At 34.4% G+C, this 72089-nt stretch overlaps 1 protein-coding gene, 1 long non-coding RNA gene and 1 other non-coding gene across 3 annotated transcripts; all 3 read right to left on the bottom strand.

The window, feature by feature from the left end:
- Positions 1 to 13019: 13019 nt before the first annotated feature.
- Positions 13020 to 13127, bottom strand: LOC112781221 (small nucleolar RNA R71). Its single transcript, XR_003192011.1, has one exon. It is a non-coding gene; the product is annotated as a small nucleolar RNA R71 (small nucleolar RNA).
- Positions 13128 to 33925: 20798 nt separating this feature from the next.
- Positions 33926 to 40447, bottom strand: LOC112776304 (uncharacterized). The gene is made up of 14 exons (XM_025820406.3): positions 40288 to 40447; positions 39081 to 39423; positions 38592 to 38766; positions 38246 to 38329; positions 37916 to 38157; positions 37577 to 37796; positions 36696 to 36775; positions 36493 to 36577; positions 35840 to 35971; positions 35641 to 35754; positions 35479 to 35526; positions 35024 to 35108; positions 34699 to 34755; positions 33926 to 34489 (listed from the first exon to the last, which is right to left on the bottom strand). Exons 2-14 carry the CDS (start codon positions 39299 to 39301, stop codon positions 34389 to 34391), a joined length of 1644 nt encoding a protein of 547 aa, XP_025676191.1. The 5' UTR covers positions 39302 to 39423; positions 40288 to 40447; the 3' UTR covers positions 33926 to 34388.
- A 15933-nt stretch (positions 40448 to 56380) lies between these two features.
- Positions 56381 to 58154, bottom strand: LOC112777301 (uncharacterized). Its single transcript, XR_003190369.2, has 2 exons — positions 57817 to 58154; positions 56381 to 56588 (listed from the first exon to the last, which is right to left on the bottom strand). It is a non-coding gene; the product is annotated as an uncharacterized lncRNA (long non-coding RNA).
- Positions 58155 to 72089: the final 13935 nt, after the last annotated feature.

Below are 72089 nucleotides of genomic sequence, written 5' to 3'. Positions count from 1 at the left end.
ACTTGGCATAAAAGGGTATTTGCTCAAGTGCCTCTGCAAAAGGAATTTTTATTTCAAGAGTCCTGAGATAGTCTGCAAAGCGGGCAAATTGCTTATCCTGCTCTTCTTTGCAGAGTTTTTGAGCATAAGGCATCTTGGCTTTGTATTCCTCAACCTTAGTTGCTGTAGGTTTATTTCCTACAGAGGTAGGTTGAGAAGCCTTCTTGAGGGATTTATTATCAGCACTTGCAGGTGTCTGATCCCTCACTGGCATTTGAAAGCCAGGGTTGGAAGCTGGAGTGGCGTTAGACGCCAACTCCTCATCTGTTCCTGGCGTCTGAACACCAGAACTGTGCTTCCTTTGGGCGTTCAACGTCAGTTCCTTGCTTGTTTCTGGCATTGAACGCCAGTCCTGAGCATGGTTTGGGCGTTCAACGCCAGCCTTCCACCCAATTTCTGGCGTTTTAGCGCCAGAATTATTTTTCCCTGGGCTCTTACTGTCCTCAGATAGAATTTGGGTAGTTTGCTCATTTCTTGGCTTCCTGCTGCCTTGAGGTGGGGTATTTAATGTTTTTCCACTTCTTAATTGAACTACTTGGCATTCTTCTATTATTTGTTTTGACAGCTGCTGCTTTGTTTGCTTTAATTGTTCTTCCATATTTATATTAGCCATCCTTATCTCTTGTAGTCTCTCCTTGAATTCGGCTAACTATTTTGTTAGAAAATCCAATTGCTGATTGAATTCAGTAGCTTGTTCAGCAGGACTGAGTTCAGTAGTCACTATTTTAGCCTCTTCTTTCATGGAAGGTTCGTTGCTTAAGTACAGATGCTGATTTCTGGGAACTGTATCAATGAGCTCTTGAGCTTCTTCAATTGTCTTCCTCATGTGGATAGATCCACCAGCTGAGTAGTCTAGAGACATCTGAGCTCTTTCTGTAAGCCCATAATAGAAGATGTCTAGCTGAACCCACTCTGAAAACATCTCAGAGGGGCATTTTCTTAGCATCTCTCTGTATCTCTCCCAGGCATCATAAAGAGGTTCATTATCTCCTTGTTTAAAGCCTTGGATGTCCAGTCGTAGCTGTGTCATCCGTTTTGGAGGAAAGTATTGATTCAGGAATTTCTCTGTCAGCTGTTTCCATGTCTTTATGCTAGCCTTAGGTTGGTTATTTAACCACCTCTTGGCTTGATCTTTTACAACAAATGGAAACAGTAATAATCTGTAGACATCCAGATCTACTTCCTTATCATGTACTGTGTCAGCAATTTGTAAAAAATGTGCCAGAAACTCTGTAGGTTCTTCCTGTGGAAGACCGGAATACTGGCAACTTTGCTGCACCATGATAATGAGCTGAGGATTCAACTCAAAGCTACTGACTCCAATGGAGGGTATACTGATACTACTCCCATATGAAGCAGTAGAGGGGTTAGCATATGACCCCAGAGTCCTTCTGGACTATTCATTTCCACTTAGATCCATGATGGAGAAAGGGAGATGATGTGAAATAGAGAAGAAATATTTTTATTTATTTAATTATTTATTTATTTCGAAAATAAAATAAATTAAAATAAAATAAATAAAAATAGGTGATGATTTTCGAAAAAATGAGAAGAGAGAAAGTAGTTAGGAAGTTTTGAAAAAGATATGATTTTTTTTAAAAAAAGTTTTAAATTTTGAAATAAATAAATAAAAATAAAAAAAATCTGAATTTTAAAAATAAATTTCGAAAATTTGTTTTAAAATAGAGAGAAAAGATATTTTTGAATTTAAAGAGGAGAGAGAAAAACAATAAAATAGCACAAGATTTAAAATTTTTAGATCTAATGCTCCTTGTTTTCGAAAATTTTGGAGGGAAAACACCAAGGAACACCAAACTTAAAAATTTTAAGATCAAGACACAAGAAAAACTCAAGAACACTTTGAAGACTCACAAGAACACAAGAACATGAAGAAAGAACACCAAACTTAAAATTTTTAGAAAACTGATGAGCGGATAATTTATACGCTTTTTGGCATTGTTTTTAGTATGTTTTTAGTAGGATCTAGTCACTTTTAGGGATGTTTTCATAAGTTTTTATGTTAAATTCATATTTCTGGACTTTACTATGAGTTTGTGTGTTTTTCTGTGATTTCAGGTATTTTCTGGCTGAAATTGAGGGACTTGAGCAGAAATCAGATTCAGAGGTTGAAAAAGGACTACTGATGCTGTTGGATTCTGACCTCCCTGCACTCAAAGTGGATTTTCTGGAGCTAAAGAACTCAAAATGGCGCGCTTCCAATTGCGTTGGAAAGTAGACATCCAGGGCTTTCCAGCAATATATAATAGTCCATACTTTGGCCAAGAATAGACGACGTAAACTGGCGTTCAACGCCAGCCTTCTGCCCAAATCTGGCGTCCAGCGCCAGAAAAGGATCCAAAACCAGAGTTGAACGCCCAAACTGGCACAGAAACTGGCGTTCAACTCCACAAATGGCCTCTGCACGTGCAACATTCAGGCTCAGCCCAAACACACACCAAGTGGGCCCAGGAAGTGGATTTATGCATCAATTACTTACTCATGTAAACCCTAGTAGCTAGTTTATTATAAATAGGACCTCTTACTATTGTATTAGGTATCTTTGGTCTCAGTTTTAATCCATTGTTCATCTTAGGAGACTATTGATCACGTTTTAGGGGGCTGGCCATCTCGGCCATGCCTGGACCTTTCACTTATGTATTTTCATACGGTAGAGTTTCTACACTCCATAGATTAAGGTGTGGAGCTCTGCTGTTCCTCAAAGATTAATGCAAAGTACTACTATTTTCTATTCAATTCTTCTTATTTCGCTTCTAAGATATCCATTCGCACCCAAGAACATGATGAAGGTGATGATTATGTGTGACGCTCATCACCATTCTCCCCTATGAACGCGTGCCTGACAAACACTTATGTTCTACATGAATTAAGCTAGAATGAGTATCTCTTAGATCTCCTAACAGGAATCTTCGTGGCGTAAGCTAGAATGATGGCGGCATTCAAGAGAATCCAGAAGGTCTAAACCTTGTCTGTGGTATTCTGAGTAGGATTCAATGATTGAATGACTGTGACGAGCTTCAAACTCGCAAGTGCTGGGCGTTAGTGACAGACGCAAAAGGAGGGTGAATCCTATTCCAGCATGATCGAGAACCGACAGATGAATAGCTGTGCCATGACAGGGTGCGTGAGCATATTAATCATTGAGAGGAGGGGATGTAGCCACTGACAACGGTGATGCCCTTGCATAAAGCCAGCCATGGAAAGGAGTAAGACTGAGTGGATGAAGATAGCAGGAAAGCAGAGGTTCAGAGGAACGAAAAGCATCTCTATTCGCTTATCTGAAATTCCTACCAATGATTTACATAAGTATCTCTATCCCTATTTTATTATATAATATTCGAAAACAACATTATCACTTTATATCCGCCTGACTGAGATTTACAAGGTGACCATAGCTTGCTTCATACCAACAATCTCCGTGGGATTCGACCCTTACTCACGTAAGGTATTACTTGGACGACCCAGTGCACTTGCTGGTTAGTTGTATCGAAGTTGTGACAATTATGAATTAAGATCAGAGCACCAAGCTTTGGAGCCATTACCAGGATTTGTTCGAGCCTGGAGATCACAATTTCGTGCACCAAAAACCAAAATAAAATTTTCGAAAAACAAAGAAAAATCAACAAGAAAACACCAAACTTAAAGTTTGGCACAAGATTTGATAGAAAATTATTTTTGAAAAAGAAGAATTTGAAAAGAATATAAAAGATTCTGACCCAATTGCCAAGAACACAGACTAACGCTCTAGCCAACTGAGTTATAAATGTAACACTTGTTTTGAAGAAGTATTTTTAAATAACTAAGAATGAAAAAATTATTTTTTTTGAAAACTAATGTTTTGAAAAGGCACAAGAAAAACAAGAAAAATCACAAAACAAGAAAAACTAAAGATCAAACAAGAAAAAAAATTCAATTATAAAAATATAATTTTCGAAAAAAAAAATTTTTTGAAAGAAAAAAATAAGGATTCTAAAATTTTAACCAAAAATAATATTAGAAGACTCTAAAACAAAAAAGAAAAATTTTTCCTAATCTAAGCAACAAGATTCACCGTCAGTTGTTCAAACTCAAACAATCCCCGGCAACGGCGCCAAAAACTTGGTGCACGAATTGTGAATCACACTTTTCACAACTAGTACCACTAACCAGCAAGTGCACTGGGTCGTCCAAGTAATACCTTACGTGAGTAAGGGTCGAATCCCACGGAGATTGTTGGTTTGAAGCAAGCTATAGTTATCTTATTATTCTTAGTCAGGATGCCAACAACAGTGTTTTTCAACTTCAATTGTAAAGAGTCAAAGGGCATAAATATAAATACTTATTGTGCAATGATGGAGAACATGTTGGGGTTTTGGAGATGCTTTGTCTTCTTTATTTCAGTTTTTCTCTTGTACTCCTCTTCACATACGCAAGGCTCCTTCCATGGCAAGCTGTATGTAAGGTGTCACCGTTGTCAATGGCTACTTCCCGTCCTCTCAGTGAAAATGGTCCAAATGCTCTGTCACAGCACGGCTAATTATCTGTTGGTTCTCGATCATGTCGGAATAGAATCCCTTGATTCTTTTGTGTCTGTCACTACGCCCAACAATCGCGAGTTTGAAGCTTGTCACAGCCATTCAATCCTTGAATCCTACTCGGAATACCACAGACAAGGTTTAGACTTTCCGGATTCTCATGAATGCCGCCATCAATTCTAGCTTATACCATGAAGATTCTGATTAAGAAATCTAAGAGATACTCATCCAATCTGATGTAGAATGGAGGTGGTTGTCAGGCACATGTTCATGGATTGAGGAAGGTGATGAGTGTCACGGATCATCACCTTCTTCATAGTGAAGCGCGAATGAACATCTTAGATAGGAACAAGCGTGTTTGAATGGAAAACAGAGATAATTGCATTAATTCATCAAGACGCTGCAGAGCTCCTCACCCCCAACAATGGAGTTTAGAGACTCATGCCGTCAAAGAGTACAAAGTTCAGATCTAAAAATGTCATGAGGTACAAAATAAATCTCTAAAAGTTGTTTAAATATTAAACTAGTAACCTAGGTTTACAGAAAATGAGTAAACTATGATAAATAGCGCAGAAATCCACTTCTGGGGCCCACTTGGTATGTGCTGGGGCTGAGACTTAAGCTTCTCACGTGTCTGGGCTGTTTTGGGCGTTCAACGCCAGGTTGTAACCTGTTTCTGGCGTTGAACTCCAACTTGTAACTTGTTTCTGGCGCTGGACGCCAGACTGCAACATGGAACTGGCGTTGAACGCCAGTTTACATCGTCTATCCTTAAGCAAAGTATGGACTATTATATTTTTCTGGAAAGCCCTGGATGTCTACTTTCCAACGCAATTGAGAGCGCGCCATTTAGAGTTCTGTAGCTCCAGAAAATCCACTTTGAGTGTAGGGAGGTCAGAATCCAACAGCATCAGCAGTCCTTTTTCAGCCTGAATCAGATTTTTGCTCAGCTCCCTCAATTTCAGCCAGAAAATACCTGAAATTACAGAAAAACACACAAACTCATAGTAAAGTCCAGAAATATGATTTTTAATTAAAAACTAATAAAAATATACTAAAAACCAACTAAATCATACTAAAAACTAAGTAAAAACAATGCCAAAAAGCGTATAAATTATCCGCTCATCAGAAGTGTGTTCTTATTATTGGCTATAAAGGTTGTATATCAGGGTTGAGAGTGAGGAATGAGTAATTTAATGACAGGTAAATTAAATGGCAATTAAAATAAATAAATAACTATAAAGCGACTTTTGGTAAGGTATGAGAAATTAGAGGTCCTATCCTAGCTATCCTTATCAATGATGATGATGGTTGAATCTTAATTCCACTTCGTTAACCCTTACTAAAGCAAAGGGAGGTCAAGGGGTAAATTGATTTGATCTTCGGATCCTATTTGTTTCCTAAGAAAAGGTTGGGATTGTTGAAGTTCAACTCAATTGGCAAGATAATAATTATCAATTATGCTGTTGAATTGGATAACTCCTGAGTTACTGATTTCTTAACCAAGACCAAAAGGGAAAAAATAAAATCTACTGGAATAAAGATGTCTTCAGAGTAAAAGCGACAATAGCATAAATAAAAGAAATCAATATTAAACTGAAATACCTCAAATAACATTAATAAGAGAGTAATCTATAACATGAAAGGATTCATAAAGTAACTTGCAAAAGTAAATAAAAGAAATATTGAACCTGATCAAAAGAGATAATCCTGAAAGCGAATAAAAATCCTAAATCTAAACCCTAATCCTAAGGAGAGAGGAGAGAACCTCTCTCAAAACTAAATCTAAATCATGGAAAGTAAAAATTGGCGAGCTCCCCCTAAATGGATGCATTCCCCCACTTCATAACCTCTGGTCTATGCCTTCTGGACTTGGATTTGGGCCAAAAAGGGCTTCAGAATTCGCTATGAGCATTTTCTGCAATTTCTGGTGCGTGGCCTCTGTCACGCGTCCGCGTGGGTCACGCGGTCGCGTCATCTGGAGTTTTTCTTGTGATGCGGTCGCGTCGGTCATGCGGCCGCGTCATATGTGTTATGCTTAAGGCGCACGGTCGCGTCAGTCACGCGGCCGCGTCGCTGCTTCTTCGCTCTTGGCACGCGATCGCGTCGTTCAGGCGATCGCGTGGATGCCAGTTTCTTCAACAACTCCGTTTTGCGCTTTCCTTCCATTTTTGTATGTTTCCTTTCCATCCTTTGAGTCATTTCTGCCTTAGAAGATCTGAAACTACTCAACACACTAATCACGGCATCGAATGGAAATAAAGGTAACTAAAATAAGTAATATTAAAGCATAGGAAACATGTTTTTCACATACATCACGTAATAAGGAAGGGAAAGTAAAACCATGCAATTAATATGAATAAGTGGGTGAAGGATTGAATAAATCACTCAAATTAAGCACAAAATATATCATAAAATATGGGTTTATTAACCTCCCCACACTTAAACAATAGCATGTCCTCATGCTAAATCCAAGGTAAAGAGTAAGGTAAGATTAAAGTGGTGGAATGTTATGCAATGCAACCTATTCTAAATGCAACTACCTAAATGAGTCATGCAATTCTAATTTATTCACTCATATATAAAGCTTACATGTAGTTAAATTAATTCACATTCTCAAGGAATCATATATATACATAGCCAACCCTTAAATAATAAAGCACTTTTGCAAATGAGATGGGAAAGAAAAATATTTCACAAACTTGCAAAACAATTAGTAAATTAAGCATAGATATATATTGATGAGTTATTGAACCCTCACTGGATTTTGTGTTTACTCTATAGTCACTCAGTGTTTATTGGTTAATCACTCTATTCTTATTTTTATTCTTACTTTCTATAACTTTGTTCTTCATCTAACCAATCAACAATTATAGAATATAGACTTACCAAAAATCATGAGGTCTTTAATTAAGGTTGTAATGGGGTTGAGGTAAAGGTAAGGATATATGTATAAGGCTAAGTGAGCTAATGAGTGAATCCTTAATTAGACTAAGATCTCACCTAACATACATACTTAGTAAAACAAAGCTACTTTACCTATTTTCCCATCTTTTTCCACTTTTGATGTTACATGCTTATGTTTCAATTTTTTTTTTATTATTTTTTTATCCCATGTGCATTGCTTTTATTTTTGCATTTGGGAAATTCCTTTGTATTTCCTTATTAATATGCTTGAAAAATAAATAACTCTCTTTTTTTTCTTTTTTTTCTTTTTTTTTGAATGCACATGGTAATTCTTTCAATTTGATTTCTCATGAGCATGCTTCCCAAAAATTCTCATTTTGATTTATTTTTGTTCTTTTCAACTCTGCTACCTTTTGTTTTTATCATCCATGTTCCCAATAGGTTTCCCACATTTCAAACTATACAAGATTTTCTATCTTAAACTAACCAAGGATTCAACTTGGGATTTTTATTTATTTTTCTGCTTAAGGCTAGTAATGTGGTTTATAAAAAAAAGGATTTAAAGGCTCAAGGGGGCTAACAAAGGTGATGTAAAAGGTAGGCTATTTTTGGGACAAGTGGGTTAAAATCAAACAATGGCCTCAATCACTCTCTTGGTATGTATTTCTAATCTATAATTGGACATATAGACTAAAGCAAAGTAAAGAACATCAGAATAAAAAGAAGCAAAACACACAGGGATGAAATTATGGTTTGAATGCATCCATACAATTAAGCTCAAGACTCACAGGCTGTGTGTTCTCTAACTCAAACATCATATATCATTTATATATGTTATGCAGGTTTAGTTAAAAATTCCCATTATTCTCATAAAAAAATTATTTAGGGTGGCCTTTAAGGTTTTAATGTTTCTCCTTGATGAAATGTTGTTAACTAACTAACATGTAATGCTATATATACAAGGTGTGTGGATTGTTTTAATTCTGTTAAAGTCTCTAGTTTACTTCCTTTCTATATTTTCAATTTAAACTAAGCTATCATATGCTAAAAGGGTAAACTACACTAATTAATCCACAATTTCTATAACTACTAAGTTAGAATTGCAAGCTAAACTAAATAACTAAAATATGAACTAAAAATGCAGAATGCAGGAATAGAGTATAAATACATAAAAGTAGCAATGTATAAGTACTCAGAAAAAAATAAAAATAGAGAGAAAAATACAGAAAAATATCCAAAATAAAAGAAAAAGAGTCTGTAGCGGTTCACCAAAATAATACGCCAGAGATGGCGACCTCCTCACACTTAAAATGAAGCATCGTCCCTGATGCTCACTCAAGCAGGGTGTGAAGGGGTGTCATCACTGGAAGGGATGGTAGCTGGTGTCTCTGTGGTGGCTGGCTGGGGGTCTGGCTGCTGTAGAGGAGGGGGGAAAGGGGTGGTGTTGCTGGTGGAAGGGGGGTTGCGGTTGGGACGGTTGGCGGCAGTGGGTGGTGGCACAGAGGGGAGCAGTGGTGGAGGAGGAGTGATGAGCGGATAATTTATACGCTTTTTGGCATTGTTTTTAGTATGTTTTTAGTAGGATCTAGTTACTGTTAGGGATGTTTTTATTAGTTTTTATGTTAAATTCAAACTTCTGGACTTTACTATGAGTTTGTGTGTTTTTCTGTGATTTCAGGTATTTTCTGGCTGAAATTGAGGGTCTTGAGCAAAAATCAGATTCAGAGGTAGAAGAAGGACTGCTGATGCTGTTGGAAATGGTGCACTTCTAATTGCGTTAGAAAGTAGACATCCAGGACTTTCCAGAAATATATAATAGTCCATACTTTGGCCGAGTTTAGACGACGCAAAAGGGCGTTGAACGCCAGTTCTACGCTGCAGTCTAGAGTTAAACGCCAGAAACACGTCACGAACCAGAGTTGAACGCCAGAAACACGTTACAAACCGGCGTTTAACTCCAAGAATGACCTCTCCACGTTTAAACTTCAAGCTCAGCCCAAGCACACACCAAGTGGGCCGCGGAAGTGGATTTATGCATCAATTACTTACTTCTGTAAACCCTAGTAACTAGTTTAGTATAAATAGGACTTTTTACTATTGTATTAGACATCTTGGGACGTCTAGTTCTTAGATCATGGGGGCTGGCCATTCGGCCATGCCTGAACCTTTTACTTATGTATTTACAACGGTAGAGTTTCTACACTCCATATATTAAGGTGTGGAGCTCTGCTGTTCCTCATGAATTAATGCAAAGTACTACTGTTTTTCTATTCAATTCAACTTATTCCGCTTCTAAGATATTCATTCGCACTTCAACCTGAATGTGATGAACGTGACAATCATCATCATTCCCTACGAACGCGTGCCTGACAACCACTTCCGTTCTACCTTAGATTGAATGAACATCTCTTGGATCTCTTAATCAGAATCTTCGTGGTATAAGTTAGAACCCATGGATGGCCATTCCTGAGATCTGGAAAGTCTAAACCTTGTCTGTGGTATTCCGAGTAGGATCTGGGAAGGGATGGCTGTGACGAACTTCAAACTCGCGAGTGCTGGGCGTAGTGACAAACGCAAAAGGATAGTAAATCCTATTCCAGTATGATCGAGAACCTCCAGATGATTAGCCATGCAGTGACAGCACATCATACCATTTTCACAGAGAGGATGGGATGTAGCCATTGACAACGGTGATGCCCTTACACAAAGCTTGCCATGGAAAGGAGTAGGAAGGATTGGATGAAGACAGCAGGAAAGCAGAGGTTCAGATGAACGAAAGCATCTCTATACGCTTATCTGAAATTCTCACCAATGAATTACATAAGTATTTCTATCTTTATTTTCTGGTTATTTATTGTTATTATTCGAAAACTCCATAACCATTTGATATCCGCCTGACTGAGATTTACAAGATGACCATAACTTGCTTCATACCAACAATCTCCGTGGGATCGACCCTTACTCACGTAAGGTTTTATTACTTGGACGACCCAGTGCACTTGCTGGTTAGTTGTGTGAAGTTGTGAAGTTATGTTTGGACCATGGTATTGTGCACCAGTTATTGGCGCCATTGCCAGGGAAAGAACGAACAACAAATTTTACAATCTCAGAGTAACAATTTCGCATACCAAGTTTTTGGCGCCGTTGCCGGGGATTGTTCGAGTTTGGACAACTGACGGTTCATCGTGTTGCTTAAATTGGGTAATTTTCTTCTTATTTTATTTTCAAAAAGTTTTCAAAAAAATTTTTCAAAAATATTTTCTTCTTTTTCGTTTTTTTCCAATTAATATTCGAAAAAAAATAAATATTTTCAAAAAAAATAAAATATATTTTTCTTCAGAATGTTTAAGAATGAATTCTAGTGTTTCATGAAGCATGTAGAAGCCTGGCTGGCTGTAAAGCCATGTCTAATTCTTTTAGACCGAGGCTTCCACTTATAAGTATATGAAGTTGGATGAAGTTTCAGCTGTTGTATGCCTGATTTGTATCTTTTAAAGCTTGGCTGGCTATTAAGCCATGTCTAACCCTCAGATTGGAGCTTTAGACTAAGAGTGCAAGATTCCTAGAATTCATATTGAAAATTTTGGAATCCTTATTTTTCTTTTTCACATTAATTTTCGAAAAAAAAATAAAAAAAATCATAAAATCATAAAATCAAAAAATATTTTGTGTTTCTTGTTTGAGTCTTGAATCAATTTCAAGTTTGGTGTCAATTGCATTTTTTCTAAAAATTTATGCATTTTTCGAAAATTCATGCATTCATAGTATTCTTCATGATCTTCAAGTTGTTCTTGGCCAGTCTTCTTGTTTGATCTTCATATTTTCTTGTTTTGTGTCTTTTCTTGTTTTTCATATGCATTATTGCATTCATAGTGTCTATACATGAAAAATTTCTAAGTTTGGTGTCTTGCATGTTTTCTTTTCTTGAAAATTTTTCAAAAATAAGTTCTTGGTGTTCATCTTGACATTCATAGTGTTCTTGCATGCATCACATGTTTTGATCCAAAATTTTCATGCATTGAGTCTTTTTCATGTTTTTCTCTTTCATCATTAAAAATTCAAAAAATAAAAAAAAAAATATATCTTTCCCTTTTTCTCTCTTAAAATTTCGAAAATTTGGATTGAATTTTTCAAAACTTTTTAAAAATTTAGTTGTTTCTTATGAGTCAAATCAAATTTTCAATTTAAAAATCTTATCTTTTTCAAAATCTTTTTCAAAAATCATATCTTTTTCATTTTTCTTATTTATTTTCGAAAATTCTAAAAATATTTTTCAAAAATATTTTTCTTAATTTTATATCATATTTTCGAAAATATCATCAACAATTAATGTTTTGATTCAAAAATTTCAAGTTTGTTACTTACTTGTTAAGAAAGATTCAAACTTTAAGTTCTAGAATCATATCTTGTGATTTCTTGTGAATCAAGTCATTAATTGTGATTTAAAAATCAAATTTTTTCAAAACTAATTTTAATCATATCTTTCTATCATATCTTTACAAAACATATCTTTTTCAAAAATATTTGATTTTAAAATATCTTTTCTAACTTCTTATCTTCTTATCTTTTCAAAATTGATTTTCAAATCTATCTCAACTAACTAATTGACTTTTTGTTTGTTTCTTATCTTTTTCAAAACTACCTAACTAACTATCCCTCTCTAATTTTCGAAAATACCTCCCTCTTTTTTAAAAATTCTTTTTAATTAATTAATTGTTTCAATTTTTAATTTTAATTTTAATTTTATCTTAATTTTCGAAAATCATTAACACTTTTTCAAAATTAATTTTCGAAATTCCCTCTCCCTCATCTTCTTCTATTTATTTATTCATCTACTAACACTTCTCTTCATCTCATATCTCTGCTCTCCTCACCCTTCTGTTTGGATTCTCCTTTCTTTTCTCTTCTACTCTTCTTTTCTTCTACTCACAACAAGGGAACCTCTATACCGTGGTAAAAAAGATCCCTATTATTATTTTTCTGTTCCCTTCTCTTTCATATGAGCAGGAGCAAGGACAAGAACATTCTTGTTGAAGCAGACTCTGAACCTGAAAGGACTCTGAAGAGGAAACTAAGAGAAGCTAAAATACAACAATCCAGAGATAACTTTACAGAAATTTTCGAACAGGAAGAGGAGATGGCAGCCGAAAATAATAATAATGTAAGGAGGATGCTTGGTGACTTTACTGCACCTAATTCCAATTTACATGGAAGAAGCATCTCCATCCCTACCATTGGAGCAAACAATTTTGAGTTGAAACCTCAATTAGTTTCTCTGATGCAACAAAACTGCAAGTTTCATGGACTTCCATAGTTCCATCTGAAGATCCTTTTCAGTTCTTAACTGAATTCTTGCAGATCTGTGATACTGTTAAGACTAATGAAGTAGATCCTGAAGTCTACGGGCTCATGCTTTTCCCGTTTGCTGTAAGAGACAGAGCTAGAGTGTGGTTGGACTCTCAACCCAAAGATAGCCTGAACTCTTGGGATAAGCTGGTCACGGCTTTCTTAGCCAAGTTCTTTCCTCCTCAAAAGCTGAGTAAGCTTAAAGTGGATGTTCAAACCTTCAGACAGAAAGAAGGTGAATCCCTCTATGAAGCTTGGGAGAGATACAAGCAACTGACCAAAAAGTGTCCTTCTGACATGCTTTCAGAATGGACCATCTTGGATATATTCTACGATGGTTTGTCTGAATTAGCTAAGATGTCATTGGATACTTCTGCAGGTGGATCCATTCACCTAAAGAAAACGCCTGCAGAAGCTCAAGAACTCATTGACATGGTTGCTAATAACCAGTTCATGTACACTTCTGAGAGGAATCCTGTGAGTAATGGGACACCTCAGAAGAAGGGAGTTCTTGAAATTGATACTCTGAATGTCATATTGGCTCAAAATAAAATATTGACTCAGCAAGTCAATATGATTTCTCAGAGTCTGAATGGAATGCAAGCTGCATCCAACAGTACTCAAGAGGCATCTGCTGAAGAAGAAACTTATGATCCTGAAAACCCTGCAATAGCAGAGGTGAATTACATGGGTGAACCATATGGAAACATCTATAATCCCTCATTGAGAAATCACCCAAATCTCTCATAGAAGGATCAACAAAAGCCTCAACAAGGCTTTAATAATGGTGGAAGAAACAGGTTTAGCAATAGCAAGCCTTTTCCATCATCCACTCAGCAACAGACAGAGAACTCTGAACAAAATACCTCTAATTTAGCAAACTTAGTCTCTGATTTATCTAAGGCCACTGTGAGTTTCATGAATGAAACAAGGTCCTCCATTAGAAATTTGGAGGCACAAGTGGGACAGTTGAGTAAGAAAATCACTGAAACCCCTCCTAGTGCTCTCCCAAGCAATACAGAAGAAAATCCAAAAGGAGAGTGTAAGGCCATTGACATAGTCAACACGGCCGAACCTAGAGAGGAAGGGGAGGACGTGAATACCAAGGAGGAAGACCCCCTGGGACGTCCAATGATCAATAAGGAGTTTCCCTCTGAGGAACCAAAGGACTCTGGGGCTTATCTAGAGACCATAGAGATTCCATTGAACCTCCTTATGCCATTCATGAGCTCTGATGAGTATTCTTCTTCTAAAGAGAATGAAGATGTTACTGAAGAGCAAGTTGCCAAGTTCCTTGGTGCAATCATGAAGCTGAATGCCAATCTATTTGGTAATGAGACTTGGGGAGATGAACCTCCCCTGTTCACCAATGAACTAAATGCATTGGATCAACTGAGATTACCTCAGAAGAAACAGGATCCTGAAAAGTTCTTAATACCTTGTACCATAGGCACCATGACCTTTGAGAAGGCTCTGTGTGACCTTGGGTTAGGGATAAACCTCATGCTCCTCTCTGTAATGGAGAAACTGGGAATCTTTGAGGTGCAAGCTGCCAGAATCTCACTAGAGATGGCAGACAACTCAAGAAAACAGGCTTATAGACTAGTAGAGGACATGTTAGTAAAGGTTGAAGACCTTTACATCCCTGCTGATTTCATAATCCTAGATACTGGGAAGGAGGAGGATGAATCCATCATTCTTGGAAGACCCTTCCTAGCCACAGCTAGGGGTGGCAAGCAGGGAAGCCCGCCCCACCCCGCCCCGCCCCGCCCCGCCAGAAGCCCGCCCTTTGGCGGGTTGGCCCGTCCCGCCCCGCTTAGTGAGGCGGTCCCAAAATCCCAGCCCGCCTCGCCTAACGGCGGGCTGGCGGGCCGGCGGGCTAAGCCCGCCAAATATCTTTTTTTTTTTACTTTTAATTATTAAATAATATATATAAAAGTATAAAAAAATCTCTTCTATTTTTTATTTTTAACTATTATAATTTCTAAAAGTATAAACAAATTATAATTTTTATATTCACAAACATTGAAGTCTTTGTAATTATAAATATCTAATAAACATAATTATAAACCAAGTTTTCATCCAAAACATAATTATAAATATTGTTCCCAAAGCAAAATAAACATAATCCAAAACATAATTATAAATAGTCTCTAAAACAAAATAAACATAATCCAAAACACTCAATTTTCATCTTCATTCTCTTGTAAGTTGGGTTGGGAAAAGTTGGGTTTTGGCAAAAAAAATTGTAAAAATACCCCTTGATAAAAAAAATACTAAGCCCGGCGGGGAAGCCCACTCCGCCCCGCCAAAGCCCGCCAAAACCCACGGTTTAAGCGGTGCGGGTTAGGCAGGCTTTTGCTATTTGGCGGTCCTAATTTCCCAACCCAGCCCGCCTTTTTTGGCGGGTTACGCGGACCGGCCCGGCGGGTTTAGGCCCGTTTGCCACCCCTAGCCACAGCAAGAGCTGTGATTGATGTTGACAGAGGTGAACTAGTCCTTCAATTGAATGAGGACTCCCTTGTGTTTAAAACTCAAGGACATCCTTCTGTAAACATGGAAAAGAGGCACAGTAAGCTTCTCTCAAAACAGAGTCACACAGAGCCCCACAATCAAACTCTAAGTTTGGTGTTGGGAGGCCTCAGCCAAACTCCAAGTTTGGTGTTGAACTCCCATATCCAAACTCTAAGTTTGGTGTTGGGAGTCTATAAAATTGACCTGATCACCTGTGTGGCTCCATGAGAGCCCACTGTCAAGCTATTGACATTAAAGAAGCGCTTGTTTCAATTTTTATTTATCTAATTTTATTTTTATTTTTATTGTTCTTTCATGTTTTATTACGTTCATGATCATGTGGAGTCACAAAATAAATAAAAAAAATCAAAAATAGAATCAAAAACAGCAGAAGAAAAATCACACCCTGGAGGAAGGGCTTACTGGCGTTTAAACGCCAGTAAGGAGCATCTGGCTGGCGTTCAACGCCAGAACAGAGCATGGATCTGGCGCTGAATGCCAGAAACAAGCATAGAACTGGCGTTCAACGCCAGAAACATGCTGCATCTGGGTGTTGAACGCCCAGAACAAGCATCAGTTCGGCGTTTAAACGCCAGAATTGCATGCAAAGGCATTGTACATGCCTAATTGGTGCAGGGATGTAAATCCTTGACACCTCAGGATCTGTGGACCCCACAGGATCCCCACATACCTCCACTCACCTTACCTCTTCATAATCCTATATCACCCTCTCTCTCCATTCACAGTCATCCCTTCTGTTTTCCATTCACCACTCACATCCATTACTCCCCTAAAACCATCATACAACCCACCTACACCCACCCACTCAAATTCAAACCATCAACTCACCTCTATCTCTTCTTCTTCTTCTTCTATTCTTTCTTCTTTTGCTCGAGGGCGAGCAATATTCTAAGTTTGGTGTGGTAAAAGCATAAAGCTTCTTGTTTTTCCATTACCATTGATGGCACCTAAGACCGGAGAATCCTCTAGAAAAGGGAAAGGGAAGACAAAAGCTTCCACCTCCGAGTCATACGAGATGGAGAGATTCATCTCAAGGGTCTATAGCTCAGTGGTAGAACATTTGACTGCAAATCAAGAGATCCCTGAGATACCTCAGGGGATACATTTTCCTCCACACAATTATTTGGGAGCAACTAAGGGTGGAACATCAAGAACAATGAGGGAGGAGCAACAAATACAAGGAAGAGACATAGAAGAGCTTAAGGACATCATTGGTTCCTCAAGAAGAAAATGCCACCATCACTAAGGTGGACTCATTCCTTGTTCTTAAATTTTCTGTTTTTCGTTTTCTTTATGTTAAAGTGCTTATCCATGTTTGTGTCTTATTACATGATCATTAGTATTTAGTAACTTTGTCTTAAAGTTATGAATGTCCTATGAATCCATCACCTCTCTTAAATGAAAAATGTTTTTAATTCAAAAGAACAAAAAGTACATGAGTTTCAAATTTATCCTTGAACTTAGTTTAATTATATTGATGTGGTGACAATGCTTCTTATTTTCTGAATGAATGCTTGAACAGTGCATATGTCTTTTGAAGTTGTTGTTTAAGAATGTTAAATATGTTGGCTCTTGAAAGAATGATGACAAGGAGACATGTTATTTGATAATCTGAAAAATCATAAAAATGATTCTTGAAGCAAGAAAAAGCAGTGAATACAAAAGCTTGCAGAAAAAAAATAGAAAAAAATAGCGAAAAAAAAGAGAAAAAGCAAGCAGAAAAAGCCACAAGCTCTTAAAACCAAAAGGCAAGAGCAAAAAGCCAATAACCCTTAAAACCAAAAGGCAAGGGTAAATAAAAAGGATCCCAAGGCTTTGAGCATCGGTGGATAGGAGGGCCTAAAGGAAAAAAATCCTGGCCTAAGCGGCTAAACCAAGCTGTCCCTAACCATGTGCTTGTGGCGTGAAGGTGTCAAGTGAAAACTTGAGACTGAGCGGTTAAAGTCAAGGTCCAAAGCAAAAAAGAGTGTGCTTAAGAACCCTGGACACCTCTAATTGGGGACTTTAGCAAAGCTGAGTCACAATCTGAAAAGGTTCACCCAGTTATGTGTCTGTGGCATATATGTATCCGGTGGTAATACTGGAAAACAAAGTGCTTAGGGCCACGGCCAAGACTCATAAAGTAACTGTGTTCAAGAATCAACATACTGAACTAGGAGAATTAATAACACTATCTGAACTCTGAGTTCCTATAGCTGCCAATCATTCTGAACCTCAATGGATAAAGTGAGATGCCAAAACTATTCAAGAGGCAAAAAGCTACAAGTCCCGCTCATCTGATTTGAGCTATGTTTCATTGATAGTTTGGAATTTATAGTATATTCTCTTCTTTTTATCCTATTTGATTTTCAGTTGCTTGGGGACAAGCAACAATTTAAGTTTGGTGTTGTGATGAGCGGATAATTTATACGCTTTTTTGCATTATTTTTAGTATGTTTTTAGTAGGATCTAGTTACTTTTAGGGATGTTTTTATTAGTTTTTATATTAAATTCACATTTCTGGACTTTACTATGAGTTTGTGTGTTTTTCTGTGATTTCAGTTATTTTCTTGCTGAAATTGAGAGACTTGAGCAAAAATCAGATTCAGAGGTAGAAGAAGGATTGCTGATGCTGTTGGATTCTGACCTCCCTGCACTTAAAGTGGATTTTCTGGAGCTACAGAACTTAAAATGGCGCTCTTTCAATTGCGTTGGAAAGTAGACATCCAGGGCTTTCCAGCAATATATAATAGTTCATACTTTGGCCGAGTTTAGATGACGCAAAAGGGCGTTGAACGCCAGTTCTACGCTGCAGTCTAGAGTTAAACGCCAGAAACACGTCACGAACCAGAGTTGAACGCCAGAAACACGTTACAAACCGGCGTTCAACTCCAAGAATGACCTCTCCACGTTTAAACTTCAAGCTCAGCTCAAGCACACACCAAGTGGGCCGCGGAAGTGGATTTATGCATCAATTACTTACTTCTGTAAACCCTAGTAACTAGTTTAGTATAAATAGGACTTTTTACTATTGTATTAGACATCTTGGGACGTCTAGTTCTTAGATCATGGGGGCTGGCCATTCGGCCATGCCTGAACCTTTTACTTATGTATTTACAACGGTAGAGTTTCTACACTCCATAGATTAAGGAGTGGAGCTCTGTTGTTCCTCATGAATTAATGCAAAGTACTACTATTTTTCTATTCAATTCAACTTATTCCGCTTCTAAAATATTCATTCGCACTTCAACCTGAATGTGATGAACGTGACAATCATCATCATTCCCTACGAATGCGTGCCTGACAACCACTTCCATTCTACCTTAGATTGAATGAACATATCTTGGATCTCTTAATCAGAATCTTCGTGGTATAAGTTAGAACCCATGGATGGCCATTCCTGAGATCCGGAAAGTCTAAACCTTGTCTGTGGTATTCCGAGTAGGATCTGGGAAGGGATGGCTGTGACAAACTTCAAACTCGCGAGTGCTGGGCGTAGTGACAGGCGCAAAAGGATAGTAAATCCTATTCCAGTATGATCGAGAACCTCCAGATGATTAGCCATGCAGTGACATCGCATCGGACCATTTTCACAGAGAGGATGGGATGTAGCCATTGACAACGGTGATGCCCTTACACAAAGCTTGCCATGGAAAGGAGTAGGAAGGATTGGATGAAGACAGTAGGAAAGCAGAGGTTCAGAGGAACGAAAGCATCTCTATACGCTTATCTGAAATTCTCACCAATGAATTACATAAGTATTTCTATCTTTATTTTCTGGTTATTTATTATTATTATTATTCGAAAACTCCATAACTATTTGATATCCGCCTGACTGAGATTTACAAGATGACCATAGCTTGCTTCATACCAACAATCTCCGTGGGATCGACCCTTACTCACGTAAGGTTTTATTACTTGGACGACCCAGTGCACTTGCTGGTTAGTTGTGCGAAGTTGTGAAGTTATGTTTGGACCATGGTATTGTGCACCAGTTATTGGCGCCATTGCCAGGGAAAGAACGAGCAACAAATTTTACAACCTCAGAGTAACAATTTCGCATACCAAGGAGGGAGAAAGAAGAAAGAGAAAGAAAGAAGGGGGAAGGAGGGAGGGGGTGGGTGGCGGCGGCGTCTGGGTGGTCGGCGGTGTCTGGGTGGTGGCGCGGTGGTGGCTAGGTGGTGGTTGTGGTTTGGAGGAGGAGAGAAGGAAGGGGGTGGGGTTCAGGGGGGGCGCGAGAATAGGGTTTCGCGTGACCTGGGGGTTATAATTTGAATCCACGCGGCCGCGTGGGGCACACGGTCGCGTGGCTGGAGCGAAAAAGGTGGTTGACGCGATCGCGTGGATGACGCGATCGCCCGGAGGGCAAAAAGAGTAAATGACGCGATCGAATGGGGCATGCGATCGCGTCGCTGGAATTTGTGCTAAACGCACGAATCCGGCATCGTTTCAGCGCAACTCTCTGTCTCTTTTGGGGTGTTCGTGCAATCCATGGGACGCGGTCACGTCGCTAACGCGATCGCGTCGCTGACGCGGTCGCGTGGGATTGGTATTGTGGGAGGGACGCGATCGCGTGGGTGACGCGATCGCGTGGGCCATTTGTGCGAAACGCACAGTGGCCGCACGATTCCAGCCTAACTTTCTGGATGTTGGATGTTTACGCCGATCTCCAGGTCACGCGGCCGCGTGGATGACGCGGTCGCGTGGGAAGTGTAGTTCGCCATTTGACGCGATCGCATGGGTGATGCGGTCGCGTCGCGCACCCCTTTTTTTTTTTACGCATGAAAAATGCAGAATGCAATGATTAATGTGAATGCTATGCATGATTCCAGGTTCAATGAAGTAAAATAGAATTCAAAAACAAACAAAACTAAATAAATAAAATTAAAATTGCAAAAGGAACGATCATACCATGGTGGATTGTCTCCCACCCAGCACTTTTACTTAAAAACCTTAAGTTGGACATTGGAGGAGCTTCCTGTTATGGCGGCTTATGCTTAAATTCATCTAGAAATCTCCACCAATGCTTGGAATGCCAATAGCCTCCGGGGTCCCAAACTAGGCATGTGAAGCTTCTGAGCAGCTTCAAACAGGGTCTCGGGCTCCCGGGGTGACGAATGTCAGAATAGAATCCATGATCCCAAGCCTTGTTTTTAAATCCGCCTCTGTCTTGGTCTATATTTTTCCATCCGGGCGGTTTAGAAAGTAGATTCTCACCATAGTGACCAATCGTTTTCTGAGATCCATTCAATTGAGCTTGATACCAATCCGTGCACTTCAAGTTGAAGCGTGGAACCTTATTGAACCTTGTGCACCAGCTCTGAGCACGAGCCATTTCCCTCTTACTCTTAAAGCCGCAGAGAGCTCTAAGCTGGCCATCTGTTTCAAGCAAACCGTATTCAAGTGAAAAAGTAAAGTTAAAAAGTTAAGGATTGTACCCACTTGAAGCTTGTATTGGGTGGTAATGGCCTTGGGGAAGGTGTTTCTGGTGGTTCTGTAAGTTCTACTCCCTTGTGCTCTTCTGTGAATTCCTCCACTTCCTTGTAAGGTTCTTCAAATGCATCTGAGTCCTGGTCAAAGTCTTCTATGTCTTCCTCGTCACTTGAGTCATAGATTGGAGGTTGAGAGAAATCTACCTCCGCATCATCTTCGTATTCACTTGGGGAAGATTCTTCGATCTCAGAGAATTCACTTGCGGATGCAAGTTCATTACTAAGATAGCTAGACTTGTGACTATCATCATCAAGGAAATTTCTGTTCTGGGTTATTCCGTCTAGTTCTTCATAAACGACTTGCCTTGGGGATTGTGCAATATCCTCCTTAGCATCAACTGTAACGTCCTTGACGGAGTTCTCCTCAACTCTGGATTCCCATGGAGGTTCAGCGTCTCCTAGATCTTCAACCAACTCTTCTTCTTGTACAATGACAACTTATTCTACTTGTTCTAGTACGAATTCATGATCTGTCTTGTCTACTGGAGTTTCTAGTGTCTCCTTCATGCTACGCTCTTCATTAGACTGTCCACGTGGGGTTGTGGTTGGTCCTTGAATGTTCGAGCGTCTAGAAGCTAATTAAATTACTGCTTGCTCCAGTTGTCGAATGGTTGTTTGAAATTTATTCACTGTTTCCTTGAGGTGAACCTCTGATTCTTGGGGTGATGGATTTAGATATGAAACATGGGGAAGTGGTGGTGCTTGGGAGTGAGTGGATTGGAACAGGGGTGGGAAAGGATCATACGGTGGCGAATGGTGAAAAGAAGCTTGTGAGTGTGGTGGTTCGAGGTTATGTTGAGAGGATGGTCTATAGGCACGGGGTGGGACTTGTTGGTAGTTACAAGGTTGTCCACCATATCTTTCAGCTGGGTATGCATTGTAGAATGGTCATTGTCCGTGACATCTTGGAGGGTGTTATTGCCTGAAGGGTTGATTAGATCTTCTTGACTCCATCCATCCTTGATTGGTCTGACCTTGATACATATTCCTGCTGCAACTTCTATTTCCTTCAACAAAGTTCGAACCAAACTCAAAGCGAGAGGGGTGAGAGTTCATAGTAGCAAATAAAAATAAAAAGGAGAAACAAAAATAAATAAACAAGCAAAAGAAAAATATTTACAATAACCAATAATAAGGCACACGTTAGCAGTTCCCCGGCAACAGCGCCATTTTGACGTTAGGATTTTTGCCAGTAAAGAATTTCATAAAAACAGTCGCGTTGTAGATATAGTTTCTAAACCAACAAAAATCCCTTCGTACAAACGTTTTGGTTGTCACAAGTAACAAACCCCTTTTAAAATTGATAACCGAGTATTTAAACCTCGGGTCGTCTTCTCAACGAACTGCAAGGAAGTGTGTTCTTATTATTGGCTATAAAGGTTGTGTATCGGGGTTGAGAGTGAGGAATGAGTAATTTAATGACAGGTAAATTAAATGGCAATTAAAATAAATAAATAACTGTAAAGCGACTTTTGGTAAGGTATGAGAAATTAGAGGTCCTATCCTAGCTATCCTTATCAATGATGATGATGGTTGAATCTTAATTCCACTTCGTTAACCCTTACTAAAGCAAAGGGAGGTCAAGGGGTAAATTGATTTGATCTTCGGATCCTATTTGTTTCCTAAGAAAAGGTTGGGATTATTGAAGTTCAACTCAATTGGCAAGATAACAATTATCAATTATGCTGTTGAATTGGATAACTCCTGAGTTACTGATTTCTTAACCAAGACCAAAAGGGGAAAATAAAATCTACTGGAATAAAGATGTCTTCAGAGTAAAAGCGACAATAGCATAAATAAAAGAAATCAATATTAAACTGAAATACCTCAAATAATATTAATAAGAGAGTAATCTGTAACATGAAAGGATTCATAAAGTAACTTGCAAAAGTAAATAAAAGGAATATTGAACCTGATCAAAAGAGATAATCCTGAAAGCGAATAAAAATCCTAAATCTAAATCCTAATCCTAAGGAGAAAGGAGAGAACCTCTCTCAAAACTAAATCTAAATCACGGAAAGTAAAAATTGGCGAGCTCTCCCTGAATGGATGCATTCCCCCACTTCATAACCTCTGGTTATGCCTTCTGGACTTGGATTTGGGCCAAAGAGGGCTTCAGAATTCGCTATGAGCATTTTCTGCAATTTCTGGTGCGTGGCCTCTGTCACGCGTCCGCGTGGGTCACGCGGTCGCGTCATCTGGAGTTTTCCTTGTGACGCGGTCACGTCGGTCATGCAGCCGCGTCATATGTGTTATGCTTAAGGCGCGCGGTTAGGATTTTTGCCAGTAAAGAATTTCATAAAAACAGCCGCATTGTAGATATAGTTTCTAAACCAACAAAAATCCCTTCGTACAAACGTTTTGGTTGTCACAAGTAACAAACCCTTTTAAAATTGATAACCGAGTATTTAAACCTCGGGTCGTCTTCTCAACGAACTGCAAGGAAGTGTGTTCTTATTATTGGCTATAAAGGTTGTGTATCGGGGTTGAGAGTGAGGAATGAGTAATTTAATGACAGGTAAATTAAATGGCAATTAAAATAAATAAATAACTGTAAAGCGACTTTTGGTAAGGTATGAGAAATTAGAGGTCCTATCCTAGCTATCCTTATCAATGATGATGATGGTTGAATCTTAATTCCACTTCGTTAACCCTTACTAAAGCAAAGGGAGGTCAAGGGGTAAATTGATTTGATCTTCGGATCCTATTTGTTTCCTAAGAAAAGGTTGGGATTATTGAAGTTCAACTCAATTGGCAAGATAACAATTATCAATTATGCTGTTGAATTGGATAACTCCTGAGTTACTGATTTCTTAAACAAGACCAAAAGGGGAAAAATAAAATCTACTGGAATAAAGATGTCTTCAGAGTAAAAGCGACAATAGCATAAATAAAAGAAATCAATATTAAACTGAAATACCTCAAATAATATTAATAAGAGAGTAATCTGTAACATGAAAGGATTCATAAAGTAACTTGCAAAAGTAAATAAAAGGAATATTGAACCTGATCAAAAGAGATAATCCTGAAAGCGAATAAAAATCCTAAATCTAAATCCTAATCCTAAGGAGAAAGGAGAGAACCTCTCTCAAAACTAAATCTAAATCACGGAAAGTAAAAATTGGCGAGCTCTCCCTGAATGGATGCATTCCCCCACTTCATAACCTCTGGTTATGCCTTCTGGACTTGGATTTGGGCCAAAGAGGGCTTCAGAATTCGCTATGAGCATTTTCTGCAATTTCTGGTGCGTGGCCTCTGTCACGCGTCCGCGTGGGTCACGCGGTCGCGTCATCTGGAGTTTTCCTTGTGACGCGGTCACGTCGGTAATGCAGCCGCGTCATATGTGTTATGCTTAAGGCGCGCGGTTAGGATTTTTGCCAGTAAAGAATTTCATAAAAACAGCCGCATTGTAGATATAGTTTCTAAACCAACAAAAATCCCTTCGTACAAACGTTTTGGTTGTCACAAGTAACAAACCCTTTTTAAAATTGATAACCGAGTATTTAAACCTCGGGTCGTCTTCTCAACGAACTGCAAGGAAGTGTGTTCTTATTATTGGCTATAAAGGTTGTGTATCGGGGTTGAAAATGAGGAATGAGTAATTTAATGACAGGTAAATTAAATGGCAATTAAAATAAATAAATAACTGTAAAGCGACTTTTGGTAAGGTATGAGAAATTAGAGGTCCTATCCTAGCTATCCTTATCAATGATGATGATGGTTGAATCTTAATTCCACTTCGTTAACCCTTACTAAAGCAAAGGGAGGTCAAGGGGTAAATTGATTTGATCTTCGGATCCTATTTGTTTCCTAAGAAAAGGTTGGGATTATTGAAGTTCAACTCAATTGGCAAGATAACAATTATCAATTATGCTGTTGAATTGGATAACTCCTGAGTTACTGATTTCTTAACCAAGACCAAAAGGGGAAAAATAAAATCTACTGGAATAAAGATGTCTTCAGAGTAAAAGCGACAATAGCATAAATAAAAGAAATCAATATTAAACTGAAATACCTCAAATAATATTAATAAGAGAGTAATCTGTAACACGAAAGGATTCATAAAGTAACTTGCAAAAGTAAATAAAAGGAATATTGAACCTGATCAAAAGAGATAATCCTGAAAGCGAATAAAAATCCTAAATCTAAATCCTAATCCTAAGGAGAGAGGAGAGAACCTCTCTCAAAACTAAATCTAAATCATGGAAAGTAAAAATTGGCGAGCTCTCCCTGAATGGATGCATTCCCCCACTTCATAACCTCTGGTTATGCCTTCTGGACTTGGATTTGGGCCAAAAAGGGCTTCAGAATTCGCTATGAGCATTTTCTGCAATTTCTGGTGCGTGGCCTCTGTCACGCGTCCGCGTGGGTCACGCGTCCGCGTGGGTCACGCGGTCGCGTCATCTGGAGTTTTCCTTGTGACGCGGTCACGTCGGTCATGCAGCCGCGTCATATGTGTTATGCTTAAGGCGCGCGGTTAGGATTTTTGCCAGTAAAGAATTTCATAAAAACAGCCGCATTGTAGATATAGTTTCTAAACCAACAAAAATCCCTTCGTACAAACGTTTTGGTTGTCACAAGTAACAAACCCCTTTTAAAATTGATAACCGAGTATTTAAACCTCGGGTCGTCTTCTCAAGAAACTGCAAGGAAGTATGTTCTTATTATTGGCTATAAAGGTTGTGTATCGGGGTTGAGAGTGAGGAATGAGTAATTTAATGACAGGTAAATTAAATGGCAATTAAAATAAATAAATAACTGTAAAGCGACTTTTGGTAAGGTATGAGAAATTAGAGGTCCTATCCTAGCTATCCTTATCAATGATGATGATGGTTGAATCTTAATTCCACTTCGTTAACCCTTACTAAAGCAAAGGGAGGTCAAGGGGTAAATTGATTTGATCTTCGGATCCTATTTGTTTCCTAAGAAAAGGTTGGGATTGTTGAAGTTCAACTCAATTGGCAAGATAATAATTATCAATTATGCTGTTGAATTGGATAACTCCTGAGTTACTGATTTCTTAACCAAGACCAAAAGGGAAAAAATAAAATCTACTGGAATAAAGATGTCTTCAGAGTAAAAGCGACAATAGCATAAATAAAAGAAATCAATATTAAACTGAAATACCTCAAATAACATTAATAAGAGAGTAATCTATAACATGAAAGGATTCATAAAGTAACTTGCAAAAGTAAATAAAAGAAATATTGAACCTGATCAAAAGAGATAATCCTGAAAGCGAATAAAAATCCTAAATCTAAACCCTAATCCTAAGGAGAGAGGAGAGAACCTCTCTCAAAACTAAATCTAAATCATGGAAAGTAAAAATTGGCGAGCTCCCCCTAAATGGATGCATTCTCCCACTTCATAACCTCTGGTCTATGCCTTCTGGACTTGGATTTGGGCCAAAAAGGGCTTCAAAATTCGCTAGGAGCGTTTTCTGCAATTTCTGGTGCGTGGCCTTTGTCACGCGTCCGCGTGGGTCACGCGGTTGCGTCATCTGGAGTTTTTCTTGTGACGCGGTCGCGTCGGTCATGCGGCCGCGTCATATGTGTTATGCTTAAGGCGCGCGGTCGCGTCAGTCACGCGGCCGCGTCGCTGCTTCTTCGCTCTTGGCACGCGATCGCGTCGTCCAGGCGATCGCGTGGATGCCAGTTTCTTCAACAACTCCGTTTTGCGCTTTCCTTCCATTTTTGTATGTTTCCTTTCCATCCTTTGAGTCATTTCTGCCTTAGAAGATCTGAAACTACTCAACACACTAATCACGGCATCGAATGGAAATAAAGGTAACTAAAATAAGTAATATTAAAGCATAGGAAACATGTTTTTCACATACATCACATAATAAGGAAGGGAAAGTAAAACCATGCAATTAATATGAATAAGTGGGTGAAGAATTGAATAAATCACTCAAATTAAGCACAAAATATATCATAAAATATGGGTTTATCATGCGTGCTCCCTTCCATGGCAAGCTGTATGATCCTCTCGGATGAAAAATACCAGGTACGATCTCTGTACGGCTAATCAACTGTCGGATTTCTCGTCTCGGATGAAAAATACCATGTACAGCCACCGCACGGCTAATCATCTGTCGATTCCCGCTAGCGTCAGAATAGGATCTCTCTATCCTTTTGCACACTGTCACTGCGTCCAACATTCGCAAGTTTGAAGCTCGTCATCCCTTCCCAGATCCTACTCGGAATACCATAGACAAGGTTTAGACTTTCCGGATCCCAGGAATGCTGCCAATGGTTCTAGCCTATACCACGAAGGTTCTAATCTCATATTCAGATGCTCTGTTGTCAGGAGAGATGATGTGAATCGTTGATTAGAAACCCAAGAGAATATACTCCGGCTGTCGTCCAATGACTACGTTGAACATCATGTAGACCGCTTGTGGTTGTCAGGCACGCAGATCTTGGCTAAGCGAGTAACAAAGATAGTGGGTGATTGTCACGGGTCACCCCTTCATTCTGACTTAACTGAATTAAGTACAAGAGTATATCTTGGAGAAGAAGTAGGCGTGAATTGAAAGAAAAACAATAGTACTTGCATTAATTCATGAAGAACAGCAGAGCTCCACACCTTAATCTATGGGGTGTAGAAACTCCACCGTAGAAAATACATAAGTTAAAAAGGTCTAGGCATGGCCGTGAGGCTAGCCTTCATGGTCTAAGGACTAAACGTCCAGAGATGTGAATACAATAGTAAAAAGTACTTTTTATACTAAACCAGTTACTAGGGTTTACAAAAAATAAGTAACTAAGTGCAGATAGTGCAGAAATCCACTTCCGGAACCTACTTGGTGTGTTCTTGGGCTGAGCATTGAAGATTTCACGTTCATAGGCCATTCTTGGAGTTAAACGCCAGCTTGGGTGCCAGTTTGGGCGTTTTACGCCAGTTTTGGTGCCAGTTTTGGCGTTTTACGCCAGAAATCTCTGATGGGCGTTTGAACGCTAGTTTGGGCCATCAAATCTCAGACAAAGTATGAACTATTATATATTGCTGGAGAGCCCAAGATGTCTACTTTCCAACGCAATTGCGAGCGTGCCAGTTGGGCTTCTGTAGCTCTAGAAAATCCACTTCAAGTGCAGGAAGGTCAGAATCCAACAGCATCTGCAGTCCTTTCTCAGCTTCTGAATCAGATTTTTGCTTAGGTCCCTCAATTTCAGCCAGAAAATCCCTGAAATCACAGAAAAATATACAAACTCATAGTAAAGTCCAGAAATGTGATTTTTTCATAAAAACTAACAAAAATATAATAAAAAGTAACTAAAACATACTAAAAACTATGTAAAAACAATGCCAAAAAGGGTATAAATTATCCGCTCATCAATGACCTATGCACAAAGCTTTATGTGGTAGGGTGTTACAAAATACACCACTGGTAAATTGTTGTGGGCATACAAGCCTCAATAGCACTTTGCATCGATGTGCATTGATCGGTAAGAATTCCTTTCGGAGAATTTCCTCTCATGCAACGAAACCAACATTGAAATAACCATTTGATGATTAAATATCCTCATTTTTTTATCAAGGCACACCCCAAAAATGTTGACTGACTATGATGATTTACCCCAACAAAAGAATAAAAAACCATATTATACCTGAAAATAACAACACAGAAACAAAATCATATATACACCAAAAAACTGTTTAAGTACACCGAAAGTAATATCAAAATACACATAAACCAGAACAGCATATTACCTGTTTCTATTGTAAGTGGTATCGAATAAAATAATATCTCTAAAATACTCACAGGCAGCCCTGCTTCTTACGTTGGCCCAAAAAGCAATCTTAATTGACTGATCATCCTCAAGTTCAAACTCAAAAAAGAAATTTTAATTCTTCTCTTTCATTCTTAATAAGTATTTTTCAAATTCTTTTGCATCCTCTGGTTCTGACACATTCCGTACTTCTCTCGTGATGTAATTTCTCACATCTTTTTCAATAAAACTTAATTCACGATGACCCCCTGCTGCTGTGACAAATGACTAGTAAGTTTTGCTTAGTCTGGTTCTGGCTTCCTCGTTATTCTCTATTGTACGTCATATAGACATGCTTAATTGCTTGTGTTGGTTAAGCATATCTGCTTGATTTGGACAACACGGATGTGAATGATGCAACACAACATTCGAAATGATCCAAACACCAATATCCTTCAATATATGTATATAAATTCTTGTAGGATAATTAAATCCACCTGAGGGATTTGTCTTCTCAGTTGGAGATATGTTCGATTTCAATTTTTCCTCTCTGATACATGTAATCAATTGGTTCTTAATTTCATTTTTCTTCTTATTGTACTCTGAATTTTCGTAGAAAAACCTGCAACTTTAGAATAATCTTTGTATAATTTTTCAGCTTCTTCAAGCATGTTAAAAATCATCCCAACCTTTGGAATAAGCTGCTCATCAATATCGCACAGAGACTGAAAATAAATCGAAATCGGTGCAAAATAAACTATATTAAAAACTAAAATACACTGAAATGGGAGGAAACAATTTCATCAAAATAATAGAATCAAATTCAGAACTGGTACATTACAATAAAATAAAAATCATCAACCATGTACAATAAATTTCACAAACAAAAACAAAATGATTTAACTTCAGAATCATAAACTACTAACAAACTATATTAACTAGATTCAAACCAAACCTCACCACTTGATTCGATTCAAAATAATAATACAATTCGCCCTGGTTCAATTGAAAGTCTGAACCTACATATACAACGAAAGATTTCCAAAATACACCAATTTATAGTCCAAATACATCGAAACGGGGGGAGGAAGCAGATTCATCAAAATAATAGAAACAGATTCAGAACGGGTACGTTACATTCAATTCAAACCATCAACAATGAACAACATTATTCACCTACAAAATCATAAACTACTAACAAACAACATTAAACTAGAATCGAACCACACCTTAGCTGCTTCATTCGATTTAAAACAATAATCCACTTCACTCTGATTCAATTGACAGTCTAAGTTTGAATCATTCATTATCTTCGACAATGAAATAACTATTCAAACCTGATTTCACAGCTTGATTTCAAAAACTTGCACGAAGAGCATTGAACTTGAATGAAGAGAACATAGAGAAGGAGGAGAAATGCAGAGAACGCAGAGATGGAACGAAACGTAGAGATGCAGAAAATGCTGAGAAAATTCGAAAAAGAAAACAAAATCCGCATGAAAAAGGAAGTTATATATTGGCGCGTTGGATGAAAAGTTTGTTAGAAAAAGTGGCGCGTGAGTTGAATTAGGTCAAACTAACTTGTTTGGACTTGTTTATTTAAATCACTTGTATGTAGAGATTAATTGTAAATATTATATTTTTTATAGATGCTGAAAAAATTTTGTATTTAATAAACGAGTTATCCATTTAATTCGAATTTTTATGAAAATATTTGAATAACTATTTAGAAGGTACAAAAAAAAATTGGAGCAAATTTTGATCTTTAGAATATTTTTTTATTTTCAAAAAAAAACTTGGTCATTCATAGTAAAAAAATTTTAAAAGAACTTTACTTAATATAAAATTATCAAATTTTAAGAATAAAAATATTTTATTTTTTTAATAATACTTGTATAAAATTGTATGAAAATTTAATCTCTAAAATCTTTTTTTAGAATAAATATTTAATTTTTAATTATTTTTATCATATTTTTAGATCTTCTAACTTCCAAGAGCATTTGTATTTTTTGAGTTTATTTTTATTAACTATATAAATTTTTGGATATCATTTTAATAGTTTACCATAAAAAATTGCAATGCTGCCCCTCATTCCAACTATTATTTGATATATAGGATTTTTCACTGTATTTCTTTTTAAATAGTTTTTTGAGTAGATGATCAAATTAGTTCATGAAAGATTACTCATTTTTTAAATTAGTTTTCGAAAAAAAAATTCATCAAATTCGTCCTTTAAATATTTTAAATTAGTCATTTTAGTTCTTCCGTCATTTTCTTTGATGATAGTGTCAAAGTTTGCTAATGTGACAAGTTAAGTGACATCTCAACAAGCATTTAGAAATCTTAATTGACTATTAACATAATTAGTTTATGAAATTAGATCAAATCAATTCCAAATTAAGGGATTTCAATGCCTCAAATTCTTCCCTCAATTAAGTTTTAATTTGATCTAATTTCATAAAGTTATTATGTTTATAGTCAATCAAAACTTCTAGGTGCGTGTTGAAGTGTCACTTAACTTAACGTGTTATATTAGCATATTCCAAATTTTGATACTATTAACAAAAAAATAACATGCTAACATGACTAATTTAAAATCTTTAAAAGACGAATTTAATTAAAAAAATCTTTCAAAAACCAATTTAAAAAAAAAATAATCTTTTAGGAACTAATTTGACCATTTACTTGTAGTTTTTCGATTTACTATTCCTCCCAGTCCGGGATCGATAACAACATCCAATATTTATCATAACATAATATACTATTTTTGTTTTATTTTTTGATATAAGGTAAATTTACTGATATTTATTTTTAGAGGTTTGATATACGCATAATGTTTAATATCTAAGAAACATATCTACTACGGTCTATTTATTTTTGAGTTGCACATGTATCTTTTGACAGGCAGCTAATTAAGGAACATGTTCTTTTGAATGTTGGGATGGTACTTTAATTTGTGGAACTATTACTTTTCATATCTCCAGGTCCTTTTCATAGTTGAAAGATGAAAAGTTACATATTTGAATATTTAGACAAAAAAATAAAAAATAAAATAGTAATTATAACTGTTTTTTTAACTATTTTAATATCTTTGCTAAAAGAACAGAGAAGGGATACTGTGATAGAACTTTATTTAATTTTAACAATTGTTAATTCGCATCTATATTCTATATTATCTATTATCGATATTAAAATAGGTAGTAGTTAGACACATTTATTTTTTATAACTAGCAGCTTAAGAACACTATATATGCGCCAGTGGTTTTAACTTTTAAGCTAGGAAACACAGACCCTCGCTGATACTCGTTTGATACGCGTGTTTGTTGTGTCCAATTGTGTATTAATAAAAAATAAAAAAATTTTCTTTGGGCACGCTTGAACACACCTAAATACCATCACGTATTAGCGTATCCAATCTTATTCTTAACATATATTCTTGAAATAAATTTAGATATAATATATATTATTATTTATTAAAATAAAAAAATATTTTAAAATATTTGATATAATTAAAATAAGATATTAAAAATAATTTAAAAAATTGATTTATATTTTAATATCAATAAAATATCATTATAATTTATCTAAAAAATACTTTATATTTTATATGTATACGTGTTCTCATGTCTTAAAAAATTTTAAAATTTGTATGTCGACGTATCCCATGTCCGTGTCAGTATCCGTAGATCATAGCTTTTAAGTCACTTTTTGCTGTTTGTGATTACTGTAGTTTTGTATTATTATTTTGCCAAATTGAATATTACTTTATATTCAGAGTTGAAACCAATTTGAAAATGTAGAAATGGATTAAAATAAAAAAAACTATCTACCAGTACTAGTAAATAAATAAAAGGTACACACACAAAAATATTAGAACCAAATATAAAAATATTGTTTATTATATATTCTACGGATAGATAAAGTAGCAATTATCTTATTTGTTTTAGGTTTCCCTTGAAGTTGACTAACGGTCAGATATTTATATATAGTAGTTCTCAAATTTGTCATGCTCCATCAAATAATTGCCTTTTAAATTAAAAATTAGGAAGTGCATATTTTTTTTGAGTGGAAGAAGATTCCCTTGTTGCTGAGTAACATGTAAATGAATCCTTGTGTTGTCTTTGGTGGAGTCCATTGGTCAATTAATGTGAAGAAATTTTGTACCTAATGCTAATAAAGAAGGGTACAATAGAATAGTTATTGGATGACAAATCATTTTCATAATTTTAGGGATTGGTCTAGTTACAGTCTAGTGTTTCCTCCTCATGGTTGTGGCAGGTTACTGTTAGAGAACTAGTTGGTATCAATTTCTTTAGGATCTTTGTCATTTCTTTGGAACCCTAGCCCCACATGAACTGATTGTCTTTTTAACCTAAAGTTGGTTAGATAAGTCAATTTCAGAAATATAACTCTTATTAATCTCTAACTAAATTTTCGTTTCAACTAACTTAAGTTGACCGAATAGTTAACTCACTCGTTCACTTAAGTATCGAAAATTCGAATCCAATCTTATGCATGCAACAATATATTAATCAGAGACAAATTCTTAAATAAAACTTCAATTCACACCAAATTAGTCATTAATCTATCCACCAAATTAGTCATTAATCTATCGAGTTAGAAAATACAGTAAAAAGAAAAAAAAAAAAACTACTTTCATTTCACATCTATTTATGTATACTAATGTAGACAATCAGGTGTCATTTTGGTACCATTGCATCTAGTTGATATGGACAACTTTTATTTTCATTCAACGTAGCGTCCGAAACTAATTATAAAATTTAATTAAATCAAATTTAATTAAATCAAAATTAGTAAACATCAATTAAATCATTTCAATTAACAATATTTACCAAAACTAACGAAAGCCACATTTTTTTGCGATGGGAAATTTAATTGGTCATTAAAAAATTCCTACACTAAAGTAACTCGTTCAATTTTAGACACCAAATTAGGTATTCTCTCAAAATCATTAAATCCTTAGTTGGTATACAAAGTATTGAATTTATTTCCTTCCCATTACAATTTAAGAATCTTGAGTACCCTTAAAATCTTGCCTAATCTGAGGAGATGAAATTTGCCATAAAAAATGTCATACTAATTAAAATAAAAATAGATTTATAGATGCTTCAATTTTATAAATTTTATTTGATTCACGTGACTTACATTTGTACATAGTACAAGTTATAAAAGTGATACTACACATTACACAACATATTTTGATCCGACATAGTCAAATTGTAAGGTCGATTTCATGTTTACAAAGATATTCAATTTAATAATTCAACAAAATATTAATATTATCAAATATAATATCATCCATATATAAAAAATAGCTTATAATCAAGAAACACCACCTAAAATTTAAATTGAAGAACAAGGATTTGGGCAGTAAAAATTAGGAACTATGGATTCAAACAAAGAAAATATTACCATACAAACTAATGAATCTCTCTCTACATGGCACTAAAAGAGGGTGTGGTGTGCACTTGAACTGTATATAAATTACAAGAAAAAAAAATACCTTGGATATTTAACACATTGCAACTTGATAAATGGTGAACAAAAGAATACGCCACCAACCAAAAATGTAAAAGAATATATATAGATTGGTATATATACCTAAAAAGATACCTTTTTTTTCTACACAATCAAATACCCCAGTAAATCCCTCCCCTAAAATCCCAGCTATCCAAAAAAACCACAAACTTTCAGGGCTTTTTTTGCTCCAAAACTATCATCCACACCAAATTAACCAAAAAAAATTTGTATTTAAGGGAAAAAAACGAAAAGTGTTCAACCCCATCTTACCTTCATTTTCAATGGCCATCCTCTTGTTGGGTAGGTCATTGGTATTCACTCTTCTCAGGAACCTCTGGTTGACTAGGTAAGAGTTTTAAGAAGCTCCCTTGGCCAGGTTGATTCGCAGCCATAGCTGATTCGTCATCTATAATCATGTGATGAACACAATAAAGAACTAGCAAATCGACATGTACGACACAATTTAAGATAAATTGAATCAGAATACCATTACTTAGCATGACGATGTTTAACTATTAGATCATAATAAACCAAGAATACTTTCACACTATAGAAAGAGAAGGAAGAAACAAAAAAGTCAACAGAAGAGGAAAACAATTAATATATTCTTCTTACCAAATAGGGTCCTAATTGATGGCCTTTTAGTTTTTGTGTTCTTCTTCTTCAACTCAGCTGATAGAAAATGCAGCAATAACCAACTCAAGTTCAGCCACAAAATATGAAACGTGGTTTAAGTGAAACTAAACTGATAGAAGCATAAAACTCCATAGTTTCGCTGAATTCGCAAATGTAACAAGTAACAAATCTTTAGAACTAGAGCAATACATTACAGAATAACTTTTTCATTATGTAAAGAAAATGACAAAAATGAGATGTAAAAAATTAAACGAGAAAAAAATTGCAATAAAGATATATACATATATAAAAAAAATGTACAAACCAATTCCAGGTAGTTGATCATCATTCACAATTTCATAGTTCTTATATGTGTAGCCGACGAAGTTAATGTCCTTAGATGACAGCATCTGCAGCAAATAATAATATGTCAGAGTTACACTCAGATTTGAACAAGTACATGTTCCACATGCACACTAATGTTCCATGATTTTTCAAAATAAGATTTATTAGTTCTCGGAGTTACCATCGCCAAATCTTGAGTAAATCAATTCACCTGCAAACTAAATGCCTCTATTGCCAGTATGCTACACGAACAAAATTATCCTAAGACGAATAATTAACCTATAGAAATTTACACAATCAATTTGATTGAAGGTTCTTACTCTATCAATTATTACATATCTTGCTACATGATTTATTGGTTTCACTAACAATTTGACAACTATAGCACCTCTTATAGATCAACCACATTCACAATTTCCATAAAAAAGAACCAACCTTTCTCCATGGGCCTGATTTTGAGGAAGGTTGAGTTTGGTTATCGCCCTACACAACAAAGTAATTTAACAGAGCACGATACTCATTAGTGACAATAACAAACAACAAACAATAAACAAAATGTCTTCTGCGTACTTATAGATATATATATATATAAAATACCTCCTCAAACTTTTCAAAATTTTGAGTATCTAATTCACCATTGACCTCAGGAATAAAAGCAGCTTTCATTTGGTACAACTTGTCCCACTCAATACCTTTGAACCATGGGTGAGCCTGGAAATAAAAAGACCAAACAATTATTTAGTGCGGGATTATATGGCGAAGTGAAATATGGAATTTAGAGAACGGACCACAACACCTTTATTTCATAGGCTCCTTTGGTTCCAAGCCTCTGTTCCACATTACATAGAAGTCGACTAATAAGATCTATTGCCTCAGGCGAGAGTTTAGCTTCTTCTGGAAATTTTAAATGAGTTCTCCAATTTACTATCTGCAAATTTAAAGATTGGAGATGCAACATGATCATATTTGACTAAGATAAATCAGTGTTAGACAACATAAAAGGAGAAGAATACAAGAAATGAAGATGGATACATTATGAAATATTAAGAATGTGCCATCTAAATTACAACATCAACATTGGCAACAGAAAGAACTAAATTTAAGTATTTTTTAGCACTATACCATAGAAATAGAATGTGTGATTTTCAAGTTTGGTATATTAAGAAAATATGTATTATTTCTCCAAGACTTGTCCCCGGTAAACCAATATTCAACAATTGTAGCATCTTAACAAAGCCAATACCTCTAAGCCTTTTAGAGGCAAATATCAATAATCAATTGGACATGGTCGCATAGAATATTGGTGACTTCTACTTAAGATGTGTTTCAGTACATCTGATATAGCAATTCAAGCTAAAATTGAGCACATTAACCTAGCAGAGTTCAACGATCTACTCTTTTGCTTCACCTCAAGCATTAATCATAGTTCATCAAAAGATCAGACATTACCTTTCTACAAGTCAACATCGGTTCATCGGAATAGAAGGGTGGATACCCCACCAGCATTTCATACATTATAGCTCCCAGAGACCACCTATAAGCATGATCACAATCATATCAAAACATATTGAAAGGGATAGGGTTGAAAAGAACACAGAACTCTTAAGGTATTTTTCAAAAGGAAAAATAGAAAGGAACATTATATGTATTACCAATCACATTCCATGCCATATCCTTTCTTCAGTAAAACCTCAGGGGCAATATAGTCAGGTGTTCCAACCGTAGAATAGGCCTAGAGTATCGACCAAAAAAGGTTTGCTTCAAATGCCTTATATACTGATTCGACAATGATCAGAGCAAAAAGAATTGCCAAGACAGCCAGAAACAAGAGGTTACCAAATTTTTACACACAATGGAGAATAACTATTAAACTGCATTTGGAAGGGAGACTAAGAGTGAGAGATAGAGACTAGGAGACAGAGGCTGAAAGACAGAGACTTAATTAAGTTTTTGTATTGTGTTTGCTTTAAGGTGTAAAAGATTGAGTTATGTTTCAGTATCTTATTTGGTTTAAGATAAATATGGAGAGCCCTAATTTGTTTTCAAAGAGGAGTAGACTTGGAATTTAAAAAGTTAAATGAGGGTATTTTCAAAATAAAACGTTATCAAAGTTTCAGTCCCTATCCCCAAAAATTTCAGTCCCCTGTATCCCTATTTTCTGGAGGTACTAAAGGGACTGAAATTTTAGTTCCAGTCCCTAACCACCAAATATGATACTGAGTTCCAGCCTCCCAGTCTCAACAAACAAATGCATCCTTAAGAACATATTATCCAACACTTATATAGCATATTTCGGATCCATTTGTGTAAGCCTCAACAGTAGTTTGGAAAGAAGTGTCACTCTTGTAGCTTTTAGCCAAAAATGGCTCTAGAATTTCAAATGGACATTCAAACTCATTTAAAAAATAAAATCTGTTCCTCAATACTCAAATCGGTATAAGTGGAAAAAAAAAAAAAAAAAAAAAAACTCTTAACCTGCAAGTTCATATGCAACAAAATATTCATGTCTCTCCGAGTATACTGGGTGACTTACAAGCGTTCGCCTATTTTTCTGCCAATGCTGCAGTTGCTCTTGTTGAGTTCTTTTAGGAGCCACAGGACGTCCATCACTCCGAAGGGCACCACTTCTGTTATTTCCCATAGAGAAATCCGTTTCCTGAAGATTACTGCAGTCTAGTGGTTTACATAATCCAAAATCTGATAATTTCATGTGACCATTTCTATCCAGCAGCAAATTGTCGGGCTTGATATCCCTGGAATGCATTTTTAGAATCAGACTACTAAATAGTTATTCATGCAGAATCAAGAAAGAATACTGTAAGATTAGTTTAAATCCCATTGCATAATGCTATTATTTACAGTTTGAGCTTACCGATGAATATAATTATGTTTATGAATAGACTCGATAGCAAGGACAGTCTCTCCTACATAGAACCTTGCCTCGTCTTCTGTCAGTATATCCTTCCGCATGAGCAGCGTCATCATATCACCACCAGGTAGATACTCCATGATGAGATATAAGTACTCTTCATCTTGAAAGGAATAATAAAGCTTTACAATGCAATTGCTGTCAACTTCTGCAAGTAAGTTCCTCTCGGCTTTAACATGTTCAACCTTAAAAAGTATTAAAAAGAAATAAGCAAAATAAGGATAACACAATATTCACTTCATTGAGGTAAGCAAGTCCTGATATTTCCAATACCTGCCCTCTGCGAAGCATCTCTGATTTCTTGAGTTTCTTCATAGCATATACATGACCAGTTGCTTTCTCACGGCAGATCCTGACCTGTAAATAATAATTAAAAAAAAAAGTTGTAAAAGATCATTTTCTGAACAAACTAAAAAATATGGAAGTTAGAACTACGTCTTGAAACCTCAAAGAAAATAATCAGATTAGATTTTGGATTCAAGCAACATCTCTAGTCTCCACAATACGCATCATTGAATCCATTTTATTTACCAGAGGAATATTAATGTGATCACCAAGAATTATGATACTAACATAAAAAATCATTCGAGTCATTTGAGTTAAATGAAGATAACTATACCTCTCCAAATGCACCCTTCCCTATCATAGTCAGGGGTTCAAAATCATCAGCCCCCATCTTATGCCTCTGAAGGCGCATGTATTCCCTCTCCTTTTTCTCAAAATACTTAAGCAGGTTGTTCTGCTCTTCCTCGGAGACTTCAGCATCAGCCAATTTCTTTTCAAGCATATTCCGTCTGCAAAGAATAATGAATGTGTTTGATTTTGCTCACTTTATAAGGAATTTTTTTCATGATAAATAAATTTTTTTCAAATGCACACAACGTTTTAGGCCTTATCAAGATTTCAAATTGCAGAAGTTGATTCCATACATATCTAGCATCATCAAGGGTGTTATTAAAGAATCTCAACACATTTATATTTCTCAAGCAATGAGCTGTGACAATATAAGATTGTTAAAATAACTACTTCAAATTGGTTCAATTGTCAAAACTTATCAATAATATCATATCTTACAATCAAAATTACTCAAACTAAAAAGTCCACATACCGTTCCTTCCTCTCCTGCAGATCCTTCATCTGCTTTTTATAATGGTTTTCTATGAACTGTTTCGCAGCTGCAACCTTCTGTTTGGTTGCACTGGAAGGTGCTTCTTCGTTTGTTGGAGGTCTTGACCCTTCTTTTCCGGTGCTCATAGTATCCTTATGTTTTGTAGACGGCACTTTATCTTTTGACTTGAACCTATTAAACCAACACCTTGTATTATCCATTTTACTAACCCCGGAAACCTGCTGTCTTGTGTAGCCTATTTCACCAATAATCTATTTTTGCCACCCATAAAAATCAAGGAACCAACGCCTCGCCAGAAGACAATTCACATCAATTCCTACTCCTGTTCAAACAGGAAAATAAATGAGAATAAATATACAAACATTGGAATTAAAAATATTATTTTGCTGATCACACCCTAAACCTTAATAAAAGATATCAAATAACAAAATAAAAATCTATAATCGTTAGACCAGAAGCAACTAGTGGATACTGACAAATGCAAATAAAACAAACAGAAATTTAAATGCTCATTTGGTATTAGATTAACGTATACAATACAAAGGAGAAAAGGTCAGTTATAACTAATCCAATTCAACTGAAGTACTAGGAATAATAAAAAAAAAAATCTAAACTCAACAAAACTAGAACAATCTACCTTGATCCACCAAATTCACAGAATGCAAAACAGTTCAATAAGATCCTCGCAATGCAACAAAATAAGACCTCAAAAATAATGGAAAACAATTCAATTGAAAACAGCTTAATATCCGAAATTCAGAATTGAACCTAATGTGAATTTCAACATTGCTCAAAAACCATGTAAAGTATAACCTTGGAATCCAAAACCATGATTCCCAGTTTCCCACACACTCATCTACTAGCTCAGTTAACTTCACAAAGTGCAAGTCAAATCACTCAAATGGGTATGCAGAAACATTGTCAAAATGCAATCTTGAACAACCACAGTGACCCCATCAAACTCATAAAGTTAATTAAAGCGGGACAAAGAATCGACTTTGACTGCAGTTCAGACATGTTCAAACCAGCCATTCACAAACCCAGAAAACAAAATCCAAAATTGAGGACACCATCAATGAAAAATCGAAATCAGAACCGATTAATCAAGCAGCAATTGCAGAAACAAGTGGGTAAGAAACTAACTTGAAATTTGGATTGAAAAAGGAAAAGAGTGAGAGAAAGAGACCTGAAATTAAAACGAATCTGAAGGTGTTGTGAGAGTGGAGGGAGTGAGAGAGAGACAACTGAAGGACCCGAGATTATCGGTAAGAAGAAAGCGTTGCGTTGGAGAAAGAAAGAGAAAGGACCACTTGGCAGATTCATCATTCTCAATTTCTCATGCCCCATTCATTGGGTTTTTTTAAATAAATAAAATACATATTTTAATTATAGATACATTTAGGCTCAGTTTGAGTAACTAACTTAATTAAGCTTCTTTTGATAAAATAACTTAAACAATAAATGACTCTGTTAAAAGTAATTTATAAATAAATTATTTTGTGTTTGTATTTTTAACTCTAAAAGTGCTTATTTTAAAAAAATGTAATGAAAAGTAGAAGTATTATGAGAGAAGTCATTTTTTTAACTTCTCTGTAAGCTCCAAAATAGCTTCTTAAAAAGTTGCAATTTGGTTTTGAAAATTGCACCCGACATTAATATTACTACTTTTTATAAGTCAAAAGTTAAAAAAAGCTACTTCTAGAGTTTCCCAAACGGGCTCTTAATCTATCTATCTACTTAATCTACTTATCTACTTATCTACTTAATACACTAAAACTGGGTTTTTCGAACTAATAAAGGTGAAATGTCGATCCATCGTGACTCCGTTTTCCCTCCAATATGAATACACTTTTCTCTATTCTAAATTATTTTATAAAAAAATATCTTTATTATAATTATATTATAATTAATATTTAATGAATAATTATACTAATTTAGAAACATATTTTCATTATAATTATATCAAATCAATATTTAATGTATTATTAAATTACTTATCAATTATCAATTAAAAATATTTTTAATAATAATAATAATAATAATAATAATAATAATAATAATAATAATAATAATAATAATAATAATAATAATGATATGATAATGGCACCGATCGTATTAATCATGATAAGAATATTTGATTCTAATAATAAAATGATCAAATCCTATGATATTAATAATCCACATTAATTTTAAATATTTTTAGTCATTTTAATTATATTAATTTTAAAAATATTGATATAATTCTAATTCTTATTCATTATCTAATAATAATAATAATAATAATAATAATAATAATAATAATAATAATAATAATAATAATAATAATAATAATAATAACTTGAAAAATCTGTATATAAACTATTTCAATTATCTGTGTACTATTATTAAAATTCTATATGTTCCTAAATATAAATCTTGAAAAACATGACATGCCACGGCTATTAGTGTAGAGTTGTTTAGGTTTGTTTAGGAAGATATAATAGAATCTACTTAATATATTAAAACAGGATTTTTTTCCAACTAATAGAAGTGAGGTATCGATTTCTCATAAATCTATTTTTCCGCCAAAATGAATGCACTATTTTAATACATTGTTAAATTATTTATCAATTATCAATAAAAATATTTTTAATTATTTTAATAATAATAATAATAATAATAATAATAATAATAATAATTATTATTATTATTATTATTATTATTATTATTATTATTATTATTATTATAATATAATATGATAATTATATGATAATGGCATCGGTTATTAATAACCAATTTATATTTCTTTAAATAAATTTATTTTTGAAAAATATCTTTATTATAATTATATTACAATATTATAATTAATATTTAATGAATAATGTACAATTATATTAATTTAAAAAAATATCTTTATTATCTATCTATTCTATTATATAAAAATCAGATTTTTGCACTTAATAACAGAACTGATGCAGTATGCTCTTAAGATGTTTCCTGATTTATTTCATTTAATTCGTTAAAGCAAATAAATTATAATTAATTAATTGTATCAATTAATTAATTTGATTATGTAACACCCCAACTTTTGACACGTCATGACCAATGCCAACCATTCAGGTGTTACTCGTCGTGAGGACCTACTTAGCTCTAGACTCAGAATTTTGATACAAAAATTAATAAAAGCCTTTATCAATTTAATCGTGAAAAAAACTGTTTCTTGTGAAACATCATATAGTTACTTGCAAGGACAATACTTAAAGTCATATTACCGAAAAGCACATGATAACAGAGTATATATACATATATACATATATAAACATAAGTTGAGTTTGAGGATACATGCCAAGTATCAAAATAACGAGTGCTACACCAAGTTATATTTACAGAGACAAAATTAAAGAAAAACAGTCCCAACCCTCACACGGGTTTCCTAAACTGGAACCGAACTACTAAAATGTCCTACCCCTCTAAAAGTACTACAAAAGCGAGGGAAAAGTAATACTAAGATCATCAAAAAGGAGCGAGAGATTCACTGCAACTAACTCTGGAGTGATCTCTGAACATTGTGCAAGAAAGAGGTTCAAAACGTGCTCCATATGAAGACTCCGCCGCGCGCTGGATCCTCATAGCTCAGCGGTTAGGACGAAACTCAAAGAGCTCCTCTGCCGGACCCGTCTGGGGAGGGGGAAAGAAAGAAAAGCAGGGTGAGAACCTAGAGTTCTCAGTAAGGTAAAAGGGAAACCTAGGATCTTTATCTCTAAGTTGTCGCGGAACAGAAAAAGAACAAACACAGAGACTCAAGGAACAAACATATATATAACAAGTAAGTAGCATGAACAAGAAAGAAATGGCAGTAAATAATTCACAAGAAGTTCATAGGCGCAAACAAGATGATGCATGCCTATTCCTAGCACAAGTCATGAGCTCATGCGTCGGTTGTCTACCCGCAACCCGACGTTACTCGGAGTGAACCCCGAATATGGTCCCTTTACTGTGTCAATTAGACACCTTGGCATCACGGTTACCCGTGTCAATTAGGCCGCATTATAATAACATTTCAATGTGTATCACAGTAAAGAACAGTGCTATCAGTTAGGCGAACATTCCCGCATTAGCAATCTCAAGCTATCCGTTAGGCGGGCACTTTCGCATTAGCAGATTGGCATAAAGCCCATTCAACATACACTTTTCATAATTTACTTATTTATTTCAATTATCTCTTTCAAACATGATTTCTCATTTACTTTCTCTTCACCATGCCTCCGCATCACCAACATTATAAAACAAACCTCCGCATTACCGCCTAACTATACATACCTCCGCACCACCGTCTAATTATACATACCTCCGCATCACTCATTAACCTTAAACCTTATTGGGGACAACTTACACATTTACATTTAACTAAGTTCCTGAACTTTTATAGAAATTCGGACATAATCTCCTCTAAAATAGCACTAAAACCACCCTTACGGGTTCCCTCACCTTTAACAACATTCAAACTTTCCTTAACAATTTACCAGGTAAACATTCTTAATTGGTCATTATACTCTCTTTAATCCCTTTAATTATTGTAAAAACACGGGTTTAGAAAATAAAACTTGGTTCTGGAGCATTCCGACCATAATTGAAAATTGTACAAATGTTTTAAAATTCTGCTATCATTGCAGAAAAACAGCAGTGAGCAGTAAATTTGTTAAATTCACTAAAAATCCAGTTCTCAACCATTGCCTTTCAAAATTCATGTACTTAAACAAGACTCTTTCAGCTTTCCAGAAAACTAAAGTTCAGATTATTACCATGTCACATGAAAAAGTTATGAGCTTAGGAACACAGCCCTGTTTTCATAAACCAGTTCAGAGTTTCCAGCTAACATCTGACTTTCCAAGTGAGTTATCTAAGTCTACAAAATAGATATGAACATGAAACTTGTACTCTCTTAAAATATACTGATAGATCTTTAAAATCCTTTTGAAATCAACTCAAAATTATGTTTAAATTAAAAGTTATAGCGTCTGGAAGTTGGTACTGCAAAACCAGAAAAATCTGCAGCAACCACTAAACTTCAAAAATTCATATCTCCCAAACCGCTTGGCCAAATTTCCTGAAATTTTTATGGCATATTCAATACATATAGAAGTTTTACAAAAAAATAATTTCATCTAAAAATTAGGTCTGGACTGCTCCCAGAAAATTGTTCGTTCTGCTGCCAATTATGCAGATTTTGCAGAAATTCTACACAATGTATTTTCAACAACCTCACATACCAAATCTTAAATTCAAGCCTAGGATTCATCTAAAACCATAGGTTTACCTTTCTTTTGACTAAATGAAGTTGCTAGCATGGTCAGCCTAGCTCCAAGAGGTTATACTCATTAATTTACCCATTTTTACAAAGGCACATTCATAACTCAAATTCACTTTTCTGCATCTTTATCATAACAAAAATTCATTATACACTTTTCAAGAGACAAACACATGATAAACCATCAATCATCAACAGTATACACAGCTACAAACAAGATATTCTATACATATTATCCCTTACCTTATTTGTTGATCAAACACACAAAGCTTGCTTCTACTGCCTTTTTGCCGCCAAACCCTAATTCTCAACAAAACCAACATTCCCTATCATACTCGCAAGACCATTCGACCCAAACAAACACAAGCAAGGGAAAATTACTTACCCTTCTTCGTTTATGATGGTGGCTGTTTCGTAACCGGGCAAACTAAAGGAGTGTAGCAAAGAGTTAATTAAAAATTCGAATTAGAGGAGTAAAGGAAGAAGATGAAGTTGCTGGTTTTTTACTTTTACAGAGGGGCTTGAGAAATTAGCTGGGTGGATGGGATGAACTCCTGCTTCAGCTTTGGCTGTTCCTCTTCTTGCTTTCTCTGCTTTTCCTGCCACTGGTCTTTCCTTTCTACTGAGTGATGTGTGTTTTGGGAAGAAGAGGAATTGAGGCTACTTACCTTTGTTTATAAGGAAAGAGGGATGGGCTGAGCTGTTAATGGTGGCTTCATGTCTCTCTCTCCCTTCAACACAGTAGCAACGTGCATATGAGAAGATGAAACCATAGTTGGAGACTGAGTTCCAAACGGTGCTGAGAGAGGAGTTAACTAGGGTTGGGTTTATTTGGATGGAAGGTGGTTTGGTTGGACCAAAAGAGAAGAAGCCAATCTGGTTCAAGGGTTTGGCTTATCAAACTAATACGGTTCAATCATTCATTCATTAGTTCTTTTCAAGAACAACCAAAGAGATTATTAAAATCTTTCGGGGTACTTATTCCATAGAACCTAATGTGGTAGGTGGCGTTACTGGCGAGAATCCTGCATCGAATTTGCAAGAAGATTTGGAGGCTAATAATTTGGAAAGAAATAATGTTGAGGAGGCTTGTATGCATGATGAACCAGGCTGGGAGCAAGTTGTGAGGAAAGGTAAAACCAAGCTGGGTCAGAAGCAATCTAACAAGGTCCAAAGAGGCATTCAATCCAGAATCGATTCGGGTAGAGTAATCAGGCCCACCATTCACTTCTCTCACACGAATGGATCAAGCTCCTATCGTGCTAGGGTCGGGTCACGAGTCAAGGTCGGACACAGTGCTTCCCGTGTTGGTGAGACGTCGATCTCCTCAACCCGACACACCCCAGTGCCTTGCGGGTCCTCTCTCCGGAAACGACCAAGGCCGGGGTCCCTACAGAGCTCGCCAATTGAGAAGAATGGAGGCACGGTGGTGGAAGCATCGTCATGTCTTCCTGCAACCGTGAAGGAGGGTGTTACCGTGGCGGTTCCATTGGAGAAGGAAGGCGCATTGCCGGCTGTTACTGCGTCGGTAGGCGGGATTAAGGAGATATTCCAGGGAGATCCGGCAAAACTGAAGGTCACGGGAGTCACTTCCGCTGGGCAAGCCTCGGTTTGAGGTTGGTGAAGCACTTTGATTTCCTTGTTTTATATTTTTATATTTTATATTATGGATAGTTTAAATATAATAGCTTGGAATATTAGGGGTGCTTCTAATAAGTTAGCCCGGGTGAATTGTAAAGAGCTGGTTAGAAAATTTAAACCTGTAATTTTTATTGTGGTTGAAACTCACTATCCTTTTCAACACTTGAAAATGTTCTGGGAAAGACTTGGTTATCACCCTATTGGTATAGTGGAGGCGTCAGGACACAAGGGGGGTATTTGGTTCCTTTCTGCAATACAGGGTGTTCACTGCAAATGGGTTGATGCTTTCGATCAGTGTGTTACAGTTGAGGTTCAGGTAAATAATGTGATTTGGAGGTGCAGTGGTATCTATGGTAGTCCTCAATTTAATACCAGAGTTTTGCTATGGGATTATCTTGTTACTCAGTCTTCGTCTTTCTGCGGGCCATGGATTGTTCTTGGTGATTTTAATGAAGTACTATTCTCTCATGAATCTAAGGGTTGCCTCTTCTCGAGTCATCATGCAGATCGGCTTGCTGCCTCTCTAGGGGATAGTAATCTGTTTGACTTGAAGACTATTGGAAGACAATTTTCTTGGTACAGAAGGGTTAAAAATGGTGTTGAGGTGGCGAAAAAACTTGACCGGGTTTGTATCAATAGTGGCTGGCTATCTCTATTTCCAGAGGCTTACGCAGAAATTTTAAATAGGCTTCAATCTGATCATTGTCCTATCCTAGTACGCTGTACAGGTCGTCCCCAACCGAAAAAGAATAGACCTTTTCGGTTTATTGCAGCTTGGGCAACTCATCCGGGGTACAGAAATATTGTGAACCAGTCATGGCAGGCTGGCTACAGAGAGATGCACGGCAAGCTTTCAGAAGTGCAGAAGAACTCTTTGGAGTTTAATTCTAAAGTGTTCGGCAATATTTTCGTTAGGAAATGCAAATTGGAGAGACAGATTAATTTCCTTCAGAAGCGACTTGAAGTAATGGAAGATTTGTCTATGCGGCAAAAAGAAAAACAGCTGATTGAGGAATTTAATAACACGCTTGTGCAGGAGGAACTTCTATGGTTTCAAAAATCCAGAGAGCAGTGGGTAAAATTTGGGGATAGAAATACCAAGTTCTTTCATGTCCAGACTCTTGTGCGGAGAAAGCATAATAAGATTCATGGTCTCTTTCTTCAAGATGGGGTGTGGGAAACGGACCCGGATGTCCTTAGAAGGGAAGCTGAATCCTTCTATAAACGCCTATTCTGCCAGTCAGAAGATGTAGACTTAGGTTGTCTTGGTGATGTGCCACTGCCTTCCCTGAATGATGAAGCCTGTTGTAGCCTCACAGCGCCAGTTACTTTGGAAGAAGTTAAGTCGGCTGTTTTCAGTATGCATTCTTTTAAGGCGCCGGGCCCTGATGGGTTTCAGGCTTTCTTCTTTAAAGAATACTGGAAGATTGTTGGTTTTGATGTTTGGACTATGGTTCGTCATGCGTTCTCTGGTTTGGATATGGATCCAAGGATGATGGAAACTCTTGTGGTTCTTATTCCGAAGGTAGAAAACCCGGTTTCCATGAAGGATTTCCGACCAATTAGTCTCTGTAATGTGGTTTACAAAGTTATAACGAAGGTCCTGGTCAATAGACTTCGTCTCCATCTCAAAGAGATTATTGGGCCCCTTCAAGGAGGGTTTATCCCGGGGAGAGGAACCCCTGACAACATCATTGTAGCACAAGAGGTTCTCCATTTCATGAAGAAGACAAAGTCAAAGAAAGGCACCCTGGCCTTTAAGATTGATTTGGAGAAAGCGTACGATAGAGTGGATTGGGGATTTCTGAAACAAACCCTGGTGAGTTTTGGCTTTCCTCCTCCGACAGTCAATCTGATTATGCGTTGTGTCACTGCTTCCTCACTGTCTATCCTCTGGAATGGGGATAGATTAAATAGCTTTACTCCGAACAGGGGTCTTAGGCAAGGAGATCCTATATCACCGTATCTGTTTGTGTTGTGTATGGAGAGATTGTCCTGTTCTATTAATCAGCAAGTTGATAAGGGCGTGTGGAAGCCAGTTGCGGTTTCTAGAGGGGGTCCAAGAATTTCTCATTTGATGTTTGCCGATGATTTGCTTCTTTTCTGTAAAGCTGAAAAACAGCAAGTTCAAACTGTAATGGTAGCTTTGGAAAATTTCTGCAGAGCCTCTGGGATGAAGGTTAATGTGGAAAAATCTAAAGCGCTATGCTCCAAGAATGTTTCAGCGACAAGAAAAGAGATTTTCACTGGAGTCTCCTCCATCAGATTCGTTCAGAACTTGGGCAAGTATTTAGGGGTGAACCTTAATCACTCTCGGGTGACACGCGCAACTTTCAACGATGTTTTGGACAAGATTCGGGGAAGGCTAGCCAGCTGGAAAGGAAGATTGCTTAATAAGGCAGGCAGACTCTGTTTGCTCAACTCGGTAGTGACTGTGATTCCTACTTATCGCATGCAAGTATCTCTCTTCCCTAAAGGGGTAACTAATAAGATAGAATCCATGATGCGAAACTTTCTATGGAAGGGTCAAGCTGATGGTAGAGGCCTGAATCTAGTTAACTGGAAAGTGTTGGTCACTCCTAAGAAGTTTGGAGGTCTGGGAATTAGAGATCCCTTTTGTGCCAATATTGCTCTTCTTGGAAAACTAGTTTGGCAACTTTTTCACCATCCCAACAAGCTATGGGTTCAACTGCTGACGGAGAAATACCATTCTTCTAAGGATGATTGTTTTAGTCGGTCTCGAGGAAGTGGATCTTATGTTTGGAAGAGTATATGTCGAGCTTGGGATATCCTAAAGGAAGGTTTTAGTTGGTGCATTGGGGATTTGGAACAGAACTTTTGGTTCTCTAGATGGAGAAGAGAGGGGCGACTGTGTCAGGAGATGGATTATGTTCACATTTCTGATTCGGATCTCAAGATCTTGGACCTTTGGTCATCTGGACAGTGGAACCTTGAGAATATCTATTCTCCTCTGAATCAGTCTCTGCAGAGCAACATTAATTCTTACAACCCAGATGTTCAAGCTGGTTCAGAGGTCGGTTGGTGTTGGACTGGTGCGGCCTCAAAGGTTTATGATGCTCATAGTGGTTATTTATGGCTCAGTAAGAAGATGTTTAGTTGGGAGGATATGGGTAATTGGCTTTGGCTTTGGCGTCAACATGTTCCGGAAAAGCACAAATTTTTGGCCTGGCTATGTCTTTGGGAGGCTCTTCCTACTGCTGCATTTCGTTTTAGAAGGGGCATCTCGCACACGGATAGCTGTCCACGATGTTTCTCAAGTCAGGAGTCGGTTTTACATTGTATTCGGGATTGTCCAAAAGCCCAACTTGTTTGGCAAGCTTTAGGGATCTACGATCAACCAGTGGATTTGATGAGTTGGTTCTTACATAATAGCAAACAGCGCCCCTTTAGATTCTTTTCTGGTCTCTGGTGGATTTGGTGTTCGAGAAACAACGAGATCTTTCATCCTCACAAGCATTGGACCATAGATAAGGTGATTGGTATGGCTTTGTCCTTAGAAAAGGAGCTCCGAAATATTTTTGAGTTGCAACGACTATCTATCCCCTCAACCATTAGTGGCTCTTGGATTCCCCCCTCAGTGGGTACCTTTAAGATTAATTGTGATGCTAGCTATCCTGGCAGTGGTGCTCGAGTTGGTTTTGCTTGTGTTAGCAGAGATTGGAAGGGAAGGTGGCAACGAGGCTGTCTGGGAACAATTGAGAGTCGTAGCATTTTGCAAGGAGAGTTGTTTGCTATTTGGAGAGGCTTTCTTTTAGCATGGGACTCGGGACAAAGAGACATTATATGTGAGACAGACTGTGTGGAGGCTTTTACTATTGTCAATAATTTATAAGATTGCTCTGGGTTTACTGATCCTTTGGTGTTAAAAATCCGAGATATCATGTCTTGGAAATGGCGTGCTGATCTTCGGTTGATCTTGAGAGATGCAAATACAGTAGCAGACATCATGGCAAAGACTGCAATGAGGACTATTTCTCCCCAAGTGGAGCTTCTATTGCCTTGGAAGGAGTTTGAGAGTAGTATTCAGTGGGACTGCCTTTCTTAAGCAGTTTCTTGTTTTTTTTTTTCTTTCTTAGTTTTTGTTTATTTTTCTTTTAAGTCACCAAAAAAAAAAAAATTGAATCGGAAAAAGAATCGCCGCTTAGAAGTACTAAAAGAAAAGTAAAGAATCAGAAATTACAGGCCTCATGGGATAGGGTGGTTGCAGATTAGACATTCAAATCTCACCATTAATTATAATTTATATGAATTGATTAATTATAATTAATTAATTTAGTAATTATATTAATTATTTGATTTGATTTGAGTAAATATCGAATTATTTAATAAATAATAAATATACTAATGAAATATATGAATTAATTTAATTAGTTTATTTTTTTAATACCATATATTTATACCAGATCAAATATTTTTTATTGATTCGCTTTTTTCTCTCTCTCTCCCTCCCTCCCTCTCCCCCATCTCTCTCGCGTTTAGGTACAATTTTTGTAATCTATTGAATTTTTGTTTCTTTTATCTTTATTTATATATTTTATTTTTTATATTTTTAAAAAAATTTTGTTTATTTTCATTGCTTATTATTAGGTGCACACTTTTTTTTCTTTTAACTTCTGATTAACAAAAAAAATGTGTTATTTTTATATTATTTTTAAATTTAGAATGTATGTTGTGACCCATGTGATATTCGTTAATTTGGTGAATCTTTTTAGATGATTTATGTTATAATGTATTTAAGAAGTTGACTTAAAATTATAATATGATATATAAATTTATAATATGATTTATAGTATGTTAAAATATTAGGACATTATCATATATATAGATATTTTTTTATTTGTTCATTAGATTCAGTTATATAGGAACTTGAAAATTATGCAATTATGTAATTAATTATTTTTTCATATAATTATTGTATTGATCATTTACATTAGTGAGACTATTTTTAATATTAATATTTATAAATATGCTATTATTTATATAATTGATTGAATCATCTTATTTGTTTAAATTTAATTCTATTGAATTAATTATTCAAAGTGCTATCGCTATTTCTATTTTTAAATTTTTTTAATATTATTTAACAATTCTAATAACATAATAACAATTAAAAAAAGTAAGACAGTACAAAATTGCAATGACGATAATATTAAAATACTCGTGATAAAATTATGTTGATAATATACACATGGGTATTACTAACAATTATGTTAGTAATTACTTAAAATAAATAACAAAATAAGTTATAGGATATTATTTTATTTAAATTATTAATAATTAAAAAAGAATAAAAGGTCAGTTATTATTTTTAAAATAGACATTAAATTTAATTTTATGGTACTAATTTATTTGAGATGTTAATAAAATTTATATTTTTTAGATTTATGTCTACTTAACTTATATATTTTATTTTATTTTACTTTAACAAAAAATTGAGACGTGTATTTTAATTATTTATTTAGAAAGTATAGCGAAATGAGTTATATCAATTATAATTAATTATCGATAATTAATATCAATAAATTAATTGTATTAATTTATAAGATGAATAATGTGTAATAAATATTGTGAAATTAATTATAATAAATTAATAATTAATAAATCTACTTAATATACTAAAACTGGGTTTTTTCCCAACTAATAAAGGTGAGATGTTGATCACTCGTGACTCCGTTTTCCCTCTAACATGAATACACTTTTCTCTATTCTAAATTATTTTATAAAAAATATCTTTATTATAATTATATTATAATTAATATTTAATGAATAATTATACTAATTTAAAAACATATTTTAATTATAATTATATCAAATCAATATTTAATGTATTATTAAATTACTTATCAATTATTAATTAAAAATATTTTTAATAATAATAATAACAATAATAATAATAATAATAATAATAATATATGATAATGATATGATAATGGCACCGATCGTATTAATCATGATAAGAATATTTGATTCTAATAATAAAATGATCAAATCTTATGATATTAATAACCCACATTAATTTTAAATATTTTTAGTCATTTTAATTATATTAATTTTAAAAATATTGATATAATTCTAATTCTTATTCATTATCTAATAATAATAACTTGAAAAATCCGTATATAAACTATTTCAATTACCCGTGTACTATTATTAAAATTCTACATATTCCTAAATATAAGTCTTGAAAAACATGACATGGCACGGACTATTAGTGTAGAGTTGTTTAGGTTTGTTTAGGAAGATATATAGAATCTGCTTAATATATTAAAACAGGATTTTTTTCCAACTAATAGAAGTGAGGTCTCGATTTCTCATAAATCTATTTTTCCGCCAAAATGAATGCACTATTTTAATACATTGTTAAATTATTTATCAATTATCAATAAAAATATTTTTAATTATTTTTATTATAATAATAATAATAATAATAATAATAATAATAATAATAATAATAATAATAATAATAATAATAATAATAATAATAATAATAATAATAATAATATGATAATTATATGATAATGGTACCGATTATTAATAACCAATTTATATTTCTCTAAATAAATTTATTTTAGAAAAATATCTTTATTATAATTATATTACAATATTATAATTAATATTTAATGAATAATGTACAATTATACTAATTTAAGAAAATATCTTTATTATTTATCTATTCTATTATATAAAAATCAGATTTTTGCACATAATAACAGAACTGATGCGGCATGCTTTTCCTGATTTATTTCATTTAATTCGTTAAAGCAAATTAATTATAATTAATTAATTATATGAATTAATTAATTTAATTAGACATTCAAATCTCACTATTAATTATAATTTATATGAATTGATTAATTATAATTAATTAATTTAGTAATTATATTAATTATTTTATTTGATTTGAGTAAATATCGAATTATTTAATAAATAATAAATATGCTAATGAAATATATGAATTAATTTAATTAGTTTATTTTTTTTCAATACCATCTATTTATACTAGATCAAATGTTTTTTACTGATTTGCTTTTTTCTCTCTCTCTCTCTCCCTCCCTCTCCCCCTCTCTCGCGTTTAGGTACAATTTTTGTAATCTATTGAATTTTTGTTTCTTTTATCTTTATTTACATATTTTATTTTTTATATTTTTTAAAAATTTTTGTTTATTTTAATTGCTTATTATTAGGTGCAAACTTTTTTTCTTTTAACTTCTGATTAACAAAAAAAAATGTGTCATTTTTATGTTATTTTTAAATAATCTTACTATAATTTTATTTTGTAATATTCTATTTTGTCGTGCACTTCAATTATGTATATATTGTCTTTTTTTGTGATTCACAATTAATATATACATTTTTCGTGTATGTGGTTTATATGTTAATATTTTTATTGATTCTTTTTATTTTTTTTTTGTGTCTCTTTATTGCTCTTCATTTTAGTTATATATATTTATTGATTTCTCTGTATTATTGATGCTCTTTTTATTTGAAATATCGTGACAATTTAGAGTGTATGTCATGACCCATGTGATATTCATTAATTTGGTGAATCTTTTTAGATGATTTATGTTATAATATATTTAAGGAGTTGACTTAAAATTATAATATGATATATAAATTTATAATATGATTTACAGTATGCTAAAATATTAGGACATTATCATATATATAGATATTTTTTATTTGTTTATTAGATTCAATTATATAGGATCTTGAAAATTATGCAATTATGTAATTAATTAATTATTTTTTCATATAATTATTGTATTGGTCATTTACATTAGTGAGACTATTTTTAATATTAATATTTATAAATATGCTATTATTTATATAATTGATTAAATCATCTTATTTGTTTAAATTTAATTCTATTGAATTAATTATTCAAAGTGCTATCGCTATTTCTATTTTTAAAATTTTTTAATATTATTTAACAATTCTAATAACATAATAACAATTAAAAAAAAGTAAGACAGTACAAAATTGCAATGACGATAAGATTAAAATACTCGTGATAAAATTATGTTGATAATATACACTTAGGTATTACTAACAACTATGTTAGTAATTACTTAAAACAAATAACAAAATAAGTTATAGGGTATTATTTTATTTAAATTATTAATAATTAAAATAATAAAAGGTCAGTTATTATTTTTAAAATAGACATTAAATTTAATTTTATAGTACTAATTTATTTGAGTTGTTAATAAAATTTATATTTTTTAGATTTATGTCTACTTAATTTATATATATTATTTTATTTTACTTTAACAAAAAATTGAGACGTGTATTTTTAATTATTTATTTAGAAAGTATAGTGAAATGAGTTATATTAATTATAATTAATTATTGATAATTAATATCAATAAATTGATTGTATTAATTTATAAGATGAATAATGTGTAATAAATGTTGTGAAATTAATTATAATAAATTAATAATTAATAAATAAAAAACTAAAAGGGACTTTTTTTTATTTTTTTAATGGATATATATTTTTATAATTTTACTTTCTCTATATCTCTTCCTTTTATATTTATTTCTTTTAATTTATTAAACTAAATCAATTATATTAAATATTTATATTAACTAATTAAGTACTTTTTAATGGGTTATTATAACTGTGCCTTTAGGCCATAGGTTAAAAATATTATAAAAAATCTTTTATAAAAGTTGTTTAAAAATAAATATTTTTAAAATGTATCCTTAAAACACAAATTAACTAAATTATTTTTTAATTTAATGTGTTTGATTCATTATATTGTATTAATTATAACTAATCAATTATGTAATTTTATTTAATTAGGATAAATATTTCATCATTTAATATTTTATTTGATTCATTAAATTATATTAATTATAACTTCAAATATTTAATTAAATTAGAGTAAATATCAAATTATTTTAAATTTTGTTTGATTCATTAAACCAAATTAATTATAACTAATTTATTATTTAATATGATCGAGATAAATATTAAATTATTTAATAAATAATATATAAAGCAATAAAATAAATGAACTCAAATAATTCAAATAATTATCTTATTATTTTTTATATTCCTTTTCTCCCTCTCTATTTTGTACTTCAGGTAAAATATTTATAATTTTTTATTTTTGTTTTTTTATCTTAATTTCGCTAATATTTTTTTATGATTTTGTTTTATATTAATTCTTTTTTTATTTATTTTGATTAATAATTCTTAAGAGTATTATTATTTTATTTAAAGATAATTTAAATTTTTTGTAATATTTTTATAAAAGTTGATTAATAGGTTCTTTTTTAAAATATTTTTTTTTGAAATTTTTTTAATAAGATTGTATTTTGATTTTTCTCTTTCATCTTTTGTATTAATTAATTATATTAATCTTTTATTGCAATACATTTTTTATCTACTCCCTCCATTATCTTTTCTATCTTCTTTTACTTTTTTTAATTGCTCTTTTTACTTTATTTTTAATTGTTTATTTTACTTTTACTTCTCATATATAGATTTATTATAATTCATGACAGGTTCTTTTTTAATTTAAGTGATTTTTTAGGTTATATTTTATCATTGATACTTTTATTTTGTTTAGTGTATTTTTTTTAGTCTGTGTTTAATATAATACTCTATAAATATCTATTCTATTATGTAAAAATTAAATTTCTGCACTTAGTGATAAAACTGTCGTAACATGTTTCTGATGGTGTTTTTCGATTTATTTATTTTAACTCATTAAATTTATTTTATTATAATAAATTAATTATATCAACTAATCGATTTAGTTAATTATTTAAATATCATACAATTTATTATAATGTCTATCAATCAATTAATTGTAATTCAAATTGAATGATTATGTTGTTACGAAATTATTATTTCCTAATCTATTTATGGATAATACATATCTTAATTATAATAGTAAATTAAGCTATTTTACATTAAATGAATTATATTTGGTCTTTCGGGTTTAATGGGTGTCACACTCAAATATAAATAGTGACTTCCGGATTTTAGTCTCCAACACATCAAAGCCATCTCCGTAACTCTTTTTCCATAAAAGGAATTTCGATTCAACTCTATCAGGGATACAGAAAGTTTACAAAGAAAAAAGGAATGGTCTGAATTTACACGAATACTAAATGTTCGAACTTACGATGACGACGTTGTTTCAGTTTGTAACACCCTAACTCTCAGCACGTCATGATCGTACCAAAAGTAAGGAGTTACTAACTTGTTCTCCTTATTTACTATTTAATATTGAGCCTTTAGATCGATATCGCGTTTCAGTTTATAAGAAAATTTCAGAAAATAGATTTTAGTATTAAAATCACATAGCAAAAGATCTTCAAATAATAATAATCACATAATTACTAATAATAATAGAGGTTATACGATTAAATTCAATGTAAAACTCAAATACAATACCTATCCCTCTGGATAAAATAAAAACCCTAAAGCAACAAGGACGAGGGAACTCTATAAAAACAACAGGAATCACAAGTAAATCTACGAATCGTCTGCAACTTCTTACTGAGTCTCCGAACCTGTGTCACTGAAAGGGTGGAAGATTTGGGGTGAGAACAAACCACACGTTCTCAGTAGGGAATGAGAATACCGTAAAAGTAATGGAATAAAATACAAATAATTAACTTAAACTCAATAAAAATATATTTTTAACAAACCCTTTGAAAATACTCTTGGTTCTACTTTAGATAATTAATTACCTCCTTTTAAAATTTCTTAACTCAAAACAAAACTTAAATATAAAATTAGTCACATTTTCTGTCTCTCAGCCACATATTAATCCTCAATCAAATGTCAACTCGTAATCACTTTAATACACTCACAAACAAGTAGTGCAAGTAAGAGATTCAATTCAATGTACAAGCAAGTCACAACAAGACAAACAATACAATCACAAAGTAATAAGACAAGCAAGCGCAATCAAATGCAAATGTGCAAACAACATGATGCATGTCTATCCCTAACGCAGGTTATGAGCTCATGTGTCAGTTGCCTACCCGCTCCCGACATTACCCGGGCACAAGTCCCAGATATGGCTTTCCAGATGCATCAGTGTGCTTATAAGTTGTACGGCTAGGCCGCATCAGTGTGACTTTCCAAATCAATAAGCGTACATCTGAAAAACAGTTCTCAGTGTGTGGGCGTCCCCACTTTACATTTGGCACTAAGGCCCAAACAATGTCACATCTGTTCTCCTGTGGCAGACACTTCATTAATTAATATATTCTTTAAATCTTTGTTTTCTGCTCTCCTGTGGCAGAGATTTCTTTTCTTAATAAACCGAGCTCAAATCTTTACTTAAAACAAAATCTCTCCTTAAAAGATTGGGTTTAAAACATTATATTTTTCTTAATAAATCAAACTTTAAAATAGAGTAAATCTTTTCTTAACTAAATATATTTTAAATAATTTAATTTTCCAAAACCAAATCTTTTAAAATAACTTTTCAAATAAAACCTCAGATTTTATAAAATTTCGGCGACATTTTCTCTAAAATTCGGTCTAAACCACCCTTACGGGTTCCCCATTCCTCAACAATTCACCAGCCTTTTTCTCAACAATTCTCAAATCAGTGAAATTCTTAATAATCAGAAAACAGTCACATTCACAGCAATAATCCATACTCAATAACATTACTATTATTAATATATATATATATATATATATATATATATATATATATATTTGTAATTATCCAATTAACTTTGTAGGCATTCTAAATTAAAAACATTTATCTTTAAAAATAAATCTCCTACCTCCGTATGAAATCAAAGTCAACGAAAATTCTGGAAGAGCTTTTTGACCGAGTTGCTGAAGAAGAAAACGTCAGAAATCATCTGTGCTTCCTAGAACTCCAGTTGGTCGAAGTCAAGAGGAAGGAGAGCTACGTCACCATCAACTTCTACCAGACAAAAGTAACGCCAACGTATAGAGGAGGAGGATACGAACAGTTTTACCGGATTAAATTTTTTTATTGGGATTACGAATCGGGAGAAATCGAAGGTGGAAAGCCAAAGAAGTCGCGATTTTCCTTCCTCACCCACGATCTCTCTTTTTCTTATTTTCCTTAAGCTTGGTTCGGTGGTAAAAAGAAAGGAACAAAGGTGATTGATGATGATTCCTCCAAGTGTTGTTAGTTATTAAACGAATGAGGTATATGTGTCATGATCACATACATACATATATAGCCACGTTGCTTCTTTTAATTTTCTTTGATTTTTCTTAATGGCCTTTGCCAAATATAAATTAGACTAAGAAAATAATAATAATAATAATAATAATAATAATAATAATAATAATAATAATAATAATAAAAATCAATTTAAACTTTGTCTATTAAAATAGTTTCTAATACATAATTTAAACTAATAAAATAAGTTATAATTAAATTAAACTTCAACAATTATAAAATTCTATTTAATTATTTTTGTTAAAAATAATTTTTCTTTTAAAAAAACAAAATTCGACAAATATAATAACTCCTAGATAGTTAATTATTTAATTTTCGAAAACTTGGGGTCTTACATCTTACCTCACTTATAAAAATTTTCGTCCTCGAAAATTGATATAAATTGAAAAAGATTCATACTAACTTCCCTTTTAAACATGTCAAAAAAAAAAAAAAAAACAGAAAGATTTAACATGTTCAATTTTTCAAACGTGAGAGAAATCATATCTTATGAATGACAAGATATGGTCGGGAGTTATTCAAAACACATCTCAAGAAAGAAGTTCGAAACAAAGAATTTCACTACAAGTAAGGATTATATGTTGAAACGAAGCTTACCCCTAAAACTTAACCTCTAACATTCCCAAAACCCACGATTCACGTTACCTACTACTTCTATTTTGTCTATGATAACCCGTTAACTTTCTCGTATACATAAACCATCAACATTAAGTTGGCCAGACTTAGTATTAACAGATATGCAACGGTAAACTAACGGCATTAATCAATAGACAGTCATGCATCTGAAACTCAAACTCTTGCCATTAAGACAAGTCCTATTGCATGACAGACACTCAGAGTATGCAGTAAAGCATAGTCAATCCATTTCCAAGGCTCTAACGGGAACGAACTGCTCTGATACCATAATGTAACACCCTAACTCTCAGCACGTCATGATCATACCAAAAGTAAGGAGTTACTAACATGTTCTCCTTATTTACTATTTAATATTGAGCCTTTAGATCGATATCGCGTTTCAGTTTATAAGAAAATTTCAGAATATAGATTTTAGTATTAAAATCACATAGCAAAAGATCTTCAAATAATAATAATCACATAATTACTAATAATAATAGAGGTTATACGATTAAATTCAATGTAAAACTCAAATACAATACCTATCCCTCTGGATAAAATAAAAACCCTAAAGCAACAAGGACGAGGGAACTCTATAAAAACAACAGGAATCACAAGTAAATCTACGAATCGTCTGCAACTTCTTACTGAGTCTCCGAACTTGTGTCACTGAAAGGGTGGAAGATTTGGGGTGAGAACAAACCACACGTTCTCAGTAGGGAATGAGAATGCCGTAAAAGTAATGGAATAAAATGCAAATAATTAACTTAAACTCAATAAAAATATATTTTTAACAAACCCTTTGAAAATACTCTTGGTTCTAATTTAGATAATTAATTACCTCCTTTTAAAATCTCTTAACTCAAAACAAAACTTAAATATAAAATTAGTCACATTTTCTGTCTCTCAGCCACATATTAATCCTCAATCAAATGTCAACTCGTAATCACTTTAATACACTCACAAACAAGTAGTGCAAGCAAGAGATTCAATTCAATGTACAAGCAAGTCACAACAAGACAAACAATACAATCAAAAAGTAATAAGACAAGCAAGCGCAATCAAATGCAAATGTGCAAACAACATGATGCATGTCTATCCCTAACGCAGGCCATGAGCTCCTAACGCAGGCCATGAGCTCATGTGTCAGTTGCCTACCCGCTCCCAACATTACCCGGGCACAAGTCCCAGATATGGCTTTCCAGATGCATCAGTGTGCTTATAAGTCGTACGGCTAGGCCGCATCAGTGTGACCCTAACTCTCAGCACGTCATGATCGTACCAAAAGTAAGGAGTTACTAACATGTTCTCCTTATTTACTATTTAATATTGAGCCTTTAGATCGATATCGCGTTTCAGTTTATAAGAAAATTTCAGAAAATAGATTTTAGTATTTAAATCACATAGCAAAAGATCTTCAAATAATAATAATCACATAATTACTAATAATAATAGAGGTTATACGATTAAATTCAATGTAAAACTCAAATACAATACCTATCCCTCTGGATAAAATAAAAACCCTAAAGCAACAAGGACGAGGGAACTCTATAAAAACAACAGGAATCACAAGTAAATCTACGAATCGTATGCAACTTCTTACTGAATCTCCGAACCTGTGTCACTGAAAGGGTGGAAGATTTGGGGTGAGAACAAACCACACGTTCTCAGTAGGGAATGAGAATGTCGTAAAAGTAATGGAATAAAATGCAAATAATTAACTTAAACTCAATAAAAATATATTTTTAACAAACCCTTTGAAAATACTCTTGGTTCTAATTTAGATAATTAATTACCTCCTTTTAAAATCTCTTAACTCAAAACAAAACTTAAATATAAAATTAGTCACATTTTCTGTCTCTCAGCCACAAATTAATCCTCAATCAAATGTCAACTCGTAATCACTTTAATACACTCACAAACAAGTAGTGCAAGCAAGAGATTCAATTCAATGTACAAGCAAGTCACAACAAGACAAACAATACAATCACAAAGTAATAAGACAAGCAAGCGCAATCAAATGCAAATGTGCAAACAACATGATGCATGTCTATCCCTAACGTAGGCCATGAGCTCATGTGTCGGTTGCCTACCCGCTCCCGACATTACCCGGGCACAAGTCCCACATATGGCTTTCCAGATGCATTAGTGTGCTTATAAGTCGTACGGCTAGGCCGCATCAGTGTGACCCTAACTCTCAGCACGTCATGATCGTACAAAAAGTAAGGAGTTACTAACCTGTTCTCCTTATTTACTATTTAATATTGAGCCTTTAGATCGATATCGCGTTTTAGTTTATAAGAAAATTTCAGAAAATAGATTTTAGTATTAAAATCACATAGCAAAAGATCTTCAAATAATAATAATCACATAATTACTAATAATAATAGAGGTTATACGATTAAATTCAATGTAAAACTGAAATACAATACCTATCCCTCTGGATAAAATAAAAACCCTAAAGCAATAAGGACGAGGGAACTCTATAAAAACAACAGAAATCACAAGTAAATCTACGAATCGTCTGCAACTTCTTACTGAGTCTCCGAACCTGTGTCACAGAAAGGGTGGAAGATTTGGGGTGAGAACAAACCACACGTTCTCAGTAGGGAATGAGAATGCCGTAAAAGTAATGGAATAAAATGCAAATAATTAACTTAAACTCAATAAAAAAATATTTTTAACAAACCCTTTGAAAATACTCTTGGTTCTAATTTAGATAATTAATTACCTCCTTTTAAAATCTCTTAACTCAAAACAAAACTTAAATATAAAATTAGTCACATTTTCTGTCTCTCAGCCACATATTAATCCTCAATCAAATGTCAACTCGTAATCACTTTAATACACTCACAAACAAGTAGTGCAAGCAAGACATTCAATTTAATGTACAAGCAAGTCACAACAAGACAAACAATACAATCACAAAGTAATAAGACAAGCAAGCGCAATCAAATGCAAATGTGCAAACAACATGATGCATGTCTATCCCTAACGCAGGCCATGAGCTCATGTGTCGGTTGCCTACCCGCTCCCGACATTACCCGGGCACAAGTCCCACATATGGCTTTCCAGATGCATCAGTGTGCTTATAAGTCGTACGGCTAGGCCGCATCAGTGTGACCCTAACTCTCAGCACGTCATGATCGTACCAAAAGTAAGGAGTTACTAACCTGTTCTCCTTATTTACTATTTAATATTGAGCCTTTAGATCGATATCGGGTTTCAGTTTATAAGAAAATTTCAGAAAATAGATTTTAGTTTTAAAATCACATAGCAAAAGATCTTCAAATAATAATAATCACATAATTACTAATAATAATAGAGGTTATACGATTAAATTCAATGTAAAACTCAAATACAATACCTATTCCTCTGGATAAAATAAAAACCCTAAAGCAACAAGGACGAGGGAACTATATAAAAACAACAGGAATCACAAGTAAATCTACGAATCATCTGCAACTTCTTACTGAGCCTCCGAACCTGTGTCACTGAAAGGGTGGAAGATTTGGGGTGAGAACAAACCACACGTTCTCAGTAGGGAATGAGAATGCCGTAAAAGTAATGGAATAAAACGCAAATAATTAACTTAAACTCAATAAAAAAATATTTTTAACAAACCCTTTGAAAATACTCTTGGTTCTAATTTAGATAATTAATTACCTCCTTTTAAAATCTCTTAACTCAAAACAAAACTTAAATATAAAATTAGTCACATTTTCTGTCTCTCAGCCACATATTAATCCTCAATCAAATGTCAACTCGTAATCACTTTAATACACTCACAAACAAGTAGTGCAAGCAAGAGATTCAATTCAATGTACAAGCAAGTCACAACAAGACAAACAATACAATCACAAAGTAATAAGACAAGCAAGCGCAATCAAATGCAAATGTGCAAACAACATGATGCATGTCTATCCCTAACGCAGGCCATGAGCTCATGTGTCGGTTGCCTACCCGCTCCCGACATTACCCGGGCACAAGTCCCAGATATGGCTTTCCAGATGCATCAGTGTGCTTATAAGTCGTACGGCTAGGCCGCATCAGTGTGACCCTAACTCTCAGCACGTCATGATCGTACCAAAAGTAAGGAGTTACTAACCTGTTCTCCTTATTTACTATTTAATATTGAGCCTTTAGATCGATATCGCGTTTCAGTTTATAAGAAAATTTCAGAAAATAGAATTTAGTATTAAAATCACATAGCAAAAGATCTTCAAATAATAATAATCACATAATTACTAATAATAATAGAGGTTATACGATTAAATTCAATGTAAAACTCAAATACAATACCTATCCCTCTGGATAAAATAAAAACCCTAAAGCAACAAGGACGAGTGAACTCTATAAAAACAACAGGAATCACAAGTAAATCTACGAATCGTCTGCAACTTCTTATTGAGTCTCCGAACCTGTGTCACTGAAAGGGTGGAAGATTTGGGGTGAGAACAAACCACACGTTCTCAGTAAGGAATGAGAATGCCATAAAAGTAATGGAATAAAATGCAAATAATTAACTTAAACTCAATAAAAATATATTTTTAACAAACCCTATGAAAATACTCTTGGTTCTAATTTAGATAATTAATTACCTCCTTTTAAAATCTCTTAACTCAAAACAAAACTTAAATATAAAATTAGTCACATTTTCTGTCTCTCAGCCACATATTAATCCTCAATCAAATGTCAACTCGTAATGACTTTAATACACTCACAAACAAGTAGTGCAAGCAAGAGATTCAATTTAATGTACAAGCAAGTCACAACAAGACAAACAATACAATCACAAAGTAATAAGACAAGCAAGCGCAATCAAATGCAAATGTGCAAACAACATGATGCATGTCTATCCCTAACGCAGGCCATGAGCTCATGTGTCGGTTGCCTACCCGCTCCCGACATTACCCGGGCACAAGTCCCACATATGGCTTTCCAGATGCATCAGTGTGCTTATAAGTCGTACGGCTAGGCCGCATCAGTGTGACCCTAACTTTCAGCACGTCATGATCGTACCAAAAGTAAGGAGTTACTAACCTGTTCTCCTTATTTACTATTTAATATTGAGCCCTTAGATCGATATCGCGTTTCAGTTTATAAGAAAATTTCAGAAAATAGATTTTAGTATTAAAATCACATAGCAAAAGATCTTCAAATAATAATAATCACATAATTACTAATAATAATAGAGGTTATACGATTAAATTCAATGTAAAACTGAAATACAATACCTATCCCTCTGGATAAAATAAAAACCCTAAAGCAACAAGGACGAGGGAACTCTATAAAAATAACAGGAATCACAAGTAAATCTACGAATCGTCTGCAACTTCTTACTGAGTCTCCGAACCTGTGTAACTGAAAGGGTGGAAGATTTGGGGTGAGAACAAACCACACGCTCTCAGTAGAGAATGAGAATGCCGTAAAAGTAATGGAATAAAATGCAAATAATTAACTTAAACTCAATAAAAAAATATTTTTAACAAACCCTTTGAAAATACTCTTGGTTCTAATTTATATAATTATTACCTCCTTTTAAAATCTCTTAACTCAAAACAAAACTTAAATATAAAATTAGTCACATTTTCTGTCTCTCAGCCACATATTAATCCTCAATCAAATGTCAACTCGTAATCACTTTAATACACTCACAAACAAGTAGTGCAAGCAAGAGATTCAATTCAATGTACAAGCAAGTCACAACAAGACAAACAATACAATCACAAAGTAATAAGACAAGCAAGCGCAATCAAATGCAAATGTGCAAACAACATGATGCATGTCTATCCCTAACGCAGGCCATGAGCTCATGTGTCGGTTGCCTACCCGCTCCCGACATTACCCGGGCACAAGTCCCACATATGGCTTTCCAGATGCATTAGTGTGCTTATAAGTCGTACGGCTAGTCCGCATCAGTGTGACCCTAACTCTCAGCACGTCATGATCGTACCAAAAGTAAGGAGTTACTAACCTGTTCTCCTTATTTACTATTTAATATTGAGCCTTTAGATCGATATCGCGTTTCAGTTTATAAGAAAATTTCAGAAAATAGATTTTAGTTTTAAAATCACATAGCAAAAGATCTTGAAATAATAATAATCACATAATTACTAATAATAATAGAGGTTATACGATTAAATTCAATGTAAAACTCAAATACAATACCTATCCCTTTGGATAAAATAAAAACCCTAAAGCAACAAGGACGAGGGAACTATATAAAAACAACAGGAATCACAAGTAAATCTACGAATCGTCTGCAACTTCTTACTGAGCCTCCGAACCTGTGTCACTGAAAGGGTGGAAGATTTGGGGTGAGAACAAACCACACGTTCTCAGTAGGGAATGAGAAAGCCGTAAAAGTAATGGAATAAAATGCAAATAATTAACTTAAACTCAATAAAAAAATATTTTTAACAAACCCTTTGAAAATACTCTTGGTTCTAATTTAGATAATTAATTACCTCCTTTTAAAATCTCTTAACTCAAAACAAAACTTAAATATAAAATTAGTCACATTTTCTGTCTCTCAGCCACATATTAATCCTCAATTGAATGTCAACTCGTAATCACTTTAATACACTCACAAACAAGTAGTGCAAGCAAGAGATTCAATTCAATGTACAAGCAAGTCACAACAAGACAAACAATACAATCACAAAGTAATAAGACAAGCAAGCGCAATCAAATGCAAATGTGCAAACAACATGATGCATGTCTATCCCTAACGCAGGCCATGAGCTCATGTGAAGGTTGCCTACCCGCTCCCGACATTACCCGGGCACAAGTCCCAGATATGGCTTTCCAGATGCATCAGTGTGCTTATAAGTCGTACGGCTAGGCCGCATCAATGTGACCCTAACTCTCAGCACGTCATGATCGTACCAAAAGTAAGGAGTTACTAACCTGTTCTCCTTATTTACTATTTAATATTGAGCCTTTAGATCGATATCGCGTTTCAGTTTATAAGAAAATTTCAGAAAATAGAATTTAGTATTAAAATCACATAGCAAAAGATCTTCAAATAATAATATCACATAATTACTAATAATAATAGAGGTTATACAATTAAATTCAATGTAAAACTCAAATACAATACCTATCCCTCTAGATAAAATAAAAACCCTAAAGCAACAAGGACGAGGGAACTCTATAAAAACAACAGGAATCACAAGTAAATCTACGAATCGTCTGCAACTTCTTACTGAGTCTCCGAACCTGTGTCACTGAAAGGGTGGAAGATTTGGGGTGAGAACAAACCACACGTTCTCAGTAGGGAATGAGAATGCCGTAAAAGTAATGGAATAAAATGCAAATAATTAACTTAAACTCAATAAAAATATATTTTTAACAAACCCTTTGAAAATACTCTTGGTTCTAATTTAGATAATTAATTACCTCCTTTTAAAATCTCTCAACTCAAAACAAAACTTAAATATAAAATTAGTCACATTTTCTGTCTCTCAGCCACATATTAATCCTCAATCAAATGTCAACTCGTAATCACTTTAATACACTCACAAACAAGTAGTGCAAGCAAGAGATTCAATTCAATGTACAAGCAAGTCACAACAAGACAAACAATACAATCACAAAGTAATAAGACAAGCAAGCGCAATCAAATGCAAATGTGCAAACAACATGATGCATGTCTATCCCTAACGCAGGCCATGAGCTCATGTGTCGGTTGCCTACCCGCTCCCGACATTACCCAGGCACAAGTCCCTTATATGGCTTTCCAGATGCATCAGTGTGCTTATAAGTCGTACGGCTAGGCCGCATCAGTGTGACCCTAACTCTCAGCACGTCATGATCGTACCAAAAGTAAGGAGTTACTAACCTGTTCTCCTTATTTACTATTTAATATTGAGCCTTAAGATCGATATCGCGTTTCAGTTTATAAGAAAATTTCAGAAAATAGATTTTAATATTAAAATCACATAGCAAAAGATCTTCAAATAATAATAATCACATAATTACTAACAATAATAGAGGTTATACGATTAAATTCAATGTAAAACTCAAATACAATATCTATCCCTCTGGATAAAATAAAAACCCTAAAGCAACAAGGACGAGGGAACTCTATAAAAACAACAGGAATCACAAGTAAATCTACGAATCGCCTGCAACTTCTTACTGAGTCTCCGAACTTGTGTCACAGAAAGGGTGGAAGATTTGGGGTGAGAACAAACCACACGTTCTCAGTAGGGAATGAGAATACCGTAAAAGTAATGGAATAAAATGCAAATAATTAACTTAAACTCAATAAAAAATATTTTTAACAAACTCTTTGAAAATACTCTTGGATCTAATTTAGATAATTAATTACCTCCTTTTAAAATCTCTTAACTCAAAACAAAACTTAAATATAAAATTAGTCACATTTTCTGTCTCTCAGCCACATATTAATCCTCAATCAAATGTCAACTCGTAATCACTTTAATACACTCACAAACAAGTAGTGCAAGCAAGAGATTCAATTCAATGTACAAGCAAGTCACAACAAGACAAACAATACAATCACAAAGTAATAAGACAAGCAAGCGCAATCAAATGCAAATGTGCAAACAACATGATGCATGTCTATCCCTAACGCAGGCCATGAGCTCATGTGTCGGTTGCCTACCCGCTCCCGACATTACCCGGGCACAAGTCCCACATATGGCTTTCCAGATGCATCAGTGTGCATATAAGTCGTACGGCTAGTCCGCATCAGTGTGACCCTAACTCTCAGCACGTCATGATCGTACCAAAAGTAAGGAGTTACTAACCTGTTCTCCTTATTTACTATTTAATATTGAGCCTTTAGATCGATATCGCGTTTCAGTTTATAAGAAAATTTCAGAAAATAGATTTTAATATTAAAATCACATAGCAAAAGATCTTCAAATAATAATAATCACATAATTACTAATAATAATAGAGGTTATACGATTAAATTCAATGTAAAACTCAAATACAATATCTATCCCTCTGGATAAAATAAAAACCCTAAAGCAACAAGGACGAGGGAACTCTATAAAAACAACAGGAATCACAAGTAAATCTACGAATCGCCTGCAACTTCTTACTGAGTCTCCGAACTTGTGTCACAGAAAGGGTGGAAGATTTGGGGTGAGAACAAACCACACGTTCTCAGTAGGGAATGAGAATACCGTAAAAGTAATGGAATAAAATGCAAATAATTAACTTAAACTCAATAAAAATATATTTTTAACAAACTCTTTGAAAATACTCTTGGATCTAATTTAGATAATTAATTACCTCCTTTTAAAATCTCTTAACTCAAAACAAAACTTAAATATAAAATTATTCACATTTTCTGTCTCTCAGCCACATATTAATCCTCAATCAAATGTCAACTCGTAATCACTTTAATACACTCACAAACAAGTAGTGCAAGCAAGAGATTCAATTCAATGTACAAGCAAGTCACAACAAGACAAACAATACAATCACAAAGTAATAAGACAAGCAAGCGCAATCAAATGCAAGTGTGCAAACAACATGATCCATGTCTATCCCTAACGCAGGCCATGAGCTCATGTGTCGGTTGCCTACCCGCTCCCGACATTACCTGGGCACATGTCCCAGATATGGCTTTCCAGATGCATCAATGTGCTTATAAGTCGTACGGCTAGGCCCCATCAGTGTGACCCTAACTCTCAGCACGTCATGATCGTACCAAAAGTAAGGAGTTACTAACCTGTTCTCCTTATTTACTATTTAATATTGAGCCTTTAGATCGATATCGCGTTTCAGTTTATAAGAAAATTTCAGAAAATAGATTTTAGTATTAAAATCACATAGCAAAAGATCTTCGAATAATAATAATCACATAATTACTAATAATAATAGAGGTTATACGATTAAATTCAATGTAAAACTCAAATACAATACCTATCCCTCTGGATAAAATAAAAACCCTAAAGCAACAAGGACGAGGGAACTCTATAAAAGCAACAGGAATAACAAGTAAATCTACGAATCGTCTGCAACTTCTTACTGAGTCTCCGAACCTGTGTCACTGAAAGGGTGGAAGATTTGGGGTGAGAACAAACCACACGTTCTCAGTAGGGAATGAGAATGCCGTAAAAGTAATGGAATAAAATGCAAATAATTAACTTAAACTCAATAAAAAAATATTTTTAACAAACCCTTTGAAAATACTCTTGGTTCTAATTTAGATAATTAATTACCTCCTTTTAAAATCTCTTAACTCAAAACAAAACTTAAATATAAAATTAGTCACATTTTCTGTCTCTCAGCCACATATTAATCTTCAATCAAATGTCAACTCGTAATCACTTTAATACACTCACAAACAAGTAGTGCAAGCAAGAGATTCAATTCAATGTACAAGAAAGTCACAACAAGACAAACAATACAATCACAAAGTAATAAGACAAGTAAGCGCAATCAAATGCAAATGTGCAAACAACATGATGCATGTCTATCCCTAACGCAGGCCATGAGCTCATGTGTCGGTTTCTTACCCGCTCCCGACATTACCCGGGCACAAGTCCCAGATATGGCTTTCCAGATGCATCAGTGTGCTTATAAGTCGTACGGCTAGGCCGCATCAGTGTGACCCTAACTCTCAACACGTCATGATCGTACCAAAAGTAAGGAGTTACTAACCTGTTCTCCTTATTTACTATTTAATATTGAGCCTTTAGATCGATATCGCGTTTCAGTTTATAAGAAAATTTCAGAAAATAGATTTTAGTATTAAAATCACATAGCAAAAGATCTTCAAATAATAATAATCACATAATTACTAATAATAATAGAGGTTATACGATTAAATTCAATGTAAAACTCAAATACAATACCTATCCCTCTGGATAAAATAAAATCCCTAAAGCAACAAGGACGAGGGAACTCTATAAAAACAACAGGAATCACAAGTAAATCTACGAATCGTCTGCAACTTCTTACTGAGTCTCCGAACCTGTGTCACAGAAAGGGTGGAAGATTTGGGGTGAGAACAAACCACACGTTCTCAGTAGGGAATGAGAATGCCATAAAAGTAATGGAATAAAATGCAAATAATTAACTTAAACTCAATAAAAATATATTTTTAACAAACCCTTTGAAAATACTCTTGGTTCTAATTTAGATAATTAATTACCTCCTTTAAAAATCTCTTAACTCAAAACAAAACTTAAATATAAAATTAGTCACATTTTCTGTCTCTCAGCCACATATTAATCCTCAATCAAATGTCAACTTGTAATCACTTTAATACACTCACAAACAAGTAGTGCAAGCAAGAGATTCAATTCAATGTACAAGCAAGTCACAACAAGACAAACAATACAATCACAAAGTAATAAGACAAGCAAGCGCAATCAAATGCAAGTGTGCAAACAACATGATCCATGTCTATCCCTAACGCAGGCCATGAGCTCATGTGTCGGTTGCCTACCCGCTCCTGACATTACCTGGGCACAAGTCCCAGATATGGCTTTCCAGATGCATCAATGTGCTTATAAGTCGTACGGCTAGGCCCCATCAGTGTGACCCTAACTCTCAGCACGTCATGATCGTACCAAAAGTAAGGAGTTACTAACCTGTTCTCCTTATTTACTATTTAATATTGAGCCTTTAGATCGATATCTCGTTTTAGTTTATAAGAAAAATTCAGAAAATAGATTTTAGTATTAAAATCACATAGCAAAAGATCTTCGAATAATAATAATCACATAATTACTAATAATAATAGAGGTTATACGATTAAATTCAATGTAAAACTCAAATACAATACCTATCCTTCTGGATAAAATAAAAACCCTAAAGCAACAAGGACGAGGGAACTCTATAAAAACAACTAGAATCACAAGTAAATCTACGAATCGTCTGCAACTTCTTACTGAGTCTCCGAACCTGTGTCACTAAAAGGGTGGAAGATTTGGGGTGAGAACAAACCACACGTTCTCAGTAGGGAATGAGAATGCCGTAAAAGTAATGGAATAAAATGCAAATAATTAACTTAAACTCAATAAAAATATATTTTTAACAAACCCTTTGAAAATACTCTTGGTTCTAATTTAGATAATTAATTACCTCCTTTTAAAATCTCTTAACTCAAAACAAAACTTAAATATAAAATTAGTCACATTTTCTGTCTCTCAGCCACATATTAATCTTCAATCAAATGTCAACTCGTAATCACTTTAATACACTCACAAACAAGTAGTGCAAGCAAGAGATTCAATTCAATGTACAAGCAAGTCACAACAAGACAAACAATACAATCACAAAGTAATAAGACAAGCAAGCGCAATCAAATGCAAGTGTGCAAACAACATGATCCATGCCTATCCCTAACGCAGGCCATGAGCTCATGTGTCGGTTGCCTACCCGCTCCCGACATTACCTGGGCACAAGTCCCAGATATGGCTTTCCAGATGCATCAATGTGCTTATAAGTCGTACGGCTAGGCCCCATCAGTGTGACCCTAACTCTCAGCACGTCATGATCGTACCAAAAGTAAGGAGTTACTAACCTGTTCTCCTTATTTACTATTTAATATTGAGCCTTTAGATCGATATCGCGTTTCAGTTTATAAGAAAATTTCAGAAAATAGATTTTAGTATTAAAATCACATAGCAAAAGATCTTCAAATAATAATAATCACATAATTACTAATAATAATAGAGGTTATACGATTAAATTCAATGTAAAACTCAAATACAATACCTATCCCTCTGGATAAAATAAAATCCCTAAAGCAACAAGGACGAGGGAACTCTATAAAAACAACAGGAATCACAAGTAAATCTACGAATCGCCTGCAACTTCTTACTGAGTCTCCGAACCTGTGTCACTAAAAGGGTGGAAGATTTGGGGTGAGAACAAACCACACGTTCTCAGTAGGGAATGAGAATGCCGTAAAAGTAATGGAATAAAATGCAAATAATTAACTTAAACTCAATAAAAATATATTTTTAACAAACCCTTTGAAAATACTCTTGGTTCTAATTTAGATAATTAATTACCTCCTTTTAAAATCTCTTAACTCAAAACAAAACTTAAATATAAAATTAGTCACATTTTCTGTCTCTCAGCCACATATTAATCTTCAATCAAATGTCAACTCGTAATCACTTTAATACACTCACAAACAAGTAGTGCAAGCAAGAGATTCAATTCAATGTACAAGCAAGTCACAACAAGACAAACAATACAATCACAAAGTAATAAGACAAG

This window comes from Arachis hypogaea, chromosome 19 (genome assembly GCF_003086295.3).
Source record: "Arachis hypogaea cultivar Tifrunner chromosome 19, arahy.Tifrunner.gnm2.J5K5, whole genome shotgun sequence".
Taxonomy (NCBI): domain Eukaryota; kingdom Viridiplantae; phylum Streptophyta; class Magnoliopsida; order Fabales; family Fabaceae; genus Arachis; species Arachis hypogaea.
Note: the sequence above shows the minus strand (reverse complement) of the source record. Positions and strands in the feature narration are given on the sequence as shown.

Excerpts from the sequence above, each read along its gene's own strand:
- LOC112776304 (XM_025820406.3), bottom strand. The coding sequence starts at position 39,301 with ATGGATAATACAAGGTGTTGGTTTAATAGGTTCAAGTCAAAAGATAAA. Across the intron at positions 38,330-38,591 it reads GGAAGGGTGCATTTGGAGAG|GTCAGGATCTGCCGTGAGAA; the intron begins GTATAGTTATCT and ends TATTATTTACAG. Across the intron at positions 35,527-35,640 it reads ATTTTGAAAAGTTTGAGGAG|GGCGATAACCAAACTCAACC; the intron begins GTATTTTATATA and ends TTTGTTGTGTAG.